At 44.4% G+C, this 68424-nt stretch overlaps 9 protein-coding genes across 14 annotated transcripts; 5 read left to right on the top strand and 4 right to left on the bottom strand.

Annotated features, from left to right (window-relative positions):
• Positions 1–535: 535 nt before the first annotated feature.
• rnf207a (ring finger protein 207a) lies at positions 536–7322 on the top strand. Of its 2 annotated transcripts, XM_047024928.1 has the most exons (8): positions 536–740; positions 1556–1734; positions 4714–4892; positions 5103–5288; positions 5644–5695; positions 5865–5982; positions 6163–6255; positions 6364–7322. In XM_047024928.1, the coding sequence occupies exons 1-8, from the start codon at positions 625–627 to the stop codon at positions 6491–6493; spliced, it is 1053 nt and encodes a 350-aa protein (XP_046880884.1). In that variant the 5' UTR covers positions 536–624; the 3' UTR covers positions 6494–7322. The 2 variants fall into 2 exon arrangements, with proteins under 2 accessions (XP_046880884.1, XP_046880885.1); XM_047024929.1 differs by lacking the exons at positions 536–740; positions 1556–1734 and adding an exon at positions 2864–3878.
• Positions 7323–10133: 2811 nt separating this feature from the next.
• On the bottom strand, positions 10134–18221 carry LOC124471663 (angiotensin II receptor-associated protein). 2 transcript variants are annotated; one of them, XM_047026230.1, is made up of 5 exons: positions 18033–18215; positions 17578–17612; positions 17103–17211; positions 16618–16828; positions 10134–12068 (listed from the first exon to the last, which is right to left on the bottom strand). In XM_047026230.1, the coding sequence occupies exons 1-5, from the start codon at positions 18057–18059 to the stop codon at positions 11941–11943; spliced, it is 510 nt and encodes a 169-aa protein (XP_046882186.1). In that variant the 5' UTR covers positions 18060–18215; the 3' UTR covers positions 10134–11940. The 2 variants fall into 2 exon arrangements, with proteins under 2 accessions (XP_046882186.1, XP_046882187.1); XM_047026231.1 differs by lacking the exon at positions 10134–12068 and adding an exon at positions 14032–14807 and having other exon boundaries at positions 18033–18221.
• Positions 18222–20640: 2419 nt separating this feature from the next.
• Positions 20641–30972, bottom strand: draxina (dorsal inhibitory axon guidance protein a). 2 transcript variants are annotated; one of them, XM_047025494.1, is made up of 7 exons: positions 30865–30972; positions 25340–25850; positions 24634–24833; positions 22972–23092; positions 22023–22115; positions 21651–21740; positions 20641–21467 (listed from the first exon to the last, which is right to left on the bottom strand). In XM_047025494.1, exons 2-7 carry the CDS (start codon positions 25824–25826, stop codon positions 21355–21357), a joined length of 1104 nt encoding a protein of 367 aa, XP_046881450.1. In that variant the 5' UTR covers positions 25827–25850; positions 30865–30972; the 3' UTR covers positions 20641–21354. The 2 variants fall into 2 exon arrangements, with proteins under 2 accessions (XP_046881450.1, XP_046881451.1); XM_047025495.1 differs by having other exon boundaries at positions 25340–25847.
• Positions 30973–31728: 756 nt separating this feature from the next.
• pank4 (pantothenate kinase 4 (inactive)) lies at positions 31729–44343 on the bottom strand. Of its 3 annotated transcripts, none has more exons than XM_047025473.1 (19): positions 44178–44343; positions 43765–43847; positions 43339–43547; positions 43018–43201; positions 42806–42898; positions 40439–40592; positions 39768–39949; positions 39533–39614; positions 38508–38632; positions 36867–37022; positions 36440–36552; positions 35990–36077; positions 35639–35790; positions 35223–35278; positions 35022–35071; positions 34663–34767; positions 34395–34495; positions 34024–34092; positions 31729–33782 (listed from the first exon to the last, which is right to left on the bottom strand). In XM_047025473.1, exons 1-19 carry the CDS (start codon positions 44293–44295, stop codon positions 33536–33538), a joined length of 2367 nt encoding a protein of 788 aa, XP_046881429.1. In that variant the 5' UTR covers positions 44296–44343; the 3' UTR covers positions 31729–33535. The 3 variants fall into 3 exon arrangements, with proteins under 3 accessions (XP_046881429.1, XP_046881431.1, XP_046881430.1); XM_047025475.1 differs by having other exon boundaries at positions 38508–38608; XM_047025474.1 differs by having other exon boundaries at positions 43771–43847.
• A 1136-nt stretch (positions 44344–45479) lies between these two features.
• Positions 45480–46075, bottom strand: LOC124471668 (transcription factor HES-5-like). The gene is given in 4 exon segments (XM_047026238.1): positions 45480–45757; positions 45760–45780; positions 45783–45897; positions 46013–46075. Coding segments are annotated over 4 exon segments (477 nt in total).
• Positions 46076–48863: 2788 nt separating this feature from the next.
• On the top strand, positions 48864–50110 carry LOC124471255 (transcription factor HES-5-like). The gene is made up of 2 exons (XM_047025676.1): positions 48864–48964; positions 49080–50110. The coding sequence occupies exons 1-2, from the start codon at positions 48902–48904 to the stop codon at positions 49500–49502; spliced, it is 486 nt and encodes a 161-aa protein (XP_046881632.1). The 5' UTR covers positions 48864–48901; the 3' UTR covers positions 49503–50110.
• Positions 50111–59038: 8928 nt separating this feature from the next.
• LOC124471804 (transcription factor HES-5-like) lies at positions 59039–60582 on the top strand. The gene is made up of 2 exons (XM_047026415.1): positions 59039–59122; positions 59238–60582. Exons 1-2 carry the CDS (start codon positions 59060–59062, stop codon positions 59658–59660), a joined length of 486 nt encoding a protein of 161 aa, XP_046882371.1. The 5' UTR covers positions 59039–59059; the 3' UTR covers positions 59661–60582.
• Positions 60583–63046: 2464 nt separating this feature from the next.
• LOC124471806 (transcription factor HES-5-like) lies at positions 63047–63800 on the top strand. Its single transcript, XM_047026416.1, has 2 exons — positions 63047–63204; positions 63320–63800. The coding sequence occupies exons 1-2, from the start codon at positions 63142–63144 to the stop codon at positions 63740–63742; spliced, it is 486 nt and encodes a 161-aa protein (XP_046882372.1). The 5' UTR covers positions 63047–63141; the 3' UTR covers positions 63743–63800.
• A 3819-nt stretch (positions 63801–67619) lies between these two features.
• On the top strand, positions 67620–68279 carry LOC124471807 (transcription factor HES-5-like). Its single transcript, XM_047026417.1, has 2 exons — positions 67620–67697; positions 67813–68279. Exons 1-2 carry the CDS (start codon positions 67635–67637, stop codon positions 68233–68235), a joined length of 486 nt encoding a protein of 161 aa, XP_046882373.1. The 5' UTR covers positions 67620–67634; the 3' UTR covers positions 68236–68279.
• Positions 68280–68424: the final 145 nt, after the last annotated feature.

Below are 68424 nucleotides of genomic sequence, written 5' to 3'. Positions count from 1 at the left end.
TGAGGTCATGCGTGTCACACGCACGGCGTTCACCTGACAGAGCGAGAGAGAGCACTTCCTCCGGAACGACACGCTCCTCGACGACGGTGAGAGTTGGGCCACACACACACTCACGCATGCACACTGGCGCGTCTATACACAGACACAGACACACGTACAGTACGCATGCATACACACAGTCCGGGTTCGTTGAGTGCGTAGCCATCCTGGAGGTAATGATCTTCACACTCTGGTGACAGTCCAGCCACTGCTCCAGCAGAGCAGGCAAACTAAGGGACACAGGACTGTGAGCAGTCCTGCCACTAGGGGTGGGTGTGTGGGAGACAGTTTGTGTGTGGCAGTGTGTGTGTGTGGTGCGGTAGGTAGTGTGTGAGGCAGTGTGTGTGAGGTAATGTGTGAGGCAGTGTGTGTGGTGTGTGTGTGTATTGTGTGTGTGTGTATTGTGTGTGAGGTAGTGTGTGTGTGTGTGTGTATTGTGTGTGTGTGTGGTGTGTGTGTGTGTGTGTGTGTATTGTGTGTGAGGTAGTGTGTGTGTGTGTGTGTGTGTATTGTGTGTGAGGTAGGGTGTGTGTGTGTATTGTGTGTGAGGTAGGGTGTGTGGCCACACATGTGCATGAGGAGAGCATGTATTGGGTTTCATTCTACAGTATGGCCATCTTTAATGAGATTTTTCTGTCCTTAGTCCTTCGTCTCTCTCACCCACTCTGCCTGGAAGCTAACTCGGGGCTGGATTCCTGGAAGTGAGTTCAAGGCTATTTATGTCAGGCAGAGACTGTGTGTTCAACACTGTGTCTTGGTGTTCGGATGTATGTGTTTATAATAGAAGGCGACAAATAGATAAGGGTTAGGGTTAGACTTAGGAACAAGAAAATTGGAATACTGCTTGGACAGTTCATGGAAAAGATGAATGGTTGTTTCAGTTTATCTGTGTGTGTGTGTGTTTGCATGTGTGCATGTGTGAGCGTGTGTGTGAGTTTGTGTGTGTGTGTGCATATGCGTATATGTGTGTGTGTTCTCAGTCAGTGCAAGTAGATGAAGCAGCTGAGTTAGCTGGCTGTTCTCTTGCCGACACTGCAGGTCAGAGAGAGAGCAGCATGGAGGTGTTTCCAGGAGCAAACACACAACACAGTCCCTCTGAACTACACCTGTGCTGATATCACCTACTGGTCTACTGGTGTCTTTAGTGGTGTCTGTACTGGTGTCTGTACTGGTGTATCTTCTAGTGTCTGTACTGATAGTGTACTGATGTCTGTAACTTTGTATTTACTGGTGTATTTCCTGTTGGAGAAGCTCCCTAGCTTGTGTTCTCGGTTGTTTGTTCCTCAACTTCCCCAGAGTGATCAATAAAGTCCCGACCTACCTTACTACCTTACAAGACATGGCTACTTAACGCCCCCTCTGGGCCTGTTCTCATCGCTGGGTTAGGAATGAAGGCCTGATATCAGACTGGACTTACCACAAACCACAAGGGAGTACTTGGCAGTGCAGAGCCAGACCACACTGGAAACCACAACCTCTCTCCCTTTAACCTGTGACCTCTCTCTGTGCCCCCCAGTGAAAGCATGGGTGTAACCTGTGACCTCCACCTCCGCACCCCAGATCAGTACACACTACCGGAGCGAGTTCGCCCGCACGAACCTCCTCCTCCTCGACTAGCGCTGGCCTTTTCCCGTTACCAGTACGACCAGCGTGGCGACCCGTCACAAATCTCCACTCCAGGAAGTGATGGCTCCAGTACGTCAATCCCCCGGTTTCAGGTTGACCCAGCCCCGCTCCCCATCCGAGTATCGTGGTGTCGGTGTGGGGTTCTCTCCCTTCCTGAGGCTGGCAGCTTGACAGCGCTGGTAGAGCTGAGGTAGGGAGCCCGTGGTGGGATGTGGGCACAGCTGGTCTGAAGGTAGGGAGCCCGTGGTGGGATGTGGGCACAGCTGGTGTGAAGGTAGGGAGCCCGTGGTGGGATGTGGGCACAGCTGGTGTGAAGGTAGGGAGCCCGTGGTGGGATGTGGGCACAGCTGGTGTGAAGGTAGGGAGCCCGTGGTGGGATGTGGGTGCAGCTGGTGTGAAGGTAGGGAACCCGTGGTGGGATGTGGGTGCAGCTGTTGTGAAGGTAGGGAGCCCGTGGTGGGATGTGGGCACAGCTGGTGTGAGGGTAGGGAGCCCGTGGTGGGATGTGGGCACAGCTGGTGTGAAGGTAGGGAGCCCGTGGTGGGATGTGGGCACAGCTGGTGTGAAGGTGGGAGCCTGTGGTGGGATGTGGGTACAGCTGGTGTGAAGGTAGGGAGCCCGTGGTGGGATGTGGGCACAGCTGGTGTGAAGGTGGGAGCCTGTGGTGGGATGTGGGTACAGCTGGTGTGAAGGTAGGGAGCCTGTGGTGGGATCTGGGCACAGCTGGTGTGAGGGTAGGGAGCCTGTGGTGGGATCTGGGCACAGCTGGTGTGAGGGTAGGGAGGTGCCACACTGAGCCCCCAGCATGTCAGTTATTCTGTTTGTCTGTCAGGCTGTGAGCAGAGCGAAGGCCCATAGGCGGGTTTATGTAACTCACCTTGGTCTGATTAACAGGGCCAAACAGGCGCACACACATACACACACACCTCCAGCCACCCAACATCGACCTCTTATCGCCAGCTCCAGTGCATGATCTTCCTGTTCCAGGGAACCGGTTGATAACAAACGGAGGGAGGGAGGGAAATAGACAGAGGGAGAGGGAGAGAAGGAGGAAGGGAGGGTGGGTGGGTGGGTGGGAAAGAGAAAGTAATCGAAAGAGGGAGGAATGGAGGGGGGGGAGTGAGAGAGAGAGAGAGAGAGGGGGGGGGGGGGGAGTGAGAGAGAGAGAGAGAGAGAGAGAGAGAGAGAGAGAGAGAGAGAGAGAGAGAGAGAGGAGGGTGTGCAGTCCTGCAAAGCCAGGTTTCCAGGAAGGAGCTCTCTGGTCTGTGTGTCACCCTGGTGTCTGGACCCGTGGTGTCTGGGAGGCTCTGTACTCCCCAGTGCCCCTGCTAATGCCCCCTCACCCCACCACCCCATCAGAGCAGGGTGGCAAACACGTTGCAGGCTTCACTCTATTGGCTTGAAATCCAGAACAAAGAGAGAGAATTCCAAAAACATGAAAAGATGTTTTCCTTTTCATGTTGCCTGTCATCACTCTTAGTTCAACGTTGTTTGCAAACCGGAAAGCCACAGCTTATGTTGCCAGGCAGTTTTCACGGTTAGCATTATCACCTCAATCCACTTAGTGTAGTTGGAGCTTTCAAAGCATCCCAGAGCAGAGTGTTCCGGCATGTTCTCCTATCCTCTCTGTCCCCGGCCTTGGACACAACTGACGCACGTTCTCTCCACTAATTTTCCACATCAATCACTCCCAACTGTTCACAAGTCCGTAACCCCCTTCCACCCCCTGCTGTAACTGACAGGCCTGCCCTCCAATCAGCAACCCTCATCTGGTGTAGGATGCTTAATGGGCAAGGACGGGCGGCAGGCAGGCAGACCAAAACTATTTTTATCAGAATTTCACAGAACTCCCCAGGATCCATCTGGTGGACAGGCACTGGGGCACGTTTTCCCATGCCGCTGATGTCACTGCATGTGTGGATGTGTTAAAAGGTGATTGCTGGGGCAGGACGAGTGATCTGGAAGAGGACTGAACGTGTTGGACATGAGCGAGCGGAGGACTCTCCCTCACACACAGACTCCCTCCTCGGGCAGCAGGACCACTCAGTAGCTTCTGAGATTGGGTCTGCCCAGGAACCTGGCGTGACCAGGGTTAACCAGGAGTAACAAGCGATGACCAGGAGTAACCAGGGGTAGCTAGGAGTAACCAGGGGTAACCGGGAGTAACCAAGAGTGACTAATAAGGAGTGACCAGGAGCCTCCCTGAGCCCCAGGTAAAGCTGCTTTTCTCCTTTAGTTGTGGAGATGCGTTCTAACAACAGCTCTAGTTTTGTTCTGGAGATGCATTCTAACAACAGCTCGATCTGGAGATAGATGAGATAGCACAAAGGAAGAGGATGGTGGATAACAGTTATTGATGCATAAGGCAGATGGAATGGATTCCTTTATTGTCTGCCTGTCTCTTCAGACAAATGGTTTGCATGGCCAGTTGTAAACATACTAACTGGAATGCCATTCTCTGAATAGCCTGCATGGAGTTATGGCTCTGTGAAACCCTAGCTGTGAGGGGAATCTGCTGAGCAGAATGCCCTGTGGACAGCAATAAAACTGACCGGTCGCTCGGAGGGTTTCCATTCACTGACGTAATCACTAACAATTAGCCTCACTGATGCTAACACCACTTTAAGTTCCATTTTGAAAGACCATCACATGATAGAACGTACTGTGTGCTTGTACCACATTCTATGCGTGTTCAGCTCCCTCAACGCTCAATGCAGTTTGTCTCAGTGCCCAAACTAATCCCCACCTTTCTACCTCGATCCCTCCATCCCTCAATCCCTTTTTCTGTCAGCCTCAGAGATAACCTCACGAATTCCTAATTATGTTTATACCCCGTTTTGTCATCCTCCTCTTGTGGAAAAGGGAATGGAAATGTATACACGTGACAGCCTTCACATTACACCTCTACATACCTTCACACATCACAACACCCACCAGCAGATACTCCCCAGTAAACACCACAGTGTGGCTTAGATGCTGCTGTCAGAAACACATGTTGTTGTTGGCATGGCAAAGGCTGGACAACCCTTGGGTCTCCATCTCCTCCAGCTTCCCGTCGCCCCTCTCCACGCCCCTGCCACTCCCGGTCCCTCGGTGACATGCCCCTGGGTTCGGCCGGGGTGCACCGGCCCGCCTCCCACCGCTCGATCTGCACCGAGGTCCTCCTGGCACAGGGGGGCGACACTCCCTTCACCCAGCACTGCCGCAGTTATGAGAACACATACAGGGTGAGCCATGTAGAGGGAGCCCATGACTGGGTGGTGGTTATAGGTCTGTAAGGGGTTGGAACAGTGTGTTTGTGTGTGTGTGTGTGTGTGTGTGTGTGTATGTGTGAGTGCATGCTCAAATATGCGGGCACAAGGGCATGTATGTGTATATGTGACACTGTGTGCTTGGATGTGCACATGTGTGTGTGTGTGTACGTGTGTACTCCCCAGACCCTCCAGGCAGACATCCAGAGGCTGAAGGACCAGGTGCAGGAGCAGCACAGAGACCTGACCAAGCACCACTCCGTCATCAGCACTGACAACATGGGGGCCATCCTGGAGCGCTCGCTAGACATCGACAGCCACATCTCCTCCCAGGTCTCCACCGTGGAGAACACCAGGGCCACGTTCCTGCAGGCAGGTCCACAGGCCATCAGCACAGCCTGGGACCTGGATCATAGACTGGTCCCACACAGCATCTTCCACATGGGGCAAGGTTTCAGTCCTGCCACACCAGTAGTGATATGTCCTAGATATCACAGTACTGTGCAAAAGTCACAGATGATAATAATAAAATAAACTGTAAAGCAAAAATGCTTTGAGAGATAATGAAACGAATAACAAAACTTTTGCTCAAGGTTGCACTTTTTTACACTGTTGCAGAGAGACAATAAATGTTCTAAACAATGTTCATGTAAAAAAAACACTTTTGCACAGTACTGTATGTCCCAGATGCACCCCAGATTATAGATCTAGTTGTCTTCACTCCTAGGTGTGGGGCGAGAAAGTGCAGGAGTCAATCAATGAGCAGGAGATCTATGAAGGTAACATAAGCCATAAACAATGTTTATTTTGATTTTTTTACTGGGATATTCATTCTCAACCTAGTGTTTTGAAACTAATAAAAACTCATGTTTAAGTGTGAGTATTTCCAACTGTATGGTTTTGAGGTCTCTTCAGATTCATGTTCGTATTTGTTTTGAAACCTTCCAGCTCAGCTTGACGCCCTGCAGCAGCTGAAACAGGACAACACTTACCTGACCACCATCGCTCGCCAGATCCTTCCTTACATCCTCTCCATCGCCAAAGTCCGAGAGCGTCTGGAACCCAGGTCCGTCAACTACACCTTACCGTGTCTTCAAATCCAGCATCACACAAGCGAAACCTTACAAATGTCCTATTTTAGAAGACTGGAGGTTTATTGAGTAAAGGAACGTGACGAGTCACAAAGAATCTATGAGTACCAACATCTATGGATCGAATGGATCTGGTAATCTATGCTTTTGTCCAGGTTTCAGGAGACTGCAGCGGTTGATGGTGACCATACAGAAACCATGCTGAAGATCTATGAAGACAGCAGCCCGGCCACAGACAAACAGGACAGGTAGCCTTTCCATGTCGGACACACAGAAAACACATCTTTATGTTGCATCTGTAAAGGCAGTGTGCTCTTGTTGACCCAACTGTTGTTGTTTCACATTGAACACCACAGCCCTCACACCGGCAACCGCTCCCTCATCATCCAATCAGAGGAGGACTCTCCAAAGACCAACAACTGCCATTGGCCCAGAAGGCGAAGGGATAGCCTAGAATCAACCAACCACAGCAAGATGCCTTTATAAACCCTCCTCCCTCCTAGCTGTTTAATTTACCCCCCCCCTGTGCCAGCATGGTTATTGTTGGGTGGGGGTGGGCAGTGGATGTGACAGTCTCCCTCTCTGGTACTGGAACTAGGACTGGCCATTTCTGTCAAACAGAATAGCCAGAAATTAAAACGTTCACAGGAAAACAAAGAAACCCACCCTCCTTTCCGGTCCAGCTCTCAGAGATGGCCTCATCTAAAGACGGAACTGGATTAAAGATTAACGCTTAGAAAAAAAGTGTTGTTACTAGTTTCAGGAACTATTTATATAAGTGAAATACCTTTCGGTGGCAAGAAGTGGCAATCTTCCTCACCTACCTTACAATAGCTACTCCTCCAACCCCACCCCACCCCACCCCTCCTCCCCTCCACCCCACCCCTCCAAGCCTCAGGAAATACACCCCCTCCTCCTCCCCCCCCCTCTCTCCACCTCTAGAACATTAGTGAAGTGTCAGCAGTGCACTCTTACGTATTCTGCCATGCAGGAAATCAGCAGGACCTACCTGTCTTCTTTCTCCTCCTTCAACCCCCCCATCTTCCCCACCCTCACCCCCTTGTTTCATGCTCAGCCTCTGCATATTAAGCATTTCAGCTCCCGTGAGAATTATATTTTCAATAAACGGAATCGCTATAGCGTGGGTTTTCATTTTGCTGTATGTGCCAGCACACCATCTAATAATGCTGGTAATCTACACCCTGCAGACTTGAACTATTGATTTCTACAGTAGCTAGTGGAAGGTTCTTCCTCAGCTCGTCATGGTCTCTCTGTTTGGCTTGCTCTGTTTCTCTCCTCTGTAAACCAGTTTAGTAAAGACCTGTGAATCCCATCCGGGAATGTATAACCACATATAATAATACGTCTAAATAAAAAGTCAAATTTAATCAAATGGATGAAACAAATGAGAGATCAGGAGGCGAAGGTTACCTCAGTATCAGATGAGCAGCAGTGAGACTGTTTAACTCTGTTTCCCAGAACATATTGGGGTCATGGAGCCTTCTAGAACAGGTCCTTCACTGCTGAGGAGTGAGGTTAGGTGCCTCATTAAAAATACACTTATGACAGCAGGTAACGAATGACTGTGCCGGTGCTGAGGTTCTCTAGACACACACACACACACACACACACACATGGAATGAACACACATTTAAATATATCAACCTTTTCAGAGACTCAACATGCATGCACACACATACGCAAACGCACACACACTTATCCCTATGGTCATATATCATCTCCCCTCACTGCACCACCTCGCTGCACAGCCTCTCCCTCTGTGTTCTCTTATGGACGAGTCAGTCTTGGCTCTAAATAACTTTACATGCGGAACGACAAGTGCTGGGGCAAAGTTATGTGTGCAGCCTTTAACAATGACAAAGCAGCAAGAGATTTAACAGCAAACCTTTGGCATGATCTCCACAGGGGAGAGAACTAGGGCAGGTTTCATTTGGAGATAGATTTGGGGTGGATGTGGATGGAGAACTGGGACACAGGCTTTTTCAGGATGCAGGATACATTAGTAGTTAGGTCACAACCGGGGCGATGGAATATAGTATATTCACCACAAGCTATGGACCATGATGGTATGTGGAACAAGGTAAATAGAACGTAGAACATGGTATCTGTAACCTGGTACGAAGGACATTGTACATGTTATTAGGAAGATGGACTATGGAACATGGTGTATGGAATATGTGTTTGAACCAGGCTGACGTCCTACAGTCCTGAAAAGCATAGGCACTTCCTGAGCCCCTAGGTGATCCCAGCTTCTTTTCACGTCTTCAGCCATTGGTGAACAGAATTCATTGCTTTGCCCTTATCACCACAGTGACAGGCGGACGAGCCTCAAGGTAAAAAGGTCAAAAGGCAAAGCAGTCCTCCCAAGGGATTCTGGATCTTGAAGGAAAAGCCATCTCTCATCTCTGTCACACTTCTGCCCAGTGTCATGGCCATACAATCAATACATGTCACACAACCATCATTCAGTGGTGGGCGGAATAAAATAAAAAATAAAAACATGTTTTATTCAAGGAATTCATAGAACAATGGTGGAATCCTTTCACAATATTAATCTTCCCTTGTTCCATGTAATATACAGTCATATTGACACCAAATCCTGATAGAACCCACTCCATCCTCCAGCGCAGAGGGTATTTGGTGGCATGTAGTGCGTGTCATACGGATGAGGTTTCTCTGCCCTCAGAACTTCCACGGTCTTACGGGCCTGGACGTCCCTCCAAACAAACACTGCCCCCAGGATCTCTGCCAACGTAGCAACAAAGGCAGCGAGTCTGTCCTTGACTCTGAGCTACCAGATATGTGTGTGTATTAGTGCATGTGTGTGCATGTTTGTGTGTGTGTGTGTGTACATGCAGGGACTCCAGAGATGCAGCCCAGCACCCCCCCCCCCCCCCCCCCCCCCTTATTAATCAACAGCTCGTTGGGCTGCCAGCCCCCTCCTCTTCTTCTCCTTCTCCTCTCCTCCTCTTCCTTTCCCCCTCTCCATCTCCTCCTCCTCCAGGACGTTGGCTTCCCTCGCTCTGTTGGAGCTCAGCAGGAATGAATCATTAACAGACCGGTTCGTCCTTAATTAAGACCTCACCCAGATGCTCTCACAAGAGGAAGAGGGAAAGAAATATGGAAAGCAATTGTGTGAGAAAAAGGAAGAAGGAGGTAAGAGAAGAAAAAGCTGTTTGTGATTCATGTGGGTCAAAGAGATAGCAAAGTGCTTCCATGCATGAATAGAAGAAATCAAAACAAAGGTTTTTATCGCTGGTCTTCTCGCCACCAGAACCTGTCTCCACTGCAGAGCCCACCTGAGGAGATAGAGGCAGTTTAAGTAGAACTAACACAGCGGTGTATCTCACACTCATCACAGAAGCACCCAGCCCTGGGGTTTAGGGTTTCCTGAGTTTGCTAAAGCGAATGTGCCTCGGCACGGTGGATTGAGGCGCTGTTTTTAGTGTGAAACTGGGTGGGGAAATTGCCATGAATTATCACTTGCCTCATTATGTTTTCAGTGTGAAACAAGGCCGTTCACACTTTACAACATTCATATTAACAGCATTACTATTCAGTTGATTCAAACATTATCTGTCCACTCTGGAAAACCACTTTTTGTACCAACCTTTCATCTTATGTACTAGATGTAAGGTTCCTTTTCAGGATTAAGTGTACGTAAGTGACCTACCCCAGAGCTAAGACATGCTGGATAGCAAGCTAGGAAAAACGACGATCCGGGAATGTTTAGAGAAGTGCTTGAAGGGAGGATGTCAGGGAGGACAGGATGATGAGTGGCTTTGTCTGCTCTGAACTGATAAACAAGACGAGAAAGAGAGCGAGGGAGAGAGCGAGGGAGAGAGCGAGGGAGAGAGAGCGCGGGAGAGAGAGTGAGAAAGAGAGATAGCGAGACTGAGGTCGAAGCAAGACTGGTTCAAGGTTAATAGAAATATCGAGAAGACAGGTATGTAGAGAAGAGTAAGGCAGGATACTAACTAAGTAGCATACATAATGATACAGTGAACTGGTTGTAAAAGTGTGGCTCATTTAAACCCTTTATCATGAAATCAACTGACACTCCTCTACGGCAAAATCCACATAATACATTCCAATCTGGAGACACAGACAGGAGACAACATTGTTGGTGCTTTTTTAATCATAACCTTATTGTGCTTTTTAAATACCTCACAGTCCAAATGTAGAACCTGGAAATGGAAGTGTGTTTACATCCGGGGGCACGGAACCATCTGGTAAACTACTGACACAGAGACATAGAGTTCCGAACAAATCAGTGAGACCCTAATACAAATAAAAAAGCATTTGAGACACAAATAAAAAATCGCCACATCGCCACAGACAAAAAAGGAGAGCGACATATACAACATCTCCTACAGGAACACTCTGTCCTGTCTGGAAGCACTCACAATTCAGTCGAAAGATTCTCCAAACACAGAAACTGTTAATGGCAGGTGTATGAAAAGTTTGTAAAAGACACAGTCACATCCAGGGATGCAGTTGAGAGTTAAATGAGGCACAAAGGAAATATCCACACCTTCATTCATGGCCACACACCTTCTGAACCACCGCTATATCATTTAGCATGATTTACTATTTGATTGTGTACATATTTCATCAGACACCACTACACTACCATCTAAAGATACCAGATAAACGTTAAAGTGTGAACAAAAAACGTGTGAATAAAAAAATATTTCATCTTTAGTCAACAAGATGAATAAGTTGTGTTGTTTCATTAAGATGACCACAACAGCTGATGCAGAGGTATGTTGAAGTTTAGTGTTGTTGAAAAGACGTAAAGAAGGAGAAAGCCAATACTTGAAACATCACATGAAACAGGCAGTAGACTCAAGGGTTAATCATTTGTTTAGCAAGAACAGGGCAAGTGACGCCATGGACCGTACGGCTGCAATAAGGGAGTGATCAGCTGTATGTAAAACGAGAACTTAGGAGAACTTGGACGAACACAAAGGCATGTCACTGTCAGAAGGCCTCCTTACACAACGATGTCACAAGCAAGTGATTAAGCACTACCTAAAACCCACTGCTGACTACAAATCACTGCTCCTGTCACTGACCATGGGCCTTTTGTATACATTCACATTCACTATCCCTCAAGAGTACCGAAAAGCCTTTTAGCAGTACAATTCAAACACCAACTTAAAGTACCTCAAAAAGATTTTTTCATATAATGTATCTTTTCTACCAGATTTGATAGCGTAGTTGATGGGAACAGCAGTTCCTCAAGTTTTGGAGTCAGACTGGAATGATGAAGTGGGTTCAATATGTGGGTTGAAAGAGACAGTGCAATTTGGAGGTTAGACACAGATGAAAAAGCACAAATAAGTTCACTTGTTAAATGTGTTCAATCAAATTCAATAAATAATGCTGCCTAAGACATTCAAACAACTCAATTTGAGGCAGAAGTTGTCAGGACATTCTTACAGTACGCAACAAATGTTTCCTAGTGTGACTACCACCAAACCATCAAGCAGTAGGTGTTAAGCTTGGAAGGTGTTTGAGGACGTGCTGTATCAAGGTGATGTAGCAGCCTACGCCTGCCCCTTTCTACATCACTTGGTTGGTATGGGCATATGTGAAGTCCTCTGTGACATTGCTTGTAACAAGGGCAATATAAATACAATTTGACTTGATGTAGATATAGCGTCTATGTAGCAACTCATAGAACACACACAGGGACAATAATAAAAGACGGTTCATGAAATCCCACCAAAATGACATAGATGTAATACAAAATTAAAAAACATGGTCATTCTAATCAAAGATTCTGCTCATATCAGGACAATAAAACTCATACAGCTCAACAGATCAAAACATTGTTGACAAACAATGACAACGATGACACCAAGCGTGCAATGGCCGGGAGGGCCAGGGTGGCTCCTCAGCAGGCCTCAGTAGGTGCGGACCCCGCTTGGTTTGCTGTCCTGGGCCTGGTTGAAGGGGTTAGCGGGGCTGGAGGACTGGTCCTGCTGGTCGATGGACTGGTAGGCCTCTCTGTTCCGGGACATGCTGGGGAAACCTGGACACAAACACACAACAGCAGTCTCAATGCTGAGTAGAAGACTGACATATGCTACGGAAGAAGAACAGCACACATGGGCTCAACAGCCTTGGACAAGTATGAAAGGCAAGCTGACATTGACAACAACAGTTGCTGAATTACAAAGTTAACTCAAACACTGTTTTGTAGAGAACAAACTCCTTCAGGCTGGTCTCATAAAAATGACAATCTGTACCTTCAAATTGCTCTCATTGTGGTGGTTTTGTATCAACCAAAACTTTTCTTTTTAATCGGTTTTATTTGAATGAATGAACTGAAAAACTGAAGAAAAAAACAGATAATGATAATGTTTACCACCATGTAGCATAAAGACATCTTTTATGGATCAGCCTCAAAATCTGCCTTGTGTTTCTTCACAAAGCAAATATCAGTATTCATCCTACGTTACCAGGAACGGATGAGCCAGTGATCAGTGTTTGTGTAGACTGAGCAACAATGCACAGACCACTTTCACATTTATTGATTTAGCCGACGCTTTTATCCAAACCGAAGTACGGAAGTGCAAATGCTGTAGTAAGTGCAGCAGATAATCAAGCACCAAAAAGCTGCTGTAAAAGAACAGATCTGTGTGTGTCTTTTCTGCCCTCGCATCTACTCACTGGAGACAGGACCTGTTAAGACTCGTTTTGTCTGTCTGTGGAAAGGAGGAGTCTGTCTGTGGAGAAAAGTCTGTGTATCTGTCTGTCTGCAGAGGACAGTCTCTGTGTGTGTGTGTCTCTCTGCCTGTCTGTCTGTCTGTGGAGGAGAGTGCCTGCCTGCCTGCCTGCCTGCCTGCCTGCCTGCCTGCCTGCCTGCCTGCCTGCCTGCCTGCCTGCCTGCCTGCCTGCCTGCCTGCCTGCCTGCCTGCCTGCCTGCCTGCCTGCCTGCCTGCCTGCCTGCCTGCCTGCCTGCCTGCCTGCCTGCCTGCCTGCCTGCCTGCCTGCCTGCCTGCCTGCCTGCCTGCCTGCCTGCCTGCCTGCCTGCCTGCCTGCCTGCCTGCCTGCCTGCCTGCCTGCCTGCCTGCCTGCCTGCCTGCCTGCCTGCCTGCCTGCCTGCCTGCCTGCCTGCCTGCCTGCCTGCCTGCCTGCCTGCCTGCCTGCCTGCCTGCCTGCCTGCCTGCCTGCCTGCCTGCCTGCCTGCCTGCCTGCCTGCCTGCCTGCCTGCCTGCCTGCCTGCCTGCCTGCCTGCCTGCCTGCCTGCCTGCCTGCCTGCCTGCCTGTCTGTCTGTCTGTCTGTCTGCCTGCCTGCCTGTGGAGGAGACTCCCAGGCTGTCTATGGAAAAGCGTGTCTTTGTGTGGAGTCTGTCAAAGCCTGTTTGAGCTTGGGCTGGAAGCTCGTGGATAAATCACCTCATTCAACAACTCACACAAAAGTTATGAGTATAGAAAACAATGTTATGGAAGCCATATTTCACTGGCATGCTGTAAGCCCACTGGGCAGGCTATAGAGGACCTTGGGACAGTGCTAGAGAATACCAAGCAGCTTCTCCCCATCCCAGTCCTGTGCATGGCCAGAATACTGAGGATCTTACTCCGGTATCTTGCTCACCCTGTCTTACCCTGCTTACCCTGTCTATGCTACCAACTGGTTCCACATTCCCATAATGAGGACAGTAGTAAACTCAGGTGATGTATAACACAACACATTATGGTGGTTGATGTTAGTAAAACACATAACATTACTGTAGTTAATGTTAGTACAACACAACACATGACGGTGGTTGTTGTCAGTAAAAAAAACGTTATATGACTGTAGTAAACGGTAAATACAGACTGTGAGCACACACCAGACTGAGATCTTCAGGGTTCCTCCTCGGACTAACAGAAAACCCTCTTGGTCATAATGTGTTTTCATCACAAGCAAGTGAACACAAACACTGCATTTCAAGCCCTTTGAATGATATTTATTAAAAATATAACTTTAAAAAAATGCTATAAATAAATTATTCTTAAACATGTCCACTGTATATTAGAGTACACAGTTAAGTCATCATACTGTACAGTTGTAACCTAGGGCATAACCTTTGTGATCCTATGCAGTCAATATGCACAACAGTATTGGCTACAGTATGTGTCCAACAACATGATTTACCAGAGAAGCAGTCCACCTATGGTTCAGAAAAGTGGACGAGAAAAAACAACTTGAGACTAAGACACACTAATGAGGTGTCTGGAGAGGAGTAGAGCAGGCAACACACACAGAAACACACACATGAACACACATATAAACACACACATAAACACACGCACAGATAATCATAAACCATCATCAAAAACACGGAGACAGTGCCGCTCAGACACTTGTGTTGGCGTGGTGTGCTTGGCAGCAGGAGGATAAGAGTGTGGAGGAGCAGATGAGGGATGACAAACATCGACAGGGGAAGAGAAGAAGAGAGGAGACGAGGACGTGAGAACGGGACTGGAGACACACACTTGAGTCCCATGAAGATTGGTGAAAGAAGCAGACACAACACGACACAACAGACATGAATACACAACGACGACTTAATTGCAAGGTACATTTCGGTTCCCTTTAACATCCTGCGTGTGTGTGGGGGGGGGAGGGATGGTTGGGGAAAGGGGGTGGCAGGAGGAGGGGATGAGAGGATGATTGGAGGAGAGAAAGATGAAGAGCTGAGGATTTCTCAGTAGCGCCGGCCGATAAAAGCACTGTCAGTACTGTCTGAGGTGCACCGACTATCCACGGAGGTCTCTAGATCTGGGAGGACAGGAGAGGGGGGAGAGGAGAGGGGAGGATAGGAGGGGAGAAAAGAAGAGTGGGCAGGGGAGGAGACGACAAGACAGGACATGACAGGCAAATAAAGACAAACTCCATAAGAGACAACACAGAACGAAGATGACTATGCACATACACAAAAAACGGTTTAGACAGTAATCACAGGTCAGGGACTTATCACATTCACAGTTTGGAAGACAGGAAAGGCTGGTGAAAAGGTGAGAATAGTGACATTTTGAAACTGCAGTACACACTAAATCAAATTATTCTAAGAATGATGTTCCAGCCAATTGAATGTTTAGTGACGATGCAATGTAGTTTAAAATGAACGCTGATCATGTAGCATGTGCCCTAAAGCAAACTGGCAGGAGATGCATTGCATGGTTAGAATTCTTCCCACTTCATTTACTGCATGTCAGACTTGAACACTCAAGTTCATGAACCACCAAGCAAAACGAAAACACTTTTGACGCCTGTTAATTCTCTACCAACAGTGCGTGCGTGTTTTCTACATTTTGTGTGTGTGTGAGTGTGTTTGTTTGTGTGTATGTACAACAGCAGGGCGCCATGCCGACTTCAGAGGACCTCCCAGTGGCTTGCAATCAGACAGCCATTACAAAACCAAGCCTCACACACACAAAACCCTCATCAACAACTTTGCCTCCGGTGGCATACCTACGGGAGCCCTGCTCTCTCTCACTCACATCATCTCAAACATGAGGAGGAATGAGCCACATAGGGTTCCTCGATTTCTTGTTCCAACTTAACAAACGACTTTACCAAACACTAGCATGTGCCAAAACACCCCTTTGTGGCTCTGATGACTTAGACATAGACTCAAGTGGATGAAGGTTTATACAAAGAAATGGACAGGTTATCAAAGAACTGAAGTGTGGTATCCTTGTGTCTTGTACCACAGGATGGTGTCAAGACAGTAAGCCTTGTTCTACAACCAACATGGAGTTTAGAGATATACCTGAGGTATGAATAAGGCCACACCATAGTGCTCATCTCAGTATCACACACTTGATTCCCATCTGCCAATTAAAGAATACACTGACTGAGTCTCTACAGAGCTACAGGTGGTATCTGAGTCTCTACATAGATAGACAGCTTCCCACACGTTCTAAACTAAATATCCCCGTCCAAGTTGATTGATGTGCAGAATATGAAGTTCTGCCTGGTTATCTCTAGTTGGTAACTCGACTGTATCAGGCGCATTGGTCTTGTGACTCACTGTAACTCTATTAGCTTGTGTGGTTTGATCTGATCATGGTTTTACACACACACACACACACTCACACGCACGCACACACACACACACTCACACACACTCACACACAGACACACACAGAGCCAGGCATCCTGCCAACATTCCACAGTCACATCATAGCAGGTACAGACTGCATAAACCAACATTCTGGATCACAGAGAGAACAATCTCTCCCTGGAAGGTCACCACAGTGGCATGTTTCAATAGCTCATGCATCTCATAGTGACACCATGTAGTCAGCTTTGGTCATGGTAGATGGGATGGACCCTACTAGAGAACATCGGTCCCCACTATCTGGTAATCTACATATGTTTAGTACAGGTATGTGTATAGTGGTCAAGCATTTAACTGCAGTTTAAGAGGTTGCATGTTCGAATCTCCCCCCTGTAACTTTGGATCAAAACGCCTGCCAAATAAACACATGACAATCAAGGTGTGAAATATTAAAAAAACTGTGTCAGACATTGTGAATCCCGTGCCACCACCACCTCCTCCCGGCTCCCAGCCTGCACTACTCACCAAAGTTGACGTTGTAGTCTCCGCCGCGCTCCCGGTACATCTGGTAGACGAAGAAGCAGGAGACAGGCTTCAGCAGCAGGCTGAGGATGGCCATGCCGGCACTGAAGCGGAACGTGTCCCGGTTCCTGTCCGACAGGCCCTCAGTCAGCTGGTAGTAGATCCCAAAGTGGACGATGTCCGTCAGCAATGTTGCTGTCATCCCGATGAGGAACTGGAGGACGACAGGCCAAGAGGGGGATGACAGACCATACCTAGCCCTGCTGGTGGTTCTAAACATCCTGTCTCTTGAGGCTATGCATGAAGCCGTATTTCCTAAAAGGGTTAAGCTGAAGTGGAATGCAGAAACTGTGACGTTCCTCTAATTACAAAAAAAAAAGACAATCATGGTTCCTCTTTGTAATCTAAATCTTCAGGCTGTCCCTTCAAGAGTCATGCTAGGCTAGTACACCAGTGGATGGACAGCCGGTATTGAGGAGAGAACTCACCATGAGCACAGCATCGATGGAGTCCCGCTGGGCTATGGCCCACACCCCAACAGCCAGAACACTGAAGTTACCCCAAGCATAAGAGGGGGGCAGCCACGCCATACAGCCCCTGAAGAACACACACACACGTATCCATCAACACACACATATCCAGCAACACACACATTTCCATCAACACACACACACATACACAGTTACACATACAGACACAGACCCAAAAAGTGTTTATTTTAACAAAGTATTCAACCGTGGTGCAAAATTATCTTCACTGAGTTCTTTTTTTCTTCACTGAGTTTTCCAAGTGGTTGTAGCCTATAGGTGGGTTCACTTTCTGTTTTTGTTTTTTTAAACGTCTCAACTACAAATGAAACAAACTCCTGCTCTGCTGACAGCTCTTCACAACTGGAGAGGACTACAAGAGACATTCCTCAGGTGTGTGAAAAGCCCTGGGTTGAGTCACCCCTTCTTTACTCACCAGATTGTCAGGATCCAATGCACCAGTACTATGGCCTGAGAAAAGAGAGACAGAAAACGTCACCCAACGTCCTCACCCGCTCCATACTTTGCATGCCCCGTGAGATAGAATGTGCGTCACCCCCCTAGCGGAATCAAAGTGACCTAAATATCCGAAAATATCACTTTGGAATAATATCTATTGATAATTAGTATTTGATTATGATGGTTCTCTGTGTGTCATGTGTATTGTGGTTTGCAAGTCATCGGATATAAATTGAATTTGACACTTGTTACTTAACATCTTTATAGTATGACAATGCGTTTTTGTACATACAGTAGCTATACTGTAACATTACAATTTAACTACAATCAACGCGTCAGTTACAGTAACAGTAAAAGCATCATAAACTAATCAGCCTAAACTTGAGCAACTCCTCTGTTACTTTACTGTGATGTCAAATAAGAAAAGTTTACCTTAAGATTTATGGCAGGAATCTCCATGGTTTCAGACCAACGAAGATTAATTTCAGTCCTCTTCAGTTATCCAAGTTACGGAAGACAACGTACATAACTTTCCAACTTCTCTATTAAGTTTCAACCCCTCCCTCTAATCGGACAGAAAACACAACCCATGTGACAACAGCCTGACCGCCTCCACGTGATGATGCCCACCACCCCCCCTCTCTCATTTTATGTTTCAGGAAACCCACATGAAAGCATGACATGGAGCATGAGCATTCCTAACTCGAGTCCCAGTTGTGCTTGTCGCTGTTTCAATTTCCATAGTCGCTTCACCGTGGACGATTTGGAATGTTACGGTTTCTTCAACATGAAGCGAGCCAAGGAAGGTCTACACAGTCAGATGCGCTTTAAATCCCCGATCAATATTAATTCTGTTAAAAAGAGGTTTTATTTACACATGATAAAATACATTATGAAATATATTTGTTCTATTTGAGGTTCATGTAGTCAGTGTGTTTCCCTTGAAAAAAAGAAAATATTGTATTCTGTTAGGCTACTCGGCCTTTATGTGATTTAAGAAAAAAGCGACAGTTGATGGACCGCATTAAAAAAGCGCCAAATGTTTCACAATAACTGAGAAAGGATAATTATGATGAAACACTCAAGATGATTGTGGGGTGTCCACAAATACTTCCTAAATGTTTATTGTGAAAGCCAGGAAGACATCCTATTACAATCAGTTGTCTGCCGTATGGCGGTGTTGGGATTTAGGCTAGAATTCTCACTTTACAAGCTGACGTATTCCCGTTACATATTGTGCAAAAAATCTCAATTTCAAACGCGACAATACTCCGACTTGACATATGATGTAGAGGCAGCTAACTGCCGGTGATGTAGACACCGAGCCCCCACCGACTCTTTTGTTTCTGTGATCTGTCTTCGCCAGCTGTGTACAAACCCGTCTGACAAGGGCAGATGGCCCCCTGGCTCACACAGCAGGTGGTAACGTTGACCTCACGGTGAACTTTGACCTCTGTGACAGGAGCTGCCTTGGACATCACACCTCACAGTGCTAATGAGAGTGGGTATTTTGTCAAGAGTCGCCACTGATATATGGTTAGCATCTCGCAAAGGGTGTTAAGCAAGTCTATCTCTAGCTTTGTCAGTCTTTGTTTCTCTCTGTATAATCGTCATCCTTGATTGATCAGTGAGTATGGGGAAATAAGAGGGAGGGCAGTGCACCACCAATGAAGTAATACAGCCATCCATCATTCCCTCCTCGGGATGGGGGAGGGGCTGATGGATGCATTACGTCATTCAGTGGTGTACTTTTCTGGTCACATGGGAGGGAAATCCATCACAGGGGGAAGCCAATGTAGTTGTAAAGACCAATGACTTGGTCAAATAACCAGTGTTGGCCCCATGAGTGATTGACAGATCACACACGCACACACTGCTTTGCTGTAGCCCACCTGCAACCACACACACATACATACAACAACACACAGGTAACAGTGCACACACACACAGACACACTTTCTGTACATCACACAAACAACAAAACACTCTGCATGGTGCACTGCTGTTGAGCACACACCCACAGACACAAGTATACACAAACCCACACCCACACTCCTTACTGAACAACAGGGTTGTCGTTCCCTGCTCTCCAATGTTGGGGTTCCCAGGCTGTTTGAGAGGCTGGGCAGGTACCTTGGTGAAGTGATGTTGTCCTGTTCCTATGTATCCTGCTTAGGACTGGCTTTGTGTGATCCATCATACAGCTGGCTGCTGGCCAACTTTTCAAAGGGTGATCAGCGACACACACACACATTCTCTCTCTCTCTCTCTCTCTCTCTCTTACTTACAGAGGATATTATAAAAAATACATCACTACTGCATTTAGTCCATGACCAGTGATTCATGACGAAGCGACCTGACTCTAGTGTGCTGATCATTTGCAGGAACAGATAGATTAAAAAGATAGAGTACTGATAAAGTACTGACCTATCTGTACTGATAAAATATTGATAGAAATAGGATTGTGGAGGGCATTGAGTTCTCACCCTACACGGATTTCACTGCATTCGCAAGGTTGTTGAAACTATTCCTATTTATTTCTGCGACATTGAATCAGAAAGAGAAATGGAGATAGAGATAAAGAGAGAAAGAGAGAGAGAGAGAGAGAGAGAGAGAGAGAGAGAGAGAGAGAGAGAGAGAGAGAAAAGAGAAAGAGAGAAAGAGAGAATAATTAATGGAGGAAAGAGACTTACACTCAACTGTCAAGGTCAACTCAGCTGTGGAGGCAGAGAGACTCTTCTTCAGAAGACCCGTGCGCTGAGGGACCTACTGGGTTTGGAACGTGTCCATGTCTCAGATCTCCTCTGGCCCGGTGGCTGAGTCACAGCAAGGTTCCATTCCAAAAACATGTTCTTTTTCACGAGTCCTCATTCACTCTTCTTCACTCATCTGTTCTCAGTCGTCTTTCATTCACGCATGCTCTGTACCTTGTGGATCTAGTATTATGGGATGGTAGGGTTGGCATATAAACAAGAGCAGAACACAGCAACAACACTCAAAAACGACCCAACCATTGGCCATCATTGTACAAGTGTTTAATCACGAAACAATGAAGTTGAAAAACACAATATACTCATAGACCCAGAATCCTTTTCAGGTATAGTATAAATAAAACATATATTAAGACATATAAAAAGAAAAACGCAAACAAACACCTTGCTTATCTTACTTATGAAGCTACCTCTAGTAAGTAGTGGGACACTATTGGTAGAAAAGCCATTGGGAATCGTTTTCAGTTATCAGAAACACATTCATTCTATTAGTACAGCGCAGGACAATGAACAGACACTGCAAAGTGAAGAAGTTGTTTGGGTAGAGTTGGACACGGCTCTATTGGGCTGGGTGGTGTTGGAGACCAGATGTGTTGGTCTAGCAGTGTCTGACAGTTGGCTCCAAAAGAATTTGAAGTGACCTCCAATACAATGAGAAGTCACTTGAGTCGAACCTGATGGGGCAGTACGTACATTTTGACTCTTGGTTGGGATCCATTGCTCACAGTAGCCCAGATGAGGGACAGTATTGGAGAGGACTTCAAATGTGTTTCGAGCCAGGTCTGTGTCTCGTCTGCGATCTGTCTGTTCTTTCCGTCGCGTGGTCGCTGCTTCCTCGTCTTCTTCATCTCCTTCCTCCTCCTCATACGTCGTTTTTGTCTCCTCCTCTTCTCCCTCCCAATCCTGGTCTTCCTCTTGTTTCTTCTCCTCTTCCTCCTGCTGCTCCTCCTCCCTCCAATTCCTCCTCCTCCTCTTCCTCCTCCTCACACGGTGATGAAGGCGCCCAGGTCGCTGTTGGCAGACTCTGGCACCACGCAGCGCCCCCTCCTCCTTGTCACGCGGCGCTTACGATGGAACTTAGCGTAGCAACGGAACCCTGGAACCAGACGGAGAAGCGGTAAGCTCCACAGAGCGTGTTGGGCGGTTCCTCGTGACAACACAGCGAGGTGGCTGGAGGACGAAGCCCCCTCTTGCCAACGGTTAACGTGAAAGTTAACGTGAAAAAAAAAAGGGTGTATGACATGTGCACGTTGACTCCGGCCAAATGCCTGATACTCACCCTCCTCACACATGCAGTCGTCGTAACACTTGTTGTTGAGGCCTCGGTTGTGAGGCTTGCACTCGTGCTGTCTGAGGTCACAGCAGGAGCCTGTGGGTCATAGAGAGAGGTCGCCTGGCAACATGAGCAGCTTCAAACCGTAACACACACTGACCAGTAGGTCCATAGGGTTATCCTGGAACTCAATGTGCAGGCCAATATCACAACTGTACTGCAATGTTGCTATTGTTGTTATCAGTGCCTTCAGGAGGATGATCAGTATATGACCATGGGTCAGGGGGGAGGTGATAGGGGAACTGTGGTCATGGGTCAAAGGTAACCAGTAAGGGGTTATGGGTAAAGGGTCAGGGGTCATGGGAACTGCTGACTCACCCGGGAGACAGTCTAGGTGGTGATCACATGGCTCGATGGCGTCGGTGTCCACCGTCATGTTGCCACTGCTCAGGTTCTTACTGCGACGCTTGTCTGTGAAAACAACCAAATGCCAGACTATCACCCTCCCATCACCAATACCACAACACTATCACCTCCCATCACCGATACCACAACACTATCACCCTCCCATCACCGATACCACAACACTATCACCCTCCCATCACCGATACCACAACACTATCACCCTCCCATCACTGATAACACAACACTATCACCCTCCCATCACTGATAACACAACACTATCACCTCCCATCACTGACACCACAACACTATCACCTCCCATCACTGATACCACAACATTATCACCTCCCATCACCGATACCACAACACTATCACCCTCCCATCACCGATACCACAACACTATCACCTCCCATCACTGACACCACAACACTATCACCTCCCATCACTGACACCACAACACTATCACCTCCCATCACTGACACCACAACACTATCACCTCCCATCACTAACACCACAACACTATCACGCAGCACAGATGGAGGGTGCAATATGTACACGTTAAATACAGGCAGGTGTGTCTCTCGGTGTAACAACAGCATGTTCAAAGTGTTGAAGGGGGAATATCACACATTTAGGAACGTGTGAAATCATCATGAATGAATCTCTGCATCTCCAGTGGCCTGGCACCAGGGTAGGATAAGGCACTGGTAGTGACTGACTGACTGGTTGGCTGGCTGCATGGCTAGCTGGCTGACTGACTGGATGGCTGACTTGGTAGCCGGCTAGATGGCTGGCTGGCTGGCTTGCTGGATAGATGGCTGGCTGGCTGGCTGACTGACTGGCTATTCTAACTGACTGACTGGATGGATTGCTGGTTGGATGGCTTTCTGGTCTGACTGGATGTATGGCTGGTTGTTTGCCTGACCTTTCTTCCTGGAGGCAGGCCAGGCATCCACAGGCTTCATGTCTTCGTAGTCTGTCCAGTCAAACAGCGTCATGTCAAGGGTGGGCATCACCTCTTCCTTGCCTCTCCCCCGACCTGGCCTCTGCAAACCACAAAACAGTAAGTCACCATTTACACCCAGTCACCATCACACATCCCACACCCGACGAAGACGACGCCTTGGAGTCCATTACACGGGGTGCCCTGGTGAACTTCATCACCAAACCACCTCTGTTACCCCGAGAAGACTAGAAGTATGTTCAAGTCATGTCTGAACACAGTAGGTTCACCCGAGCTCATGCTAAATGACTTGATTATCCCAGAAACTATCCCTCCCATTCTGTCCTGCTTACTGTCCTGCTTACTGACCAATCACAGAGACACCTGGGGTCAGGTGACCCAGGCAATGAGCGCCCTCTCAAGCAAACTCCGAGACCGGCGCTGTGGAAATCATCCATCACAACAAGGCTCTACGCTCGGCCTCCTCACACCTAATGATCCCCTCCAGCTTCCTGACCTCCTACACTAACATGGAGAGACATCAATTAGATTAATTGCACTAGAGCTCGGTGCTTGGCTGGTTATTCAACCATCAGCGCCGATCGAACTTTAATTAAGAACACTCTCAACATCCCTCCTGTGTCATTGAGCCTGTGCCTGTGCCAGCCAGAGCAGCCCCAATGCAAGGCCAGTCCACTCTGACAGCTTGTATAAAGACACATTCGGCCTCTAGGGTTCTCTTAGCCATGCTTGTTAACAGCATACCAAGCAGTCGAAATGTGGCGGGTCCACACACTTCAAACGGTCGGTCAAGGTTGTAAAGCGAGGCGTAGCTTAAGAAGCTCTTATTACACTGAGGGTCTGGGAGAGCACAGACAGAGGCCAGGACCTCCACAGAACCAGACTTGATCAGGATTTTAACACAGGCGCCGTCCAATTAAAGTGTTGTTTTGTACTGTCTACTTTGTGTGTGTGCGCGTGTATTTGTGTCACGGGTGTGTCTTCGAGTGAGTATTTATTGTATTTGTGTGTATTTGTGTGTGGAGTGTGACTGTCTGCCGATGTGTGTGTAGGCAGGGAGGGGGATAAAGGAGGGATGTGTGTGAGAGCATTGTGTTGACAGCAGCATGCTGGGAGAACGTGAAGGACAGATGGCTGAGAGGAGGAAGGGTAAGCGACACCTCGCTCCACTCTCACACACACATTTACAACTCATAAAGTCCACTGCCTACAACACAGATGGTACTCTGGGAAATGTATTCGAAACCCAATATATTTCCCAATAAAACCTGATAACAAAGAGAGCAAAAGAGGGTGTTCTTTTCAAAACACAACAATTAAAATAAACCCTTTGAGAAATATGCAATTATTTCATGTGACAACACTGGCACATCTATAGTAACATCAAAAAAAAAACTGTCAACTACCAGCTAATCACAACCACATTCCCCTCCTCCCCTCAGCAGAAACGCGTGTAATTGGTTCAGCGCTAGTAAGGATGTGAAAGCACCAAGGTGCTTGTGGCCTTGTCTCCCCCCAGCAGGGAGTCTCTCCCTGGCCAGCACCTAGTCTCTCCCTGGCCTGGAAACCCTGAGGCCGACCAGACGCTGTCCCAAACAAGGCCTGCTGTCTGCTGGGGCGCACCTGGGGCTTGGTGGACGCTGGCGGCAGCGTTGGGGGATGCTCGTTCGTCACCGTGGTAACCATGGAGAAGCCCGAGCCGTAGCCGGCGGCAATGGGGGAGGGGGGTTCAGGGGGTGGGGTCAGGCTGTGGGAGAGGGAAGCGATGGAGAGGCCTTCCTTAGACAGATCGCTGGCCCTCAGCTCTGGCTCCGGGAAGAAGCCTGGAGAGGGGGGGGGGGTTGGGAAAGGGGGAGAAGGGAGGGAGATAGTGAGAGGGAGGGTGGAATGGAGTGAGAAAGGGAGGAAAGAAGGGGGGAGGAAGAGAGATAGTGGGAGGGAGGAAGGCGAAGGAGGAGAGAGAGAGGGGGGAGGGGGCATGGAGGGAGAAGGGAGAGGGAGGAGGCGGGACAAAGACAAGGGTGGGGGAGGAGAATGGAGGAGCAGACGTTATCATAGCTGCTCTCTGATGGATCAGAGATGAGGGGAACATTTTGGTATTGATTCAAGGATGACATTAAGTCTCTCACATACTACAGATACAGCTAAAAGAACAACCAAAGAACTCTCTCATCGATCTTAAAAAAAGATAAGATAAGATACAGGTCAGATAAATATCCTTTCAGTTATCTTGTACAAAGGAATGAATGAATGTAAAGAGAGACTCCCACAGGGTGGTGGGACTGTGTCTTCTCATCCAACACTTCCGGAAGCAACCGTGAGAGCTCACTTTTACCGTGCCTGCCCTTCTCTCTCTGACCACCGTGTCTCCTGGGCTCAAAGTGGTGCCCGTGCCCCTGGCCGTGGCCGCGGCCCTTGCGTGTCCCCATCCCCCCGAGCGGGTGATTCTCCCGTCCATGCAAGGGGTTCCTGAAGCCTGCGCGACCTCTCTCTCTCTCCTTGCCCGGGCCCATCTCCAGCCTCACTGGGTTCAGCCCTTCCAGGCCTGGCCCATCCTCCTCCGGCCAGCCCAGAGGCTGCAGGGGCCTGCGGGAGAGGTGCCCGCCTGGGGCTCCACGGGCACCCTGGACCCCCTGGCCTCCGCGTTCCCGGCCGTACACCACTGGTGGATCGGGGTACTGCAGGGCGTTCCCGCTGGCTGGTGAGGGCGGGGCGGGCCTCCTCTTGGTGTGTGTGGAGCCGGGCTCGGCGCTGTGTGACACGGCCAGGGTGGCCACCAGGAAGAGAGTCAGACGGAGGCACCAGGAGAGAGCCATCGTCTGTTAACACAGCGCCACCTGCTGGACAGAGAAATCACATTTCATGTTGGTCTTCACGGTGTTCATTTTGTTCGATACATGATCCGAATGATTCATTCTACGCTATACACGAACATATGGAAATACACTTTTAAAACCAACACGCCGACAATGGAGATGAAATGAGAGAAAGTTGGCTTTTTGTCCCGCAAGTCTTCTTCTCCAGAGAACAGTCCATATAGTCCAGTCCAACAGTCTTCATTCTGAAGAACTATAGTCACGTGGACTGGCATCATGTGACCTCCGCGTGAGGGACAGAGAATGGCTTTGATATTGCCATTGAGTCTACCATCTCAAGCCTCCTCTGCCCATCTATGGAGAGACCAGAGAGACCGAAAAAGAGAGAGACTCTAAAGAGACTCTGGGGAGCCAAGGCAGAGACCGGGAGAGAGACTGGAAAGAGACTGGAGTCCTGAGAGAGACAGGAAAAGAGAGAGACTCTGGAGAACCGTGAGAAGGACAAAGAGACATAGAAAGACTCTAATTGCTGTGGGTTACAGATCCGTGAGTCTGGTCTGAGACGTGAGGCAGTCCATCAGTGATTTCTAACTGGGTCACGTCCTTCCCCCTGCCTCACAAAGTCAGATCTAAGTTGGAGGTTGGTGCTTTTTACGTAGATCTTACGTCTGCATTACAGGAATAAACGCTTCTGGCATACCCTGCTTGGATGAGGAAATATACTGCCTTATGACCATCTTCATTGAAAGTAGGTTGTTTCTATACCGTTGCTATGGTTTGGGTTGCGTGTAATAGAATACGGTGTGGTCTGTCCTCCACTTGGATAGACTGCAACAGTCAATTACCGTGGCAACGTAACGCTAATGCTGTTCTCTGGCTAGCGACGGGTGCCTCTTTTGTGTTAAAGACAGACAGCCAGCGCTGCCCTTATAGAAAATCAATATAGAAGATGTATTGAGCCGTTGATGCTGGTGTGCGCGCACGCACGCATCCGCGCATCCGCAGGAGTGTCGGTCGATACAGTCTTGCCACGTTCATCACTTTGGGGAGACGCACACAAACTTTAGCCGCACACAAACACACACCCTGGGTGTCTAAGGTGGGTGATTCAGGCCTCTCTAAAACAGGCAGCCAGTGGGTGGGGAGAGAGGAGGGGAGGGGGGGAGCTGGGGAGGAGGGGAAGCCATCATGACCGGGGGCCTGTCAGGGGAAATTTGTAGCACCATAGCAGGCAGGCCTGCTGGGAGATTACTGGCTGGCAGGATGGTCGGGGCTATGTGTGTGTGTGTATGTGTGTGAGAGAGAGAGAGAGAGAGAGAGAGAGAGAGAGAGAGAGAGAGAGAGAGAGACAGAGAGAGAGAGAGAGAGAGAGAGGCCTGTCTCTGGGAGTTTCACCAGCTGTGATGTTTGCTAACAGCGGTGGGAGGCTAGCTGCGGTGAAACCTTCATCTCCTGGCACCCTGGAGTGTATGTTTGGTGTATTTGTTTGTGTGTCTGTGTGTGTGCTTGTGTGTGTGTTTGTGCGCATTGTCTGTGAGTGTGCCTATATGTGTGTGTGTGCGTGTACCTGCTGCTCCCCACACAGAGAGTGTGAAGAGGTTGGAGGCGTGATTGCTGCACATCGAGTGACGCAGTTGTGGAGAGGAGAGTCTGGTTCTGGGGTCTTCCCAAAGAAACGGAGGAGATCCAAACCCTTGAATCCTCCTGCTACAGGAAGGCTTCCTTCACCGGTATACAACTTGTTCCCACCTTCCCATTTCACCTCGTAGACCCGAGCTACACTCTGAGCACAATGATGAGATGGCATCGGAAAAAGGAAATTCGACCACACACAAAAAGAGAGTGAGACAGAAAGAGAGAAGCGACGCACGCCTCCACAGAAGCTGAATGAGCCACTACAGGAAGCCATGAGCATTCAAGTCTGAATAGGCCTGAGGTGAGAAGGAGATGAGTAATGGAAAGACTCGGTGAGTTCCTTTAGCCTACACTTGTATCCAAAGCAACGTACCCGCGACCAGTAGAGAAGCCCAGTAGAGCATCCAAAACCAGTGGTGTCCTTCTCCCTGCAGCTTTCAAATGTGGCTCCTTTGAGGGGACCCAGAAGGAAGGGTGCAGGGGGGGGGGCAATAGAACACCCCAGGATGTGAGTGTGTGTGTGTGCAGAGGGGTGTTGAGGCCCTTTTCCTCCCTGTACCCTCTAATGATGAACACAAGCCCTCCCCCGCACTGCCTCACACACACAGACCGCCTCCAAGCACACGACCCCCACTGACCCCTGTATTATCCAGCCCTGCATGACCAAGGTGGGATCTAACGTCCGCTGCCAGGGCCGTAGTGGAAGTGGCTGAAGGAGGGGCCCGGACACTGTCGCGGAGGGGGGGGGGGGGGGGGCTTTGATGAAGCCAGGTGCACCTTTAACACTTTTAACCACAGACGATGAGCACGGACAATGATACATTCACTAGCCCAGTCTTTGGCCGTGTTGAACCCTGGGGGTCCTCTTTGGACAAACCCACTGGGCTGCAGAGAACATGAGTTTCTGCTGGCTGGGTTAAAACAAGAGTGAGGGGTAGAGAAAGAGAGGGGGGGAGACAGGGAAAGAAAGGGAGAGAGAGAGAGAGAGAGAGAGAGAGAGAGAGAGAGAGAGAGAGGAGAGAGAGAGAGAGAGAGAGAGAGAGAGAGAGAGAGAGAGAGAGAGAGAGAGAGAGAGAGAGAGAGAGAGAGAGAGAGAGAGAGAGAGAGGGAGGGAGGGAGGGAAGTGCAAAGCAGCGAGGACTAAAGTTAAAGCCAATCTCACGGCGCTAGGACAAGGGCCAGCTCAAGAGGTCTGCTCCATTAACCAGAGATGAGATCTGAGAGCTCTCTGCTCTGCACCTTATCAGCCAGGCTCCACACTGAGAGGTCTTGGACAAGCTTCATACAGACACACACCACACTCACACAGCCCACTGGGGAACCCATGTACTCAAAGAATAATGTGTGTGTGTGTGTTTAATGTGTAGAAGAGGGTGTGGGTGTTAGCAAGGCAGGAGTCAGCGAGCCGCAAAAGCCAGCTCTGGCAGTTTACATACATCTATATCTTCAGCTGCTGGTCACAAACCATCTGGTTCTATCAAGCTATCTCTCCAGATAGTCAGGGTACTTGGAAAAACTTGCCACACAATCCCAGTTAGATGCTTGACCGCTTAAAGATATTACAGACATTTGCTTCAAACCCTGGCTATCCCCTCTTTCCATTTTGATCAGGTTACTTGCTCAGTGAGATGCTTGTAGCTGGTGGGTGATGTGCTCCATTTGTGATTGGTAATGTGGGACTGTCAGTGAGGGGGAAAAAGGTCAGGTGACCTTGTTGCTCCAAAGAGAACACCCCAAACCAACATGTCTGACTTCTTCACCGTTTTTGTTCAAAGAACAATGGAAAGAACACAGAGGACTAGCAGACACGGTTTCATGTGGTAAAAAATGCAATGGATTCCTGTTCATCACTGTCAGTATTAACTGACGGATGACTGCTCGCCAGATACAATGAAACCTGTAAAAAAGAAATAGAGAAAAAAAGCCAAACTGTTCTGACTGAGGCAATCTCTTCAAGGATCAATAGCCTTGATTTCAACAACTGAAAATGTTTTCTTCCTCAACCAAAAGGCCTCCGCACAAACAATACCGGAGGGGTGGTGTGTGTGTTTGTGTGTGTGTGTATGGTGGGGGCTTCACACATTGACAAGGTGGTTTGGAAGCTTGGGGGGGGGGTGTATTAGTTGCGCTGAAGCTCCCTGGAAAGTGCTTTGGCAGGGTGATAAAAAGAGCCATAAGGAAGGTCCATCTGTCAGGCTGAGAGCTGGGACCTTGAGAGCCACAGACTGGGTGCTGCTGTGGTGAGTCTCATTCAGCTGCGGCTCCCACAGATGTGGGCCGCCGCCAAACCCTGCCACCGCCGCCGTTGCACGGCAACATCACAGACACCGTGTAACGTGGCCCTTATCTTCCTGTGGAGGACACGCACGCGCATACACACACATTTGCACACACACACTCATTCACACACACACACACACACACAAACTAACTAACAAACCCATTTTCTCTCTCTCTCAGCAGTGGAGCCTCCTCCAGACACCCACAGAAACACGTTCCCTTTGAGACACAAACAGCAGCAGGAGCCGGGAAACACACGACCCACTGACAGGAAGGAGTGAAAAGACACAAAAGAGAGAATGAAAAATCAAGAGAGAAGTCGGATGCAGAGGACAAGAGATATGAAGTGAGAATGAGAGAGAGACAGAGAGAGGACAGAGCGAGACCCCAGCGCGTGCGTGTCTGTGTCTAAATGATTATAGAACATGAGCATTCCAGACGGATATTTTGGAACGGCATATATTGTACACCTTGGCTTACAAACAATAACAACTCATTTTAGTAACCTGTGGAGAGAAAGATCCAGCCTTTCATTAGTGATTATGATCATGAAGAGACTACAGCTTTGGCAGGTCCTCCACACACACACACACACTTTTGCCATGATCCAGCTGATCTGACTAATTTCTCATCATGCTTGGTACAGGTGAAGCTAGGATCTCCCCATGTCTGCTTTCATTTGACTTTGTATTGGATATCTCTAACAGTGACACATTACCTGAAATGTACACTAAAACACATCCACAAACAAACATCAGTTTCCTCATGGCCCTTCCTTTACTAAAATAATGTAATTTTGCCTATTTTCTGAGATTCAACAGTACTTTGTGCTGAACAAAGATTCACATGACATGCAAACATCAGGAAAAAATATGTAAGATGATAGATATGGGCTCATTTCAGGTATGTCCATAACCAGCCTATTCCATAACAAATTTAGTTTAACTTTTTTGAAAGCAACAAAAGTGGACGTTTTGAATGTACTTTGTAGGGAAATAATTCGATCACCAAATTAAGGATCGAAATAAATACGTACGATAGCACTGAGATGGATATTTATTGTAAAACGACGGCCAAAGGATTCTTCATCAACTAATATAAAACGAAAATAAAATGATCTTACCCGCGTCTGTTCTGTACAGTTAAGGTTGTCTATAATTGCAAAAGCGAGACAGTCATAAAAGTCTGTAGAATTATGCAAAAAAAGGGGGACTGAAATTCCGTCCGTGCAGTCCACTCACTGCAGGATGTGTAGATCGTTGGGATTGTTTCTGGTTTATGAGGAGAGTCACAGCCTGAGTGCGCGCGACCAGGCTATGCGCGACCACGTTGTGGCTGATGTCAGCGTTTGTCCCATTCAGAGTTGAACAGACAGCTACACACAGGTGAAGCCGATAAGAAAATATCATACGGTGTAATTTCCATGTATATTGAAAAATATGAATTACGTTCTGTTGGTTGAACCTAAAGCTTCAAACAGAAAATTACTGGGCAACTAAAATGTATTACAGGGTAAGTAGCCTAATCAAGGACCCTGAGCAAATGGAAATTAATAGATGTATTATATTTATACAAATTAGAGTGCCATCTTCTGGAACTCTATTATATAATTATCCAAACAAGCATTTCAATATATATAACAAATCAATATAATAAGCTGTCCGCATTCACTAAAGCATTTGACAAGAAAGGAACATTAAACTAATGCGCGTTCACGTGGTGTCGGCAGGGGTAATGATGAAGAGGAGGCACAGCGGGTACGTCAGGACCCCCCGCGTGGCACCGTGCTCAATCAGCACATGACTCCCCGATATAGCGCTAGCACGGTCGGTGGGCAAACACCTCCGCACTGTGTCTCTTATCTACCAAGGGTGCCCGGGGCACTTCATAAAGCGCTTTAAACATGGGTACCGACCGTGCTGGTTTGGGTTATTCCCCGAGATACTTACACATATCGTACTCGCCTACAACAAACAACACAGATGTGTAAAATATAGTCACCATTTAATTTAAAGTGATTGTCAGGAGAATAGCATACATTCCCTACTAAAACTTGCACCATGAGCTCTTACACTAAGTAATGCAAATGAATTATATTTACACTTTTATATCACACGTATGTACAAATGATAATACATAATATCACAAATTGAGTCTACAAATCAGGCTAAGCTTTGGAAACATATAGCAACTTAAAAACAACCTTGACTTAAGACAGCAAAGTAAGTCATTGCCCAGGAGAGTACACTGTGAAGGCTAACATGTACCACTGATCATTTCACACTCCTCCAATGGCACATTTCTCAGTTGCACGTCAATCGGTGTGTGTCATTACTTTTGTGAAATGTTTTTTTTTTTTTTAAGGATGGAACTTCTCACCTTCATACCTTATCCCCTCCTCATCTCATTACCTTGTCTCCCTTTTACATTTGACCATTAATACTATTACTTGGAAATCCATTACTGATTATAGTGAGTCAAGTTTGCTTAAAGAAAATGTTTTTAAAAGTACAGATCAACAGTTTAATATTAGATGTTATATTCACAGTCTTGATTCGGACCACCCCTAAAAGGTCAAGCAAACAGTGAATGAAGTACTGGTTGCAGAAAATATAAGTAAAACACTGCCACCTTCTGGAACTCTAATTTACTTTGCTAAAAACAAATTCCCTGATAATGGTATGAATACTTCTGGTCTTGACCTCCAGATCCTCCATTTCCCAGCTATTCTACCTGACTGGGCAGCACCAGACCAAGCAGCCTAATGAGGCTCATTGGTAGACTCCTAATGACACTTGAATAAAGTACACAATCCCAGTGTGCTTGTATTTCTCCATTAAATGGAGGACCTAAATGGTGACATTTTGTGTGAGTCACGCTTGCATTGATCACGACAACAACCTGAAGGCACGTTAAACGCATTTTGTGAAGGGAAAAAAAAAAAAAAAAAAGAAGAAAGAAAAACAGTTTAGCCAGTGAAATTGATAATTACCCTGGTATCATAACATTCAAGTGAGATCCCCCACCACCACCCTAAAGTCCCACACCCACCCACCCACTGTGGCAGAGCAGCGTTGCCATGGGAACCGCTGGGATGCTGACGCGTGACGACGGGGTACTCGCTGATTACGGGTTTTGTTTCCATGAACTGTCTGTCCCTCTTTCGAGCTGGCACGCATGCACGCACGCAGACACACATGCACCCACACACACGCGCACCTCCAGCAACCACTAACGGCTAACTGTGTATAGGCTCTAGTGAAACCAGAATAAAACACAAAACAATGAGTACAGTTTGATATAAAGAAACATTTCCTGTATTAAATCCCTCCGCAGGTCCATTGTCATTGGTTGTTGATAATGCCTGAGCCAGTACCATTCATCAGGTAAGTCGTGATTTCATCCAATCATAAACACCAGCAGGACTCCTCCAGCCTGCTCCTAGACACAATTATAGATGTGTCTAAATGTAGCTCCTCTAGACTTTTGTTTTTTTGGTTTGGGTTATTCCCCAAGATACGTAGACATATCGTACTCGCCTCGTACTCCTCTAGACTTGTACTCCTCCAGTTGGGCCCAAATAGATGTAACCGCCTACAAGTAACTCCTATGGATGTATACAACTATGTGAAGCTGCGATAGATGTAGAGTACATCTAACACAGGTGTCCATACCTGCTCCTACAGATACACTCCTATAGCAGCTCCTATAGATACAGCATGTATGGTGCATGTCATGTACACTCCTACAGTTGTGTCTGTGGAACCCATCAGCCCGGAGGAGTCCTGGGGAGCTCATGACGGCGTCAGCGCCGCCGACTCCTGGTGAGGTTTCAGGGGCACCTCGTACTTGAACACCACGCTGAAGAGCTTGCCCCCCAGCCGGTCGGCCAGCCACGAGTTCTTGAGGACGGCCATCTTGAGGCTCTCGCAGCTGAGCGAGGCGTAGTAGTTGGTGTGGATGGCGCGGCCCATCCCCTCGATGATCACCAGGTCGGTGTGGCGCTCGCGCACAACCATGGCCAGGACCTTGTCCAGACGACTGAGGAGAGACCAGGGGGAGACTCGCTCAAGCTCGCTAACCTCCACATCTGAGACTAGGGGTTGACGCTAACCGGATTCTAAATGACTATTTTTAACATTGTTTGTTTGTTTATTTATGATTATTATTATGTTTATTATTATAGTAAGTTGTATTGCTGATAATTTACTGTTGTGATTATTATTCATGTATAGATCCAGGTACAAATGCCAGCGGTTATTGGTTGGAGAGGAGAACTGACCTCAAGTCTAGACAGGGAGAGCTGGAGCCACTCTGGACCAAGACAAGCTTGTCCTCCTTGACGGCAGTCCTGACACACACACACACACACACACACACACACACACACACACACACACACACACACACACACACACACACACACACACACACAGACAGACAGACAGACAGACAGACAGACAGAGACAGAGAGACAGAGAAACAGACAGAGACAGACGAGACAGACAGAGAGACAGAGAGGCTAACATCACACGTCTCCTCTCAGTATTGCCTTCTCCCTCCTCCCCTCTCCCAGGGTTCCACCGAGTCACCTGACTGACAGGAGCGACCACAGCGTTGGCCACTCAGCGCTGAGCGCTTACAACAACTCACTGAATGACAGGGTCCATGGCAGCAATCCTCTCAGTCAGAATCTGCAGTTCACCATTGGTCACATCATTCAGAGCTGGAGCAGAGTTGCTGGCAAGTACAACCTTTAAAGAAAGAGAGAAAGAAAGAAGCTTGGAGTTGTTATGAGGGAAGTCGTGTTGTTAATCACAGTTGTCAATGAAATATCTTGAGTGAAGGAAGCAGTGTGTGTGTGTGTGTGTGTGTGTGTGTGTGTGTGTGTCAGGGTTACAGTCCTGGCAGGGATCCCTACCTCTGTTCCTCGAGAGAGGAGCTCTCTGACAAAGGGGAACACCCCCAGAATGATGTCTATCCCACTATTATCTACGAAAAACAAGGCACACTTGTGAGGAGGACCCTGTGGAGAGAGAGCGAGCGTCAGTAGTTCTCCTTCACCGTTCCCCAGCATCACACCAACACACATTACACCAGCCTTGCCATCAACTTTACACACACGCAAAAAATACTCATCCTCAAAGGGTTTTACAATATGTGATTATTACTTCATATTATACGTTCATTAAAATTTTTTATAGTATTTTGTTTTTTCAATATTTTTTTATATATCTAGTATATAATAAATCACACTGCAGAGGCGAGCAGCATTTTTACCTTCAGTCTCTCCAGCCATTGGTCAAAAGCATCAACGAGCCAAGGACGTTCTAGAGGAGGAGGGATAAGAGGTGTCAGTAGCTGATCCTCCTTTCAGGGCTTTTCAACGGTGACTAGAGGAAGCCAACTGAATGACAGCAGATTGGTCAAGACAAAATGTTTTTTCACACACGAAGCAGTGGAGATACAGAGGAACAGTACCTTCCAACTGTCGCTTTGCCTGCTCAAAGCCAAACTCTGGATCGGATTCCAGAACGCTGTGGAAACAAGCCAGGGAGTGACAGTGAATGAAAGCGAGAACATTACATGTCTAGCAAAAGCATAATTTGTGTGTAAAAAAAAAAATGCTATCCTAACATCCTTTTAACACATGTTTTACAATTGTACAAACAGGATGTCACAATTTTATAGAAAGACAATGAGACCAGTTTCAGTGAGTGAGTTGCATTGCCCAGAATGACCTGTGTTGCACTATGCATGAGACAATAAATCTCTTTGACATTGAGTGTTTCGAAAAACTCAGTTCTCGACACAGTTGTTCTGACCAGGGTTTAGGACCCTGAATCCGAGGCCCCCAGACTGGCTCCAGCGGGCCCTGTCCTGGCGGCTCCACTCACTCAGACACAGCCTTGGCCCCCCAGTCGAATACGTTCCCCGCCAGCAGGCCCCGGACCAGGGCAAACTGCCTCTGCTCCCAGCTCAGCTGCTCCAGGGAACTCACAGCCTTCTGGTAGTACTTGAGGGCCATGTCATTCTCCCTCTGCTTAATCTGAGGGGAGAGGAAGTGAAAGAAAGGAGAGGAAGGAGAGGAAGTGAAGGAGAGGAGAGGAAGTGAAGGAGAGGAAGTGAAGGAGAGGAGCTGAGAAACCAGTCTTGGACACAAACGGACTGAAACGATACCCGAGGAGAAGTACAAGACACACAGGCAGAGGAAACAAGAGAGCCACACGGTGAGACAGCGCTCAGACCTTAGAGTAGGGGTCGGGAAAGTTGAACTCGTTTAAACAGTGTTCTCTTGTGTCTAATAGACTTCTGACAGTGAGGGATCCATAAGCACTAGAAGTGAGAAGAGAAGCACTCTACATTAGCAAGAAAGAAACACACTCGGAAATACACAAAATAGACACACACACACTATCCTCTAATCACAACTACTCACTTAATAAACAGTGACAGTCATTTCATCAACACCCAGACATTGCGCAACTTCAGCCTTCATTTGAACATCATCTACATAAGTCTAGATCTAGAGTAGAATTAAGCAATGTTAGATGAATTTAAAAAGATGCACACACACAGAAGATGCTAAAGAGACAGTTACTGAGCTCTAGTCTAGAAGGTTCTAACAGTGCTGTGCAGATGCTTGCTCGAGGACCACGACGTGTGTCCTGGCATGTGGAAACGGCTGTTCTCCTTACAAGGGCTGGTGTCGCAGGGTCTGGAGCTTGTGACAGTACTTTTGACGGAACTTCTCCGCCCGCTCCGAGACCTCGGGGAGGTCTGGCTGGCTGGCCACAGCCCTCTTCACCACCTGGAACACAACCAGAAAAAAAGAAAGAAAAGAAAAACCAATAAGAGGTTTTCTTCTCTGGGGGTGGGCATGGCTCAGTGGTAGAGCACTGGACCGCGGATCAAGAGGTCACAGGCTCAAATCCTCCCCTGTACGTTGCTTGGTTAAGAGTCTGCTAGATAAACATTATTATTCTCTGAGGGTTTAGGTCGGATCTCAGTTGTTGTCGACAGTTCATGGGAGGTCTTGTCGACAGTTCATGGGAGGTCTATATATATATATATATATATATATATATATATATATATATATGATATTGATGGAAGGTCTCTCACCCCGTCCAGGGCCTCCTGGAAGCAGTAGAGCCAGTAGTCCCTGGCCAGGGCGTCCTCCGTCAGGTCCACCGTGTCGGGGATGTAGGAGGACGCATCCTGCAGCAGGGGCAGGTTCACCAGCTGTCGCTCCAGACGGTCCATCTCCAACATATCAAACTGGAGGGAGGGAGAGAGGGAAGGGAGAGAGGGATGGAGGGAAGGGAAGGGAGAGATAGATAGAGAGAGAGGGAAGGGAGAGAGGGAGGGAAGGGAGGGATAGAGAGGGAAGGGAGAGAAGGGAGAGATAGAGAGAGAGAGGGAAGGGAGGGATAGAGAGGGAAAGAAACAAAAAAAGAGAAAGAGAAAAGACAGGAGAAGGTGGGTGAGCGGTCAGTCGTTGTTTCCCTTCACAGCTAAGAGGCAGCCTTTGACACGTCGCACCAAGAACAAAAACCTCCAACTTCTTTGCTAATGACAAGCTCTCCGAATGGCCTTGAAGTTAGTACGGCAACTAGGTACACAGTTAGGCTAGACACACACACACCAAGCACAGTGGATTACATGTCCAGTACTACTAAAGAACGTTGTCCTCAACTGAATACCATTCTTTGTTAAATAGTGGTGTAAAGCAACGTAGTTGATACGAAACATAATCCGAAAAGTGACTCTTAACCGCCATATGACCTGAACCGGGAGTTTTGTGTTTGATTTCTGGCACCACTATTATTTAGTCACATCACACCTTGTTATTATGAGAAAAATGTCAATAAACCAGTCCCCAACACATCTCAAAACAACAGCAAGGTCTACAGATAGGACCACTGTCTCTGAGGTCAATCAGATAGGAATCTAAAAGCAGGTTTGCTTTGGAGTCTGGCTGTAAGGGTCAGGACCACTTGTGGAGAGCGCAGGGCTGGAGCTGCAGCAGGTCGACAGCACAAGCAATGTCCTGAAGAGCCCCTTTAAACATCCCCACCCAGGCACAGAGTACTTACTGGAAACTGGAGGAAAGGGGAGGTAATCAACAGGCAGGAAGATAGAGGGAGGACAGACAGAAGAAGGAAACATGAAAAACAAAAGAATGTCAGGTTGAAAAGATCGATAAGGGGTATGGTCATATTAGGACAACGCCGGTGACATTTCCAGGGTAAAATACCAAGACATTTATCTCAGCAATGGGATGAGAAAGAAAAAAAAAAAGAAAGAAAAAAGAAAGAGGCATACTGAAGATGTGGGGAACGGTGAAATGTCACGCAAATGAAACTGCGCTATGTGGGTTAGGAGCGCCATCTTGTGGTGTGGGATAAGACTGACCTACACAGCTCATGCCAATGAAAGCACGCTAACCAACTCTCTATAAACCAATGGAGCGCTCACTAAAGTCATTTGTGCGGTTTAAGCATAGTGCTGCTAACAATGTGATTCACCAGTTTGTTCTGATTGATTGAAACCATCGCCATCTGGTCAAATCATCTCAAACATCTGTCTGGTTCAGAGGTAGAGGGTTGTGGGGGTGGGGGAGGGTATAGGTCAGCAAAACTTTCCAACCCTTTCCTCACCAACACCTTTCTTCCTGCTCCCCAGGGAAACTTAAGGCTAACGTTTGGCCGGACAGACCGCACGCATCGTCTCTCTCGTGGTGGCGTTTCCGTAGCGACCTACCGTTCCGCTGCGGGCCCTCTGCATGGGGTTGAGGTCGGGAGACACGCTCATCAGCCCGGAGCTGCCGGCGTAGTTCTCCCCCCAGCTGTACAGGTTGGGATCTGCAGCGGCCAAGGAGCACACACCAACATGGGGGTCGTGATGACACCCTCTTTCATGGATACGATGCATTTCATTTGGTCGACACTTCGATTTATTTATCCAAAGCAACACAGGACAACAAATATCATGGAAGAAAGAAATCAGGGATTTCTGATGTGCTTATGTGAATCTCTATCGGTAGATCAGTCATATGCTTCGTTCATGTACTGTATGTGTCCTAACTGATTCATGTACTGTGTTCTTCACTGAATTTCATACGCCTGTTGGCTGTGTGTTGTCTTGGTTTTCCCTTTCTACTAGAAATGCTGTCTTCTGACCTTCATGCCTCAGAGACCCTCTAGTAACGTTGTGTCTGAACTGGTCATTTTATGTTGAGGTGTTTGTTAAACTGTCTTTCCAATCAGTTGGTAGTCTATTAATGATAAACCCACAGCCTGAACCTGACAGTCAAACTCTCCTAGTGGAGATGAATGATACTGGGAGTCGGATGGCTGAGCGGTTAGGGAATCAGGCTATTAATCAGAAGGTTGCCGGTTCGATTCCCGGCTGTGCGAAATGATGTTGTGTCCTTGGGCAAGGCACTGCACCCTACTTGCCTCGGGGGAATGTCCCTGTACTTACTGTAAGTTGCTCTGGGTAAGAGCGCCTACTAAATGACTACATGTAAATGTGTGGAGATGAATGATACCGTCTTCTGCAAACAAGGAGTTGTTTGCCTTCACAGCGGCAATAGAAACCAATAGAGGTCAACAGAAACCCAACACTGGGTGGAATGGGAGCTCGGGTGTTCATCCATTAGGAGAAAGCTACTTTACCGATGTAAACAATATGTAAGTATACAGTCATGTTATCATTATGAGATAGACCTAAAGCTGAGCGCCCCCCTCCAGAGCCCCTCCCTCCAGAGCCCCTCCTGGACTTACTGTCCTCCTCTGCTCCTTTAAGAAAGGCCCCAATGGCTCCCAGGTAGCCCTCGTGCCTGAGGAACAGAGCCTGGACTTCACCCTGTGAAACACACACACACACACACTCGCATTAGACTCATTTCCAAGCACTGTCATCAACACACAGCTTGAGCTACACTGACGCACACACACGCAAACACACAAACAAACACACTGGGTGTGTGAGCCACGTGAAGCAGGGGCCAGCCCTTGCCTTGGTGAAGAAGTTGATGCTGTAGGTGATGGTGTGCATGGTGACAGGGTGGCCCCGGATGAAGAAGCCTCCAAAGTAGACCCTGGTCAGTTTGTGCAGCTTGGCGTACAGGCAGGCCAGCTGCCCTATGTCATTGCTGATCATGTGCAGGAGGCTCTTGGCCATGTCCTCTTTAGAGAACTCTGGAACATTCCGTGTTTGAGAGCAAAGAGAGATCGTTAGGCTCAATCAAGCGTGCCTTGTGAAACTGAGTATTCCGACATTTGGTCGAGAAGGAAAATGATAAGACAAAACCAAGCAGGATCCATGTGCTGTGGGTGGATAATTAGTTAATGTTTTGCAGATTAGGGTTTAGTATAACATATTAGGTGTGGTATAGGTTCACTTCATATAAACCATGAACCTACCGAGAGCCTGTCACAACTTCAGTATATTGCTTTGTGAGGCTTTATGGCACAGTGCCATTTCTGGCTACATTTCTTAACTGTCAGCTACTAAACTAAGGCCACACTAGGCCGCTAAACTAGGTGATAGGTCACTGCCAGCTCTAGAGGAATGTACATTGCACAAGCAAACAGATAACACTGTGAGTCATTCAGTCCCTTTTCCTTCCCTGGTTTAAAAAGGCTTACCAAATAGATGGCATTAGACAGTTAAGACATGCTAATCACCTTTATTAGCAGTGGCAGACTTTCCAAAGCTGCTGGCTATAAGGTCTCCAGTCATGCCCAGAGAGCCATAGGATCCTCCATAGATGTCTTTGACCAGCATGTCAACATTGGTGTGCTGCCCCCTGGAGGCCAACTGAAGCAGCTCATCAAATCTCTGCATGAAGGGAGAGGAGATAAGGAGTGTTTTGGCCTTGAAGGCTCCTATTATACTAGGTTCCCACACCTTCTTAAACATAAAATTTAATGTATTTTCAAGGAATTTCCAGGCACAATTCCCTCCAAAACGGCATTATTTGACACACGGATCAATGTTATACAGGTCTTTCTCAAAAAATTAGCATGTTGTGATAAAGTTATTTTCCATAATGTAATGATAAAAATTAAACTTTCATATATTTTAGATTCATTGCACACCAACTGAAAAATTTCAGGTCTTTTATTGTTTTAATACTGATGATTTTGGCATACAGCTCATGAAAACCCCAAATTCGTATCTCAAAAAATTAGCATATTTCATCCAACCAATAAAAGAAGTGTTTTTAATACAAAAAAAGTCAACCTTCAAATAATTATGTTCAGTTATGCACTTAATACTTGGTCGGGAATCCTTTTGCAGAAATGAATGCTTCAATGCGGCGTGGCATGGAGGCAATCAGCCTGTGGCACTGCTGAGGTGTTATGGAGGCCCAGGATGCTTCGATAGCGGCCTTAAGCTCAGCCAGAGTGTTGGGTCTTGCGTCTCTCAACTTTCTCTTCACAATATCCCACAGATTCTCTATGGGGTTCAGGTCAGGAGAGTTGGCAGGCCAATTGAGCACAGTAATACCATGGTCAGTAAACCATTTACCAGTGGTTTTGGCACTGTGAGCAGGTGCCAGGTCGTGCTGAAAAAATGAAATCTTCATCTCCATAAAGCTTTTCAGCAGATGGAAGCATGAAGTGCTCCAAAATCTCCTGATAGCTAGCTGCATTGACCCTGCCCTTGATAAAACACAGTGGACCAACACCAGCAGCTGACATGGCACCCCAGACCATCACTGACTGTGGGTACTTGACACTGGACTTCAGGCATTTTGGCATTTCCTTCTCCCCAGTCTTCCTCCAGACTCTGGCACCTTGATTTCCGAATGATATGCAACATTTGCTTTCATCCGAAAAAAGTACTTTGGACCACTGAGCAACAGTCCAGTGCTGCTTCTCTGTAGCCCAGGTCAGGCGCTTCTGCCGCTGTTTCTGGTTCAAAAGTGGCTTGACCTGGGGAATGCGGCACCTGTAGCCCATTTCCTGCACACGCCTGTGCACGGTGGCTCTGGATGTTTCTACTCCAGACTCAGTCCACTGCTTCCGCAGGTCCCCCAAGGTCTGGAATCGGTCCTTCTCCACAATCTTCCTCAGGGTCCGGTCACCTCTTCTCGTTGTGCAGCGTTTTTTGCCACACTTTTTCCTTCCCACAGACTTCCCACTGAGGTGCCTTGATACAGCACTCTGGGAACAGCCTATTTGTTCAGGAATTTATTTCTGTGTCTTACCCTCTTGCTTGAGGGTGTCAATGATGGCCTTCTGGACAGCAGTCAGGTCGGCAGTCTTACCCATGATTGCGGTTTTGAGTAATGAAACAGGCTGGGAGTTTTTAAAAGCCTCAGGAATCTTTTGCAGGTGTTTAGAGTTAATTAGTTGATTCAGATGATTAGGTTAATAGCTCGTTTAGAGACCCTTTTCATGATATGCTAATTTTTTGAGATAGGAATTTGGGGTTTTCATGAGCTGTATGCCAAAATCATCAGTATTAAAACAATAAAAGACCTGAAATATTTCATTTGGTGTGCAATGAATCTAAAATATATGAAAGTTTAATGTTTATCATTACATTATGGAAAATAATGAACTTTATCACAATATGCTAATTTTTTGAGAAGGACCTGTATACTAATAATGTTTATAATGAGAACTAACAGGCTTTACAGAAGCTCCCAGACCAAAATTGAGGAAGAGAGGGAGGCTTGGAATGTATAAACCCTTCTCAGTTGTGCTGTTACAGTGATGACAGACTTACTTGGTATTTAGCCTTCTCTAACAGCAAAGCACTTCAATTTATATTATTGCACAAAACAACATACATTCCAAGCACCCTCAAGGACCTCCTGTCTATTTTCAAAATCTTCCAAAAAATCTTTCAAAAAATGTCAAGGATTTCTAGGACCCAAGGGAACCTTGTGGCACTTAACAACTGTGGTAACATGATTCTGGAGTGTGGAGTCAGTTGTGCAAATGAAGGCCGATAATAGGTCTCAGTATAGTGGATTTACAATGTGCCACGTACAATGAGGAGCACAGGCTACTGCTAGGAGTGTGAACATGGGTCTTTACCTTTGTTTTGGTGAGAAGAGCTCCCAGGCCCCAGAAGGTTCCGCCACCTATAGAGCTTCCTCCTATACGCTCAAACTTATCCTCAGACTCAACCTGTTCAGGGTCAGAAGTAATCAGGAAGGAATCCCAGCGAGAGAGAAAAGACGGCAATAGAAAGAGAGTCACAAGAGAAATAACGTGAGAGTGTGTGACGCGGATGATCGGGCTGTTACCTTGACGATGGACACCCCAGAACCGATGTTGACGAGCAGGTATGGGAAGATGTCCGGGTTGGAGTTCTGGAAGCGGAACTCTGAGTCAGCGTGTTTGGCGTATACAAAGGCCTCGTGAGGGATGTTCCTCAGGACAAAGTTACAGCCCTTGATGAGGCACGTCATCTCATCTTCCTTGTTCACTCTGGCTCACCCAACAGGAGAAAAAGCAGACAGTCATAGTTTGATAGACCAGCCTATCTAACACAAAACAGCAATTTTGTCATACTGATAGAATGCTACAGTATGAAGAAATACAGGAAGTTCAACTGAATCACTTACTTGAGCTTCAGCTTTTTCTCGATGAGGTCTTTGAACTTGTGTGCCCCTCCACCTGTCGCCTTGATCACCTTGGTGTCTGTGTTAACCAGGTGGTCTTTGATGAAGTCCAGGCAGGTTTCAATGTAGGCATTCTCAAACTTGATGAAGTGAAGTCGAGCCGTGATCTCCTCCTGCACTGAGATCTCATAGAGAGGGTCTCCGTCTGCTTCCTGGAGGATAAAACAACAGTCACTACTGCAGAGTACGGTAGGAAATGCGTGCGCACACTAAATATGAGCGTAGGTCTGTTTTAGATGCATTTATTTATTTAATAAGATTAGCTTTGAGCCCTTAATGCTAACACGTTACGCAAGTCAGCTATGTCACATACTCAAACAGGTGTTTACGTTCATGACGGGGGAAATAAGGGGGGCATCAGTAGCCTACCTTTACCTTGTGGTCGAATGAGCGAACCTTTGCTACTTTATGTTGAACCGTGGAGTAATACGCCAGCTTGGTCAGCGACCCACCTTCCAAGCAAAAAAAAAACAAAACAACGTGCGCTGCATTAAACAACTTTGCATTAAAATTGGTGCAAGCTGTACGTGGCTAGCCCTACCTCTACATGAAGGAAAGCCAGAGATGGCTCGTCAGCATTGAAATAATGAGCTTCCACGTATCTATGCACATTGGTTTATAAAGAATTGTACGTTAACACACTTACACACAATGGCTAAGTAACACAAGACATGATTAGTTAGCTAGCTAGATACCAATGCTACCTAGCTAGCTGCAATAACTCGCTACGTTCCACCAGAAACTGTAAGCTAGCAGTTGGAAACAAAGCTGGAGGTACATACCTATGTCTATTGCAAACCTCTTTGCATTTTCCAAATTCCGAAAGATTTCATCGGGTGGCAGCGTAATGCTTTTATCCATGCCTTGATTACTCCTGTCAACTCGTTCACATTCCGCCATGATCAGATCTGCTGCGGCTGATCGGCTGTGTTCGTGTGTGTGCAAGGCTGGGAGTTGGAAGGGAATGGTCCAATCAAAATCAACCCGTACTTTGTGTTCTTTTGCCCAACATCGTTTCATTTAGGCAAATGTCTTGACACATAACAAAGTTGAAGTTTTGTCAAATTTACTGTCGTATAATAATATTTCCAAACAAAGGTTTATATGAGGTGCATATATTGAATATGTCTATGGATATACCCATTATGAATACATCTTAGACTGAACTAACATTTTATGAAGTTCTATAAATAAACAGTTGTGTATGGTATCATGTACCTCATTGTTTCCCATCATTCTACCTTAATCAGAGAGGAGTTGGAACCAAGCTAATTGAACCACGCTGTAGGCCTACATTGGCTGAAATAGGTTTTTGTTTATTTTGTTACAGGAATAAGTGTCACAACAAACTGTTGCCCAGAAAACCTTTCTTCTCCAGTGAAAACATATTGATACAACAACTTACAAACAACTTCAAGACACACATAGACCTACACTCAGAATGACATCTGTGTGTGTGTGGGTGTGGGTGTGGGTGGGGGGGGGGGGGGGGGGTTGTTGGCATTGTTTATGCAAAACAAACTTCGAATACTGAATATAATTTCAGACAACTGTTAATTATTCAAACATGAGAATGTAAATTGTATATTCATGTTCACACAAATTCCATTGAAATTAAATTTTTCCTTCACAGAAGGGAATTGTTGAGTGTTTAAACATAGGTTGCTCTAACCCAGTGGTAAGTGATTCTTGTCAATATGACCAGTGTTTCCACTTTTCCACAGATTTCAAAATAACAGGTCCTTTGAACAAAATACAACATTGGGCTTTCGTATAAAGCTAAATCAAATTATGTTCAAAGTCATCATGTGGAAGAATCTGCTAATCTGCTAAAACAATATCAATGAAAGATACAGTGACAAAGTTATTTCAAAGAGGTTGTTCAAAATATATCAAAACATATATCTAATATTTTTTACTGACTTTAGAAGTCATTTTAAATGCAATTCATAACAACTGAATTAACTGGTATGAATCTGAAGACCTCATACAATGGAGAACAAACATTTCTTCCTTCACTTATAATCTCGGATTTATTTGGTCTCTGACCAAAATGATCAGTTTGCTGTCCAGTCTGTGGGTCTCTACCAGGGCCTCCAGGGGGCGCTGTTGACTGGACTCTTCTCTTTACTGATGATGTGCTTGGCTGGGGAGCTCAGCTGAGGCAGGTCAGTCTCCCTCCTGTTCTTATTAGAGGATGACTGCTGGCTCTGGAAGTGGCTCAGAAGTCTTCTCTGGGACTCTGTCTCCATCTCCTCCTTGGACAGGAAGTGCACCATCTCTTGGACACACCTGGAGTGACCCTGATTGGTAGGTGCAGAGCAGGAAGAGGAGCTGATTGGCTGTCTCATCTTATTGAGGAAACTGTCATCTCAAGGATTTCAACTCCAGCTTGAGGTCAGGCGGCTGGTTGAGGAGTTCTGGACCCAGGAGAGTCTTGAGCTGCTCAATGCTGCTGTTGATACGATCTCTATGTAACTTCATCACCTGTGGCTTTCTAAGCTGCAAAAGAAAGAGAGGAAACACATTATTAACCTGATTCTGGAATGTAACATGAATAAAGATCATTACTATTTAGCAGTTGATGTCAGTCTGTGACATTGGGTCTTCAATTTACCTTGTTGGTGAGAGTCAGGTGTTCCTCAGAGCAGGTTCTTGCTGAAGTTCCTGTAGGAGTCATGGCTGGATCTCTGTGTTGTAGAGTTCACTGTGTAGGGTGAATCTGTGTAGGGTGAACCAATCTTCTATTGGTTTAATCCTTCATATAGTCCCAAATCTCCATATGAATGTGTGGGTCTTGGGCTGGTTAGAGTTTCTCACAGTCTGCAGCCAATGGGAGAGCTTGTGAGGACAATAGTCACATCTCAGGGGAGCAGGTGGAGGGCTGGGGGGTGATGGAGAGAGACTCACAGAGCGCTGTGTGGATCTGGGAAAGTGGTGACCCTGTAAAGAGATCAGATCTGCTGCCTGATGTTGGGATCAATGACTCTGTCAGAGCACACGCTCATCCTCTCAACACACACGTGTCATACTGGCTCAGCTCCTTTACATGAGATTGTACAGTGCAACCTGATCATCAGCAATGAAAATCATAAGAATTGGACACATCATTGATAAACTCACATGTTTTAATGTCTTGGTTAACTTATTTTGACATTGAAAAGTTCTGTAAACCATATGATTCAGACAGTTTGTTTAAATTAAAAATTATTATTTATCTGGAGTCAGGTGGCTGAGTGGTTAGGGAATCGGGCTAGTAATCAGAGGAATGTTGGTTTGATTCCCAGACGCCCAAAATGATGTTGTGTCCTTGGGCAATGCACTTCACCCTAATTGCCTACGGGGAATGTCCCTGTAAGTCACTCTTGATAAGAGTGTCTGGTAAATGCCTAAATGTAAAATGCTTGGACAGATAAGATGAGATACATATCATTTATGTCATGCTTTAAAATTAATCTAAGAAGCTTGTGTAGTCAATATTAGTTTAGTACATTTAAGTAAGTGGTCTCTAAACTCTTTAAGATTGTTTATTTTCAGGGAGGTGTTAGCCATCTTGAGGTCCAGATGTAGCAGATGTGTTGAGTGTTTTAAGTCAGGTAGTGTAGAGAACTGATCTGAGTTTCCCACACTGAGTCCTGTGTCCTGTGATCAATGTACTACAAAAGAGGTTCAGGACACTGTTTGGAGCTTTAGTGATGCTATTGGCTCTGTGTTGTAGTATAGTCAGAGCCTGACGTCACAGATCACCCGAGGAGAAGGAACACAAAAATGATATAAACTTTTCAGTTTCAGCACACAACTGTAAAGACTAAATTATTTGGTTAAATAGCATACAACCATCTTTGTCAACAGGTGCAGATACGACACCCTTAATATTTTGGAACTGAAACTATTAAAACACTGTAGTCTGTTTAGCACAAAACAGAGTGAGCCAGAGGAAACAGAGAAAAAGTGACACCATGAAAATGCAAACGATTTCAACATTTACCTCTCGCTCTTCCTGGAGCGTGTGTGTAATCCACCAGACAGTCTGGTGCTGGTGAGACTGATGATGCTAAAGACACTGAACTGTGACTCTGCTCTCCAGAGCTTTCCCACACTTTGCTCATTGAGGGAGTTTCTAAAGAACAATGGAAGTGTGCCTTGTTTAATGTTAATTAATCTCCTCATAAGCAGACAGCTAAAGCCCTCTCGGGATTATGATAAATATAAGTCAATTAGAAAGGTGATGCACACCAATATTTTGGCATGTGAACTAGGTTGAAACTTACCCTTTAAATAATGGACGCTTGTTGTCAACAAGCTATTCACTGTTCCATTTTGAAAAGACAACCTTCTAAATGTTTTCAGTTAAAAATAAATAATATAAGGTAAATAGTGTGGGATGCAGTGCCCATGATGGAGATTTAGATTTAGGATGATTAAACATCAAACTGTAACAACATTGTAAATTATTATACACATGACTCATCACTTCAGGACTATTAATTTAGAATATTTAACAAAGTTAAGATGATAAGGATGGCAGAACCTACGAGACATTGTGGAATTTTGTCAACAAAATTCCTTTCCCCATGACCCCTAGGGTTTAGGTCTGAATCTATAATCCCACAGAGGGTCTGTGAGTCAGCTTTCCTCAGTTTCCCACACTCTATTCATTCATTGTCATCAATGAGGGAACAAAAGAAGTGTGTCTTATTACGCATCACAGTAACCATGGGAATTGGGAGTCCTGTCTAGTCCTAGTCTAGTCAGTGATGGGTAGTCTAGTATATGAAAAGACAATTCAATTAATGGCACAAGAATGTAAGCTTCAGTGTTTTGTTATTTTTCTCATGAAGGTAAAGAAGCATAAAAAGGACATAAAAAGGTTTTGAACAGCAGTCTGTCTGTATTTCATTTGACAAGACTTCTTAGTTTGATAGCGTTTGCTATGTTGATGTTAGTTCCATCACTGTGGTGCATTCCAGGGATGTTATATTTGCAATATTTGTCAAACACAATTTAGTTCAACTCAACTACTGGTACTCGTTAACTGTTTCGGAAGACTACCCCAAGAAAAACACTTCTCCCTGGTAAAATAATCCATCATATCGATCACCCTGTGTGTTAAATGTATGAAGGAATGACTGGAACAGGTAAAACCATGATGATATTGGATTCCTAAACTGTAGACTATGTAAAGTAGCTGAGCATGTACTCTGTCAGAGTCATTGATCCCAACATCAGGCAGCAGATCTGATCTCTTTACAGGGTCACCACTTTCCCAGATCCACACAGCGCTCTGTGAGTCTCTCTCCATCACCCCCCCAGCCCTCCACCTGCTCCCCTGAGATGTGACTATTGTCCTCCCAAGCTCTCCCATTGGCTGCAGACTGTGAGAAACTCCAACCAGCCCAAGACCCACACATTCATATGGAGATGTGGGTCTATATATAGAAAGGATGAGGCCAGTAGAAATCAGATTCACTCTACACAGAGAACTCTACAACACAGAGATCCAGCCATGACTCCTACAGTCACTTCAGCAAGAACCTACTCTGAGGAACACCTGACTCTCACCAACAAGGTAAATTGAAGACCCAATGACACAGACTTACATCAACTGCTAAATAGTAATGATCTTTATTCATGTTACACTCCAGAAACAGGTTATTTATGTGTTTCCTCTCTTTCTTTTGCAGCTTAGAAAGCCACAGGTGGAGAAGTTACGTAGAGATCGTATCAACAGCAGCATTGAGCAGCTCAAGTCTCTCCTGGGTCCAGAACTCCTCAACCAGCCGCCTGACTCCAAGCTGGAGAAAGCTGACATCCTGGAGATGACAGTTTCTTTATTGAGCCGTCTGCAGCCAATCAGCTCCTCTTCATGCTCTGCATCTGCCAATCAGGGTCACTCCAGGTGTGTCCAAGAGATGGTGCACTTCCTGTCCAAGGAGGAGATGGAGACAGATTCCCAGAGAAGACTGCTGAGCCACTTCCAGAGCCAGCAGTCATCCTCTGATAAGAACAACAGGGAGACTGACCTGCCTCAGCTGAGCTCCCCAGCCCAGCACAGCATCAGTAAACAGAAGAGTCCAGTCAACAGCTTCCCCTGGAGGCCCTGGTAGAGACCTAAAGACCGGATGTCCTCTGCTTCATTAACTGATCATGTTGGTCTGATGAGTAATGAGTTTCATCCTCAATCTTTGCTTCGAGGTTGTAAATGCTTTCACTGACTTATATTCAATATTTGAATATGTTCTTGATGTCCTTGTATTGCAAATGAGGGATTCTGATGTGTCATTTAAACATCACTTCAATTTCTCTGAAATGTGTTTTTCTATGTAGCCTCCAGTAGGAGAAATTACAGTCTTTGTATTTTTGACAAAGTGAATATGCTGTATGTCTGTTCCCTGTAGGAATGTTTCATAATGTTTGCTGCCTTGTTGAGAGACGTTCATGCTTATGCCTAATAAGCTTGTGTATTTCATACAAATATTATTATTGTCAGAAATGCACATCCGATCAGATATTTTCACGTTCTCTGCTTACAAATTATGTCTGTGTTTTAGACAGACAAAATGTATTCATCTCTGTTTAGAGATATTAAAAAATACATGGATGCTCGTTATACACTCTGCGAGTGAATCAGCATCTGGCCCCTTCAGTGAAGGCCCTGTTTTGTTGAAAAAACTGGTTTTACAAATCGAATGTATTCGTCCTGAAAAATCAATTCAAAGCGAATAAAAACAATCACAGAATACTGTTTGCTGATTTCATTGATTGTTTACAGTTTTCACACATAATCTGTTTGGTCCGGCATCCCCTTTTTAGGCTAATAGAACAGTTACAAATATGATAAAATAAATGGTTCGGAATCCGTAAAAAGCTATCACCTAACCAAAGTATGTTGATGCGTAGCCTACATTAAATAATACACAAGCCATCAAATGGTACCGCATCTTTATATTTGTCATAGGATAGGCCCTACATGTTATAATTAATCTTTAAATGGCAATGAAGCCTGTACATTAGGGATGTTGTCTAAATAAAACATACAATAACCTCTCTGATGGTGCAGTTAGGGTTAGGGTAAAGCTCTCTCTTGGAAGTCGCTTTGGATGAAAGCGTCTGCTAAATGCATTGATGTAAATGCAATTAGCCAAACACACTAAAAGAGCTTTGTTGATGATGGGTGTAGCGATGGGCTTTTATTTGATCATGTTACCTAAAACTTTGGCCTTGCATTTAATGATGTTAACTTGGTGGGCTTGTTGGTGCTCTTTACAATCTTCACTTTTATGGTGAAAACATTGGGTTTTGTAGCGAGGTGAAGTTAGTTTAATATTTGACATTTAACATTCGTCTCACATTCGGGAAACGCTAGTTAGCGGCGTCGTGTTAGGGACCAGGCCATTACTACCCAGGTAATTTGGGACACTTTTTGGTAGAGGCTCCAGTAGACTTACAAAAAAACTGTTAACTCACTCCAGTGGTGTTTCTGTAAATGGTTTTAAGGCTTAGGAACATTTTCATGTTAGAATGAAATGGGAATACACAGTATTTTAGGAGCTACACACTTTCAAACATAACATGACACCCTTTCTCACTCAGGCAGCATTTTCAGGTAATGTGGGACAGCTTGTGTGGTAAAGTGGGACAGTCATCGTCTGTCAGTTTAGGCCTATCGTCAATATTAATAATAGTTAGTTCATATACAACAATGCAAGGGTGTGGCAAGATTCATTTAGTTGGATTTGACTTGTACAATAGGCATAAAATATAACTGATGTAAACCTTTGTGATCTGCAGTCTGTGCTTGCTAGCTAGTCACGAGTCAGACTTCTTCGATGATAAATAAACTCAGCCTGACAATCAGTACACACAGTTTTAGTTTTGTCAACGAAGCCGTCTCACAACTTTTTGAAATGGAACTTCCCATCTAAAAGCCCTCTCTCCATTCAGCTACCGTCGGCAGTCTAAATCATGTGACGACAGGTGATTCCCAGGGTCAAAAAGAAACCTGTGTTAACGGCACAATTGTTGTGTTAAAGTGAAATTGTGTTATGCGTTAACTTTGACAGCCCTTCTTTTATATCGTAAACAAAGCATTACTAGATGTCCCACTTTACCTGAAGAATGCTGTCCCACAAAAAAAAAAAAATGTTAACAAAGCATTATTTTACACATTTTTGTGTGTTTCAATCAGTGGTTAAACCCCTTCATTATGCTGCAATAACACTAATTGTAACTTAATTTCTTAAGTTCCTAACTAAAATTCCTTTGCCAGCCTTATCATTGAATAACAGGATGTCATATGCCGCTGAACTTTCGATACGTTTTTTTCTGGACCTCCTGTCAAGCCAGATCACGCATACTCAGATGATGTCAGACAAATAAAAACCACTGCATTATGACTAGAAGTGTTGTATTTAAAGTCAAGATCATCTCTGGTGATTGGATGTCAGTTTTGCACATACATCATCAAAATGCTGGCCTACTTCCACACCTTTTACATTTTCATAAATTTCAAACAAAATGTTAATACATATAATCTCTGAAAAAAGCATGAAATCCTCGCTAATTTCAATAACTTTTTCAGAATTGTACTAAAAAATCTCAAATATACACCAAATTATTCTAATTAAATCCAATCCCTTAAAATTTTCAATAACGTTTCAAACAAAATGCTAGAACATTTCTCATCTCTGTAAATAGCATCAAATCCTCGCTAATCAATTCTGAAAATGTTAAGATTAGGAGGATTTCATGGCATTTTCAGAGATGAACGATTTCTTGCTTATTCTTATAATTTTGTACCGAGGTGAAGTTAGTTTCATATTCGACATTCGACATTCGTCTCACATTCGGAAGACGCTACTTTGAAGCGCCGAGTTAGGGACCGGGTGAAAATTACCCATACAATTTTGAAAAATGATGACATTTATAATATTTGTATGACTATAAAACCTCAAACAAACAGCAGAGCATTCCAACAATGTCTGGCCTACTTCCAAACCCTTTACTTTTTCAATAAAACATTTTAAAAAATGATAGAAAATTGCTAATCTCTGAAAATAGCATGAAATCCTTGCTAATCTCAATATCTTTTCCAAACTTGGGTCAAAAAATCTCAAATACACACCAGATTATTCTAATAGTGTCTGGCCTACTTCCACACCCTTTACTTTTTCAATAAAACATTTTAAAAAATGATAGAAAATCGCTAATCTCTGAAAATAGCATGAAATCATTGATAATCTCAATAACTTTTTCAAACTTGGGTCAAAAAATCTCGAATATACACCAGATTATTCTAATAGTGTCTGGCCTACTTCCACACCCTTTACTTTTTCAATAAAACATTTAAAAAAATGATAGAAAATCTCTAATCTCTGAAAATAGCATGAAATCATTGATAATCTCAATAACTTTTTCAAACTTGGGTCAAAAAATCTCGAATATACACCAGATTATTCTAATAGTGTCTGGCCTACTTCCAGACCCTTTACTTTTACAATAATGTTTTTAGAAAAATTATAGAAAATCGCAAATCTCTGAAAATAGCATGAAATCCTTGCTAATCTCAATATCTTTTCCAGACTTGGGTCAAAAAATCTCGAATATACACCCGATTATTCTAATAGTGTCTTTCCTACTTCCACACCCTTTACTTTTTTAATAAAACCTTTTAAAAAATTATAGAAAATCGCTAATCTCTGAAAATAGCATGAAATCATTGCTAATCTCAATAATATTTCCAGACTTGCGTCAAAAAATCTCAAATATACACCATATTATTCTAATAGTGTCTGGCCTACTTCCACACCCTTTACTTTTTCAATAATGTTTTAAAAAAAATGATAGAAATCGCTAATCTCTGAAAATAGCATGAAATCATTGATAATCTCAAAAAAAATTTCAAACTTGTTTAAAAAAATCTCTAATATACACCTGATTATTCTAATAGTGTCTGGCCTACTTCCACACCCTTTACTTTTTCAATAATGTGTTTTAAAAAATGATATAAAATCGCTAAACTCTGAAAATAGCATGAAATCCTTGCAAATCTCAATACATTTTCCAGACTTGTTGAGAAAAATCTCAAATACACACCAGATTATTCTAATAGTGTCTGGCATACTTCCACACCCTTTACTTTTTCAATAATGTGTTTTAAAAATGATAGAAAATCGCTAAACTCTGAAAATAGCATGAAATCCCTCTGAAATTTTATAGAAGACGAGTAATCATGTCATACAGGAAGACAGGATCACAATCCACCACAACGGATCAATTGACAGTCTCAGCTGTCAAGTCTTAGGTAAAACACTTTATATATAAGGAATATTTTGAATCCAGTCGATACTGACCTGACTGAGAGAGAGAGAGAGAGAGAGAGAGAGAGAGAGAGAGAGAGAGAGAGAGAGAGAGAGAGAGAGAGAGAGAGAGAGAGAGAGAGAGAGAGAGAGAGACAGACAGACAGACAGACAGACAGACAGACAGAGAGCGCAAATTAGAGAGAGAGGTATGTGTAAGATTACTCTGATGTAACCCCTTGACACACCCCATCACTTTGAGTGTCTGCCTGTCAGAAAAATTGAAGATGTATCTTTTTTTATTCTGTATAAAATGATACTGTGTTCAGCATTCCTTGTGTGGAAAGAGAGGCCTACTCCCAAACCTGGAATAGATGGAGACGCAAACTCTGGTGACCATTTGCTTGACACCTATATGGTCAACTAGGGTTGATGACGCAAACACTCACACACACGCGCGCAAGGTCTATGCAAGGGAGCCAATGAAAGAAGAGTTATGAAGAAATTGGGATTTCCTATGTGCGTACATTATTCACTTATCAATAGAACTAGTCATTGGATACTAGTTAGTAAGTTCTCATGTAAACTTGCTATTAATAAGAGTAGATTGTGTCTATGTGTTAGGATTAATAGATGTTCGGGGTCAGGAGAAAGTACTGGCTAAACGTTCCTTGTTATGACTACAATTAGAGCTCCATATGAACTCTCTAGTCTGAGAGTTGTCATGGTGTTGGGAGCAGTGAATCTCTTTCTCTGAGACTGTCGTAACGTCAATACTGTCTGACTGTCACAATCTATGTTTACATTCTTGTGCCCTATAAAAGATGGTCCTCCGGCTTTCAGAGCTGAGAGAGACATGATTGAGACCTAAGCCTGGTGTTGTGTTGTCATTTATTGTCAGAGATCTGGTTCTTTGTTTGGCAAAACTCATTGCCACAACTTGTGCCACTGTGTTTAAATGCACGCTTAAGATAAAAAAGAAACAGGCAATGAAAATAAGCAAAGGCTGTAATCATAATATATGTGGGGTTCCATAAAGGTTATTGATTGAGATTAGTGAAGATTTCATGGTATTTTCAGAGATTAGCGATTTTTTATCATTTTTTTAAAAACATTATTGAAAAAGTAAAGGGTGTGGAAGTAGGCCAGACACTATCAGAATAATATGGTGTATATTCGAGATTTTTTGACCCAAGTTTGAAAAATTTATTGAGATTATCAATGATTTCATGCTATTTTCAGAGATTAGCGATTTTCTATCATTTTTTTAAATGTTTTATTGAAAAAGTAAAGGGTGTGGAAGTAGGCCAGACACTATTAGAATAATCTGGTGTATATTCGAGATTTTTTGACCCAAGTTTGAAAAAGTTATTGAGATTATCAATGATTTCATGCTATTTTCAGAGATTTGCGATTTTTTATCATTTTTTAAAATGTTTTATTGAAAAAGTAAAGGGTGAGGAAGTAGGCCAGACACTATTAGAATACTCTGGTGTATATTCGAGATTTTCTGACCCAAGTTTGAAAAAGTTATTGAGATTATCAATGATTTCATGCTATTTTCAGAGATTAGCGATTTTCTATCATTTTTTAAAATGTTTTATTGAAAAAAAAAAAGGGTGTGGAAGTAGGCCAGACACTATTAGAATAATATGGTGTATATTCGAGATTTTTTGACCCAAGTTTGAAAACGTTATTGAGATTATCAATGATTTCATGCTATTTTCAGAGATTAGCGATTTTCTATCATTTTTTTAAATGTTTTATTGAAAAAGTAAAGGGTTTGGAAGTAGGCCAGACACTATTAGAATAATCTGGTGTTTATTTGAGATTTTTTGACCCAAGTTTGAAAAAGATATTGAGATTAGCAAGGATTTCATGCTATTTTCAGAGATTAGCGATTTTCTATCATTTTTTAAAATGTTTTATTGAAAAAGTAAAGGGTTTGGAAGTAGGCCAGACATTGTTGGAATGCTCTTCTGTTTGTTTGAGGTTTTATAGTCATACAAATATTATAAATGTCATCATTTTTCAAAATTGTATGGGTAATTTTCACCCGGTCCCTAACTCGGCGCTGCAAAGTAGCGTCTTCCGAATGTGAGACGAATGTCGAATGTCGAATATGAAACCAACTTCACCTCGCTTAATTCTGTTTGAAACTAAAGGGTGTGGAAGTCGGCCAGACATTATTGCAATACTTTGGTGTCCCCTTTGAAGTTTTAAATTCATAAAAATATTATAAAAGTCATAATTCTTCAACATTTATTGGTAGTTTTCACCCGGTCTCTAACGCGACGCTACAAATCAGCGTCTTCGAATGTGAGACGAATGTCGAATGTCGAATATGAAACTAACTTCACCTCTGTGTGTTACGTTTTGTTTTCAAATCGGCATATTCCAATAATCGAGGCTTGCATGAGGGAATATGGTAGTTCTCCCGTAATACTGTAAATCCAACCTAATCTGTTTAGTCACTATCAAGAGTTTAAGGTGATTCATTTTTATTGAACTGACCTATTTACAAAGTGACACCGTAAACGTGATGTTTTCTTGATCGCAAGCGTTTCGATCGGTTCATCATTGTCAGGTAGTTTATCTGACTAGTGGTGTTAGTACAAGTAGGCCTGTCATTACCTACTTTTAAACTTGACATTTTGATGAACCCACCAGTGAATGTGTTCTCTACTACGCCAAACCATCAAGTTGTGAGTATATGTGATAAAATTGAGGAAATTTGGTTAGATTTGCTTTACAAATGTATTTTACTTCAAACATAAACAACAACCGGTCATTCCCTTTGCGTTCATACAATACAGCACAATAAACAAGAATCTGTATCATCATACATAACTCATCCTTTTCAAAATGAAGGCAGGGGTGTTAATGCTCTTGCCACCTTTTACTGAGGCAGTATTTCTAATATTCGAATTCATACCTGAAAGCACTAGGTCAACATTTTCACAGAAAGAATAGAGCAGTTTAATAGCTGCTTCTAAAAATGCACACAATGCATTCAAAAGGAATCAGCAACTTTACATGAAGTGCAAAACTTCTAAAAAAAGGCACAGACTTAATGTACGTGTTATGGTCTGGTTAGATCTATAGGGAGGCCAACACTTGGGCGGAACCACTCCACAGGATAGCTTCCAGCACCAGAACAACAACAACTGGAGCTACATATTTACATGGATAGTGCAATAGGCAGGGTAGGGTCTGTGACAGCAACTGTCGGAAGAAGCGACAGATACGCCAGTCACATAGCCTAAATTATAGTCTCTCATCATCTGGTTGAAAAACACAGTCACAATTATCCTCTGAACTTGGAACTCTGCTTCCCGGCTTGTTCTCCAGGTCACTGTTGGAGGCACAGGGGAGCCAGGTCGTCCTCTGAGCCAGGGAAGAGACGCAGGATGTCCCTGGAACACTTGGAGTAGCCGTTGTAGGACAGCAAGGCCTTCCTCAGAGTGAAGAATGAGGCTGTCTTCTCCAGGAGGTCGGAGGTAGGGATCCCGTTGTGGAGATGTTCTGCCAGAATGGCCTTCAGCTTCTCCACTCCAATGCTGCACCTCCTCTCCAGCATGTTGAGTTTACACCTGATAACAAGACAACTGTCAACACCTCCTCACTCACACCCAACTTCCTGTTCTCTTTGACAGCATCTCTGTCTAGGACAGGAGGATGTTGTTAAGTGAACTTACCTGAGGTGCACCTGGGGCTGTTGCTCCTTCAAGCTGTCCTGAAGAGTGATATCCAGGTAGGCTGACATTTCAGATTTTGGTCTGAGTTGGCAGCTTTGCTAGAAATGAGTCAAAATTTTACTTTTGACGTCCTTCGTCAAAAGTTGTTCAGAGGATAACAGTTGTAGTGGCCGCTTGCTGGACTCAGTTGATGTTGCTTGCCTTGTGGATGTTCAGAGGACCTTCACTAGAGAGCTCTCCATCTCCTCTCTGTATTTATGCTCATTCTGCTCCATGTGTCAAGATCTTCAGCCAATCAGAGAGCTCTAATCTAGGGACAATAGTCTGTGGGAATAGAATGACAGGTGGGAAGTTGCTCCCCAAGCCATATGGTAATAAGGTCTGTCAGGCTAATTCCTGGGAAAGTATCTGTGCCAGGACTAAGTCTGTACCATATAGTAATGCTTTACAGTGATGTCCAAACTCACACACTGATGTGTTCATGTGATTCATATTCTGGACCTGTAGAAAGCAAAAGTATATATATTTATGACAATTAACAAAAACGTTGCAGTTGATGGGAAGCAAAAGAGCACATTTTTAATAACAAAAAGTTATAAAATAATGTATTTAAATGGTTAAGATATTTAGTTAGTTTGTTTTTGAGGTGAGTTATAAGTGATCCAGATGGCAGTGGGGGTCACACTGCCTCCTAGCCCAGCCTGAATCCTGCATGGGAACAGTCTGAAGGCTTTGTGGGAACAGACACACTTCTATTGTCTGGGGGGTTGAGCAGGCTGCATACAGAAGTGTGGGAAGCCGTGTGTCCCTGTGGCTCCCAGCCCCAGAGAGAGGAGGGCGTGTGACTGGGGCATGCTCAGCCTTGTGCAGGGAGCCAGCTGTGGAAGCTGAAGGCAAGGAAGTATGCTGCCTGGGGCTGCAGGACCCACAGGAGGAAACCAGCACCAGCTCACAGCTGCACAGCCCAGCAGAGGCACAGTACCTGGGAGCCCAAGGCAGTTCAATACAGGAAGCTCAGAGCTACTCAATACAATCTCGAAATGTGGGTGGATATAAGAGAGAAACATATTTAATATTCACAGCAAAAAGCACCCATTGGTGTATTTTCATTAAAAGGGGTGTTTTTTTTGTTGATAGATGTTTATGGAAAAACAATGATGAAAATGAACATTTACTTCAGCATTGAATCAGATATTCTGTATTGGTATATCTTTTAATGCACCATGAAGGTAAAAAACAATAATATTAAAGGGATATCAAGTGGATCAAATATTTGTGGCTGAGGATTAGATAACACTGTACAATCTCATGTAAAGGAGCTGAGCCAGTATGACACGTGTGTGTTGAGAGGATGAGCGTGTGCTCTGACAGAGTCATTGATCCCAACATCAGGCAGCAGATCTGATCTCTTTACAGGGTCACCACTTTCCCAGATCCACACAGCGCTCTGTGAGTCTCTCTCCATCACCCCCCAGCCCTCCACCTGCTCCCCTGAGATGTGACTATTGTCCTCCCAAGCTCTCCCATTGGCTGCTGACTGTGAGAAACTCCAACCAGCCCAAGACCCACACATTCATATGGAGATGTGGGACTATATATAGGAGGGATCAAGCCAGTAGAAATCAGATTCACTCTACACAGTGAACTCTACAACACAGAGATCCAGCCATGACTCCTACAGTCACTTCAGCAATAACCTACTCTGAGGAACACCTGACTCTCACTAACAAGGTAAATTGAAGACCCAATGTCACAGACTTACATCAACTGCTATATAGTAATGATCTTTATTCATGTTACACTCCAGAATCAGGTTATTAATGTGTTTCCTCTCTATGTTTTCCAGCTAAGAAAGCCACAGGTGGAGAAGTTACGTAAAGATCGTATCAACAGCAGCATTGAGCAGATCAAGTCTCTCCTGGGTCCAGAACTCTTCAACCAGCAGCCTGACTCCAAGCTGGAGAAAGCTGACATCCTGGAGATGACAGTTTCTTTATTGAGCCGCCTGCAGCCAATCAGCTCATCTTCCTGCTCTGCACCTACCAATCAGGGTCACTCCAGGTGTGTCCAAGAGATGGTGCACTTCCTGTCCAAGGAGGAGATGGAGACAGATTCCCAGAGAAGACTGTTGAGCCACTTCCAGAGCCAGCAGTCATCCTCTGATAAGAACAGGAGGAAGACTGACCTGCCTCAGCTGAGCTCCCCAGCCCAGCACAGCATCAGTAAAGAGAAGAGTCCAGTCAACAGCACCCCCTGGAGGCCCTGGTAGAGACCTACAGACTGCAGCTCTACTCCCAGACATGACCATGTTGGTCAGAGATTAACATTACCAATAACACTATTGACAAGTGAAGATGATGTTCTGTATGAACAGAACGATTGCTGATTTTGATATTGATCATTACAATCTGAAGCTTTTTTGGTTACCCAAACTGGGTATTATTCATTGAATCTCTCAGATTTCCTCTGATCTGTTCAAAGGTCAACCAATCTCTTCAGGTTAATCCTGAATTTCACACTACATTTTTGTAGTATTAATTTTGATGTGCATCTCTGTGAAGTTTGTATCAGTTTGTTTCTATGTAAACTTTCAGTAAGTGATACATTATCACTGTTCCTTCATGAGGATTATTTACCCAAAATGGGTATCACTATTATCATCTTTCTGTGATTATTGTTAAACTATCTGTTTCAAGATTAATATATTTACTCAAACTATGAATAACTTTGAAATATTTCTATTGAGGAATATCAAGTTTTAATTGTCAAACTTCTGTTCATGTTGGACGGATCTAAGTTTTTCAAAAGGATAGTTCTTTAATATGTTTTCTCTACTCTGGTAGTTTATGTTTAAATATGCATTGTGAAAGGAGAACATTATTTTCTCTGTAAATGTACTGTTTAAGCTAGACCGATCATTTGCCTTTTGTAAAGACAGACGTTAAATATCTATCCTCTACTCTGTTAGAGTGCTTATTATGCATATGTTTTATTTGTGTGAAGAAAGGAGAACGTTCTTTTCTCAGTAAACTAACTGTTTATGTTAAATAGTTCAATGTGTTTTTTGTAAAGACAGATGTTCAATATATATCCTCTACTCTGTTAGAGTACCTTGTGTCTTGGAAACGTGTCCAAGGTATGTTGTGATGTTTAATCACTCAGTTTGCCTAATGTTGAGGTATCTATGATGATGTGACTCTCTGAGTCAATTTGAATAAATACAATCAACTGAATCTTTCTGGTCCTTGTGCAAAACTCCTCTTTTATTTGTTGTCATCATGATAACTTTATGATGCTTTCAGTAGAATGCTAAAATGATAATAATAATTACCTGACATATTACAAAGGTTTTAGGCTCACTTTTTGCTGGTCAAAAACAAATATACAGTACAATCAATAATGCAAGCCTGAAGACCTTGTATTTTCGAGAGCTATTTAAATGAATTTACCACTAAGATACATTCACGCAAAAACAAATATAGCACTTTTTAGATTATAATATACAAATGAAAGTAAGTTTGAAATGCTTCAATTAAGTTACAATATTTGTGGTAAAAAAAAAAGATGAACAGGATCACACATTCTTGTGAAAAATTATTAATCTTTTATAGATATAAACTGCTTCAGTTTGATACATCTTTATGACTTCATAGCTATTTTACTCTATAAGTTGAAGGTTTTTCAAATAAATATCAGCAGCATTTTATCAGTACTCACAGATAAAGCTCAAAAACGGTTTCATCGTATTGTACTTCAGATTTGACAGAGGGGTCATCCTTCATATCTTATGAGATGTGCAATAAGACACACTTCTATTGTTCCTTAATTGAAGGCAGGGTGTGGGAAACTCAGGAAACCTCACTCACAGACCCCCTAAGGGACAATAGATAGAGACCCCAGTCCTGGAGTTTAGAGGTCAGAGAGAAGGAGAGAGAGGGGGGGTGCTCCATTCTGGACCTTCTTTTACATTCAATCCAAAACTATTTAGCACTTCAGGGTTGGACAACATTCTGATTTTTCATGAATACAACGAAACACCTCATTTAGAACATTTAAAACATATAAATTCTGTGTGAAGTAGTTTTTATATAATATATTTTGATCTATGTTTTTTCCTCATCAAACATGTTATTTTAGTGGCATTCCTCAGACTTAAGCTTGTAGCACCATCTAGGCTACAATATAAACAACTCTGTAGGTATTTGATTATAGTTTATCACGTGCTGGTTCATAATAGCAGGAACAGACACTTTAATAGGTTGAGATGTAAACAAACATCAACAACGTTACCTTATCCTCACATATTACTATTTAGCTCATTTTATACAAACGTATTTACCTCCTGCAGCTCAGCCAGGGATGGGGTCATTGGTAACTGCTTGGATGGAGATACATTTGCATTGAACAAGTCACACGTGTATTGTTCTGTAGAAGCTTCCTCAATGAGCAGAGTGTGGGAAAGCTCTGGAGAGCAGAGTCACAGTTCAGTGTCTTTAGCATCCTCAGTCTCAACACCACCAGACTGTCTCTATGGGGAATTGGCACACTTTAGGAGGAGGAATATTATCCTTCAAAGGAATTTCAGGCTGATGTCATCTGTCAGCCCAGAATGTCAAACATGTACAGAACAAGAGTGTTCATATTTAACTAACACCAACATTTGTGTGACCAAATTGAGAATATACACCTGATGGTATATTACTTTTTGGCTGTTTTATGACATTCTTTTTTTATCACTCTAACTTTATTAATGCTTGTTGTGGTGATCATCCCACAGTATCAGCCAGTGGTGTTTTTTCCCTCCAGATGGCCAGATGGTCTGTGACGTCAGGCTCTGACCATACTACAACACAGAGCCAATAGCGTCACTAGAGCTCCATTCAGTGTCCTGAACCTCTTTTGTAGTTCATTGACCACAGGACACAGGAATCAGTGTGGGAAACTCAGAGCAGTTTTCTACTCACACTACAAGACACTCAACACATCTGCTACATCTGGACCTCAAGATGGCTAACACCTCCCTGAAAATAAACAAACTTAACGTGTTTAAATACCACTTTTACTGAAATGGACTAAACTAAAAACTCATTTTAAAAAGTATGTACCTGATAATGACTACATGAGCTTCTTGGATTTATTTGGAATCATTACTTTTTTAAAGAGGTATGGCAGTCAATTTAGAATATAAACAAACCAAATGTCTCACATGCTTTTATAAGAACTGATTATGATTATAATGAACTCAACATAATTTCTTGAAATTTTACTTTTAAAAAGTATCGAAGAAAACCCATGTATGCATGCTTCTCATAACTGAAGGTTAAGTTACATGGGAAAATCTAACATTAAGGTGTTTCAGTATCACACGTGTGTGTTGAGATGTTGAGCGTGTGCTCTGTCACAGTCATTGATCCAAACATCATGCAGCAGATCTGATCTCTTTACAGGGTCACCACTTTCCCAGATCCACACAGCGCTCTGTGAGTCTCTCTCCATCACCCCCCAGTCCTCCACCTGCTCCCCTGAGATGTGACTATTGTCCTCCAGCAATAAGGACACTGAGCATGAGGCTGCCCCACATTCATCATTGTCTTCCCAAGCTCTCCCATTGGCTGCTGACTGTGAGAAACTCCAACCAGCCCAAGACCCACACATTCAAATGGAGATGTGGGACTATATATAGGAGGGATCAAGCCAGTAGAAATCAGATTCACCCTAGACAGTGAACTCTACAACACAGAGATCCAGCCATGACTCCTACAGTCACTTCAGCAAGAACCTACTCTGAGGAACACCTGACTCTCACTAACAAGGTAAATTGAAGACCCAATGTCACAGACTTACATCAACTGCTAAATAGTAATGATCTTTATTCATGTAACATTCCAGAATCAGGTTAATAATGTGTTTCCTCTCTTTCTTTTGCAGCTTAGAAAGCCACAGGTGGAGAAGTTACGTAGAGATCGTATCAACAGCAGCATTGAGCAGCTCAAGTCTCTCCTGGGTCCAGAACTCCTCAACCAGCCGCCTGACTCCAAGCTGGAGAAAGCTGACATCCTTGAGATGACAGTTTCTTTATTGAGCCGCCTGCAGCCAATCAGCTCCTCTTCCTGCTCTGCACCTACCAATCATTGTCACTCCAGGTGTGTCCAAGAGATGGTGCACTTCCTGTCCAAGGAGGAGATGGAGACAGAGTCCCAGAGAAGACTGTTGAGCCACTTCCAGAGCCAGCAGGCATCCTCTGATAAGAACAACAGGGAGACTGACCTGCCTCAGCTGAGCTCCCCAGCCCAGCACAGCATCAGTAAAGAGAAGAGTCCAGTCAACAGCGCCCCCTGGAGGCCCTGGTAGAGACCTACAGACTGCAGCTCTACTCCCAGACATGACCATGTTGGTCAGAGATTAACATTACCAACATCATTATTGACAAGTGAAGATGAAGATGTTCTATATGAATGGAACAATTGCTGATTTTATTATAGATCATTACGATCTGAAGCTTTTATGGTTCTTTGTAAGGACATTTACCCAAACTGGGCATTATTCATTAAATCTCTCTGAGATTTCCTCTGATCTGTTCAAAGGTCAACCAAAATCTTCAGGATAATCCTGAATTTCAAACTACATTTTTGTAGTATGAAAACCTGCCTCAGCTGAGCTCCCCAGCCCAGCACAGCATCAGTAAAGAGAAGAGTCCAGTCAACAGCGCCCCCTGGAGGCCCTGGTAGAGACCTACAGACTGCAGCTCTACTCCCAGACATGACCATGTTGGTCAGAGATTAACATTACCAACATCATTATTGACAAGTGAAGATGAAGATGTTCTATATGAATGGAACAATTGCTGATTTTATTATAGATCATTACGATCTGAAGCTTTTATGGTTCTTTGTAAGGACATTTACCCAAACTGGGCATTATTCATTAAATCTCTCTGAGATTTCCTCTGATCTGTTCAAAGGTCAACCAAAATCTTCAGGATAATCCTGAATTTCAAACTACATTTTTGTAGTATGAATTTTGATGTGCATCTCTGTGAAGTTTGCACCAGTTTGTTTCAATGTAAACTTACAGTAAGTGATACATTATCACTGTTCCTCCATGAGGATTATTTACCCAACATGGGTATCACTGTTATCATCTTTCTGTGATTATTGTTAACTGATCTGTTTGAAGATCAATATAATCACTCAGACTATGAATAACTTTGAAACATTTCTGTTGAGGACTATTATGTTTTCTTTGTCAAACCTCTGTTCATGTTGGACAGATCTTTGTCTTTCAAAAAGATAGTCCTTTACAGTAGTATGTTTCCTCTACTCTGTTAAAGTACAGTACCTACTCAGCATATGCATTTTGAAAGGAGAACATTATTTTCTCTGTAAATGTACTGTTTATGCTAGACAGATCATTTGCCATTTGTAAAGACAGATGTTTAAAATCCATCCTCTACTCTGTTAGAGTACTTATTATGCATATGTTATATATGTGTGAAGAAATTATTTTCTCTGTAAACTAACTGTTTATGTTAAATAGTTCAATGTGTCTTTTGTAAAGACACATGTTCAATATATATCCTTTACTCTGTTAGAGTACCTTGTGTCTTTGGAGACGTTTGCAAGTTATGTTGAGATGTTTATTTACTCTGTCTGCCTCATGTTGAGGTATCTATGATGATGTGACTCTCTGAGTCAAGTTGAATAAATACAATCAACTGAATCTCCGTGTCACTTAGCTTGTCTGTTTTTCATCATTGGCCCAGTTGAATATCTTACCATGGATCTTAGAACTGATTGAGAATATACAAAAATCATGATAACTGCACATTTTCAAAAAAAAAACTTACAAAGTATTAATTTTTCTTTAGTTTTAGACATTGTTCAAGAAGGTATATATCATTTTCTTCTTATTTGTCAAGACATATTTACAACTGAAATTACAAACCTACTCATGGGAAATGTATTTAACAAAATATTTTGTTGTGAATTCATGTGGATGTATGTAAAACAGTTTTTTTGCACATACCATACATCATATGTGTATATATTTAGTTTCGGAATTTGCTTCCGCTATTTCGCAGATTTTGCGTTCATTGTTCTTTTTATTGTTTAGAGCTGTAATTTCTTTGCTACTGTTTCCTCAACGATGAGGTCATCCTCCAAAGCTGACGTGATGTGCAATAAGACACACTTCTATTGTTCCTTAATTGAAGGCAGGGTGTGCGAAACTGAGGAAAACTCACTCACAGACCCCCTATGGGACAATATATACAGACCCAGTCCTTGAGGTTAGAGGTCGGAGAGAAGGAGAGGGGGGGAGTCTCCATTTTGGACAATATTTTTACATGAATTGCAAAACTGCTATGCACTTTAGGGTTGGACAATATCCCAATTTGATTTGCAAAATATAAAGCATAATTGAGACTGTTTAAACCATTTAAACTGTGTCAGATGTAGCTTTTATAAAATACATAATTATTTACCTTTTCATGCAATCAAATCTGTGATATCATTCGTTTAACACCATTTAGCCATGTAGAACCATCCAGGCTACAAGTTACACAACCTTGTAGGTATTTGATTGTTACACAATCTTACAAACATTTAATTAATTGTATAATTTACCTCACTTTATCGGGTATATGCCATTCTGAAGAGAAGAATAGTTTGTTTACACTGCAAAGCTTAGTACTCTACAGTCAGGTGCTGGTTCATAATGACAAGAACAACCCCTTTATGTGTTCAGATGTAAACAAACAAATCAACAAATGTACTTTATTTTCACATCTTAGTATTTACCTTATTCTATATAAATGTATTTACCTCCTGCAGTTCAGCCAGGGATGGGGTCGTAGGTAGCTTCTTGGAAAGAGATGAATTAACATTGAACAAGGCACACGTGTATAGTTCCGTAGAAGCTCCCTCAATGAGCAGAGTGTGGGAAAGCTCTGGAGAGCAGAGTCACAGTTCAGTGTCTTTAGCATCCTCAGTCTCAACACCACCAGTCGGTCTCTATGGGGAATTGGCACACTTTAGGAGGAGGAATAACAATTAACCATCAAAGGAATTTCAGGCTGATGTCATCTGTCAGCCAAGAATGTAAAACATGTACAGAACAAGAGTGTTCATATTTGACGAACACCAAGCGTTTCTGTGATAAAACTGACAAAATACACCTGAGACTATTATGTTGCAGCTATTTTATAATGAATATTTGTAATTATTGATATCTTTAACTGTGTAAATGTTTGTTGTGATAATTAGCCCACAATTTCCGCCAGTGGTGTTCTTTCCCTCCAGATGGCCAGATGGTCTGTGACGTCAGGCTCTGACTATACTACAACAGAGCCAATAGCATCACTAGAGCTCCATTCAGTGTCCTGAACCTCTTTTGTAGTTCATTGACCACAGGACACAGGAATCAGTGTGGGAAACTCAGAGCAGTTCTCTACTCACACTTCAAGACACTCAACACATCTGCTACATCTGGACCTCAAGATGGCTAACACCTCCCTGAAAATAAACAATCTTAACGTGTTTAAATACCACTTTTACTGAAATGGACAAAAATAAAAACTAATTTTAAAAAGTATGTACCTGATATTGACTACATGAGCTTCTTAGATTTATTTGGAATCATTACATTTTTTAAGAGGTATGGCGGTAAATTTAGATTATAAACAAACCAAATGTCTCACATGCTTTCATAAGAACTGGTTATGATTATAATGAACTCACCATAATTTCTTGAAATTTAACTTTAAAAAAGTATAGAAGAAAACCCATGTATGCATGCTTCTCATAATTGAAGATTAAGTTACATTGGAAAATCTAACAATAAGGTGTGTCAGTATGACACGTGTGTGTTGAGAGGATGAGCGTGTGCTCTGACAGAGTCATTGATCCCAACATCAGGCAGCAGATCTGATCTCTTTACAGGGTCACCACTTTCCCAGATCCACACAGCGCTCTGTGAGTCTCTCTCCATCACCCCCCAGCCCTCCACCTGCTCCCCTGAGATGTGACTATTGTCCTCCAGCAATAAGGACACTGAGCATGAGGCTGCCCCACATTCATCATTGTCTTCCCAAGCTCTCCCATTGGCTGCTGACTGTGAGAAACTCCAACCAGCCCAAGACCCACACATTCATATGGAGATGTGAGACTATATATAGGAGGGATCAAGCCAGTAGAATTCACAGATTCACTCTACACAGTGAACTCTAAAACACAGAGATCCAGCCATGACTCCTACAGTCACTTCAGCAAGAACCTACTCTGAGGAACACCTGACTCTCACTAACAAGGTAAATTGAACACCCAATGTCACAGACTTACATCAACTGCTAAATAGTAATGATCTTTATTCATGTTACATTCCAGAATCAGGTTATTAATGTGTTCCCTCTCTTTCTTTTGCAGCTTAGAAAGCCACAGGTGGAGAAGTTACGTAGAGATCGTATCAACAGCAGCATTGAGCAGCTCAAGTCTCTCCTGGGTCCAGAACTCCTCAACCAGCCGCCTGACTCCAAGCTGGAGAAAGCTGACATCCTTGAGATGACAGTTTCTTTATTGAGCCGCCTGCAGCCAATCAGCTCCTCTTCCTGCTCTGCACCTACCAATCAGGGTCACTCCAGGTGTGTCCAAGAGATGGTGCACTTCTTGTCCAAGGAGGAGATGGAGACAGAGTCCCAGAGAAGACTGTTGAGCCACTTCCAGAGCCAGCAGTCATCCTCTGATAAGAACAACAGGGAGACTGACCTGCCTCAGCTGAGCTCCCCAGCCCAGCACAGCATCAGTAAAGAGAAGAGTCCAGTCAACAGCGCCCCCTGGAGGCCCTGGTAGAGACCTACAGACTGCAGCTCTACTCCCAGACATGACCATGTTGGTCAGAGATGAACATTACCAACAACATTATTGACAAGTGAAGATGAAGATGTTCTATATTAATGGAACGATTGCTGATTTTATTATAGATCATTACGATCTGAAGCTTTTATGGTTCTTTGTAAGGACATTTACCCAAACTGGGCA

This window comes from Hypomesus transpacificus, chromosome 9 (assembly GCF_021917145.1).
Source record: "Hypomesus transpacificus isolate Combined female chromosome 9, fHypTra1, whole genome shotgun sequence".
Taxonomy (NCBI): Eukaryota; Metazoa; Chordata; class Actinopteri; order Osmeriformes; family Osmeridae; genus Hypomesus; species Hypomesus transpacificus.
Note: the sequence above shows the minus strand (reverse complement) of the source record. Positions and strands in the feature narration are given on the sequence as shown.

Excerpts from the sequence above, each read along its gene's own strand:
- rnf207a (XM_047024928.1), top strand. The coding sequence starts at position 625 with ATGTATTGGGTTTCATTCTACAGTATGGCCATCTTTAATGAGATTTTT. Across the intron at positions 741-1,555 it reads TCGGGGCTGGATTCCTGGAA|TGAAAGCATGGGTGTAACCT; the intron begins GTGAGTTCAAGG and ends TGTGCCCCCCAG. Across the intron at positions 6,256-6,363 it reads GCCACAGACAAACAGGACAG|CCCTCACACCGGCAACCGCT; the intron begins GTAGCCTTTCCA and ends TGAACACCACAG.
- LOC124471663 (XM_047026230.1), bottom strand. The coding sequence starts at position 18,059 with ATGGAGATTCCTGCCATAAATCTTAAG. Across the intron at positions 17,212-17,577 it reads CATTGGATCCTGACAATCTG|GGGCTGTATGGCGTGGCTGC; the intron begins GTGAGTAAAGAA and ends TGTGTTCTTCAG. Across the intron at positions 16,829-17,102 it reads CCATCGATGCTGTGCTCATG|TTCCTCATCGGGATGACAGC; the intron begins GTGAGTTCTCTC and ends GTCGTCCTCCAG.
- draxina (XM_047025494.1), bottom strand. The coding sequence starts at position 25,826 with ATGGCTCTCTCCTGGTGCCTCCGTCTGACTCTCTTCCTGGTGGCCACC. Across the intron at positions 24,834-25,339 it reads GAAGGGCAGGCACGGTAAAA|GCTTCTTCCCGGAGCCAGAG; the intron begins GTGAGCTCTCAC and ends CCCCCTCTCCAG. Across the intron at positions 21,468-21,650 it reads CGACTGCATGTGTGAGGAGG|GGTTCCGTTGCTACGCTAAG; the intron begins GTGAGTATCAGG and ends GTCTGGTTCCAG.
- pank4 (XM_047025473.1), bottom strand. The coding sequence starts at position 44,295 with ATGGCGGAATGTGAACGAGTTGACAGGAGTAATCAAGGCATGGATAAA. Across the intron at positions 35,791-35,989 it reads TTCCCGACCCCTACTCTAAG|ATTAAGCAGAGGGAGAATGA; the intron begins GTCTGAGCGCTG and ends CTCTCCCCTCAG. Across the intron at positions 34,496-34,662 it reads TCCTCTCTCGAGGAACAGAG|GTTGTACTTGCCAGCAACTC; the intron begins GTAGGGATCCCT and ends CTTTCTTTAAAG.
- LOC124471255 (XM_047025676.1), top strand. The coding sequence starts at position 48,902 with ATGACTCCTACAGTCACTTCAGCAAGAACCTACTCTGAGGAACACCTG. Across the intron at positions 48,965-49,079 it reads ACCTGACTCTCACCAACAAG|CTTAGAAAGCCACAGGTGGA; the intron begins GTAAATTGAAGA and ends TTTCTTTTGCAG.
- LOC124471804 (XM_047026415.1), top strand. The coding sequence starts at position 59,060 with ATGACTCCTACAGTCACTTCAGCAATAACCTACTCTGAGGAACACCTG. Across the intron at positions 59,123-59,237 it reads ACCTGACTCTCACTAACAAG|CTAAGAAAGCCACAGGTGGA; the intron begins GTAAATTGAAGA and ends TATGTTTTCCAG.
- LOC124471806 (XM_047026416.1), top strand. The coding sequence starts at position 63,142 with ATGACTCCTACAGTCACTTCAGCAAGAACCTACTCTGAGGAACACCTG. Across the intron at positions 63,205-63,319 it reads ACCTGACTCTCACTAACAAG|CTTAGAAAGCCACAGGTGGA; the intron begins GTAAATTGAAGA and ends TTTCTTTTGCAG.
- LOC124471807 (XM_047026417.1), top strand. The coding sequence starts at position 67,635 with ATGACTCCTACAGTCACTTCAGCAAGAACCTACTCTGAGGAACACCTG. Across the intron at positions 67,698-67,812 it reads ACCTGACTCTCACTAACAAG|CTTAGAAAGCCACAGGTGGA; the intron begins GTAAATTGAACA and ends TTTCTTTTGCAG.